The sequence below is a fragment of the Saccopteryx leptura genome, chromosome 3, assembly GCF_036850995.1.
Source record: "Saccopteryx leptura isolate mSacLep1 chromosome 3, mSacLep1_pri_phased_curated, whole genome shotgun sequence".
In the NCBI taxonomy this organism is placed as follows: Eukaryota; Metazoa; Chordata; class Mammalia; order Chiroptera; family Emballonuridae; genus Saccopteryx; species Saccopteryx leptura.
Window position 1 is genome coordinate 148,034,970 of NC_089505.1, and position 72,089 is coordinate 148,107,058.

Genomic DNA, 72,089 nt, shown 5'->3' on the forward strand with positions numbered 1-72,089 from the left:
AACCAAATGTAGATAAAACTTTTGGAGACCTCCAGATATAAAGAAAACCCTAAAATACTATATAATAAAAGTATCAACTAAGAAAGATTTGGCACTGGGAGAATAAGCTCCAATGGACAGAAGAGCAAGATGCAAATGAAAGAAACCAAATACAATAACGGAAATAGCAAATGGAAGGGAAAAGAAAGCGCTGGATTTTGATTGAAAAATAGAAATAGCCCTGGCCGGTTGGTTCAGCGGTAGAGCATCGGCCTGGCGTGCAGGGGACCTGGGTTCGACTCCCGGCCAGGGCACAAAGGAGAAGCGCCCATTTGCTTCTCCACCCCCACCCCCTCCTTCCTCTCTGTCTCTCTCTTCCCCTCCCGCAGCCGAGGCTCCATTGGAGCAAGGATGGCCCGGGCGCTGGGGATGGCTCCTTGGCCTCTGCCCCAGGTGCTAGAGTGGCTCTGGTCGCGGCAGAGCGACGCCCCGGAGGGGCAGAGCATCGCCCCCTGGTGGGAAGAGCTTCACCCCTGGTGGGCGTGCCGGGTGGATCCCGGTCGGGTGCATGCGGGAGTCTGTCTGACTGTCTCTCCCCGTTTCCAGCTTCAGAAAAATACAAAAAAAAAAAAAAAAAGAAAAAAGAAAAAAAAGAAAAATAGAAATAGATGGGACAAAGAGTGAAATGTTTAAGTAATAAGGTTTTCTTTAACTTCAGCTTAACCAAGGATGTGTTGACATGCTTAGGTCATCATTAACATGGGGATAATACTCCAGCTATTCAGGGTATATTCAATATATAGGCGGTCTTAGGGTTATGACATCGTTCTGTTCCTATGACAGTGATGTTACCAAAATTTTGGTGTAAGTCAAAACACACCCTAGCCTAAGTCACTACTATTTAACACAGTTGTAAAATCATAATCTAGGACATAAAAACACAACTGAGCCACTGAGCCACAGAAGAAGGAAAAGGACATAAATATACTGTACTGTATATACATTGTACTCTGTATTCTTCCGCTTGCCCACATATTCCATAAGTATGACACTAATGGCATAAGCCAAACTCTCATGTCTCATTTTTTTTTTAAGTTTTATATGTGAGTGAGTGTCGTAAACTCAAAATGTCATATGACGAGACTTTCATTACCCAAGGACCCTCTGTACTCAGAATATACAAGACTTCAAAAAATCTTGTATTTGGGAAAGTGTTTGAGTTTAGTTTGGCCTGGAATTTTCCCTAAACTTAGATGAAATAAGACATACCCAGGTAAAACAGGCCAGAACTTCCATTAAACTACTCTCCCAAAGGAAGTTACCAGGTCATTTTTGATCACTGATATATTTTATTAAACACATGTTTGACACATGAAAAGGTATTCAGTTAATTTATAAAAACTATAAAATCCTAGATATATATCTTGCTGGTTCCCAGCTCTCAAATTTAAGGAAAATATCATACATTGATTTATAAAGTCCTTTTATTCTTTTTCCCACCAAAATTTTACTGTCCTCTCCATAAAGACAGATATGTGTTTACTCTTGACATTACTATTGCCCTATTTTATGTAATAATAAGAAATTATCTTTTTATGCTTTTGTAATCATGTATTTTGGTCAGTATATAAGAAATTATTAGGGTGACTATTTTCACATTAATCATATGAGATGATGACTGATAACACTATTCCTGTTGCTCTTTTGCTCCCTGACTAGCAATAACAGGCATGCTGATTCACAGATAACAGAGGCCGCTTTTATTTTTACAGATATTATGTGAAAGTGGTTTGCTAGATGTGATAAGGCACATACAAACAAAATAATTTTTAATTATATGAACTTTAAAAAAGGCGCTGTAGGACCTGGCCAGTTGGCTCAGTGGTAGAGTGTCGGCCCAGCATATGGACTTCTCACATTGATTCACAGTCAGTGCACACAGAAGAAGTGATGATCTTCTTCTCTCCTCCTCCCTTTTCTCCTTCTCTTCCTCTTCCCCTCCCACAGCCAGTGCCTTGATTAGTTTGAAGGTGGCCCTGGGTGCTGAGGACAGCTTGGTTGGTAGGACCATTTCAGCCTCAGGTGCTAAAAATAGCTTGGTACTGGAGCATTGGCCCCAGATGGAGGTTGTGGGAGGGAGGTTGTTGGTTGGATCCAAGTCAGGGTTCATGTGTGAATTTATCTTACTATCTCTCTTCCTCTCACTTAAAAAGAAAGAAAAAAAGAAAAAAAAGGTGCTATACATTAAAAGTGACAAGCCTGAACAGGGTGTGGCCATATGGAAGGCCTTACAATTCCAGTGACCAAAAGAAGTATACAAGATTGAATGATTGTTAATTTTTTAGTAGGCAGGTCTTGGTGGGTAGTCATGCCCCAGGCTTATAGCTTCTTTAACAAGAATCAATCTTTGCTTTGCATCCTTCCTATTGTTCTAATGCACCTAAGATAACACACATTTGAAATGTCAGAGTAATATTATTTCCTGACCCCTTGGAGATACAGCTGCTAGCATCAAAGCACAAGACCTCCACAGAACTCCTCATTGTTATTCTGTTGCCCACATATCATCTCTATGTGCTATAAATGTTAATTATTAACAATACTGTACTCATTAATGTCAAAGAGGTATATTTCTCCAATATATCTAATTCTAAAGATTTTTCCGCTTTACTTTCTCTGGACTCCTTAATCTTCTACCAGTGGATATCATGTGACCTTCCTTATATTTTCTCCTAAATATATAAATTGAGCTGAAAACTGCCATTGTCTGGAACATTTTTTCAATGGAGATCTTGTTTATCTTCAAAATTTTGGCTCAAATAAACTTTTCTAAAACTTTTCTACTGGTTGCACAGTCTTTATAGTACTCTTATTACTCTTGTGTTATTATAAACAAATAACTCCAAATATAAATAACAAAATAATTACAATTAAAAAGGCAAAACGTAATAGCATAAATTAAATATAGAAGTCTATTGCAAACTCAGAGAGGTTAGTATCTTTCACTGGAACAGCTTTAGTTTTTAACAGCACTCTATTAACATTTGTTCAAAGGAAAAATAAGCCAAAAATCAGGAGGATATATTTGAAACATAGAAAAGTTAATAAAGTATTATCATTTATTACCCATAAAAGACTTGTAAGAAAATAATAAATACAACTAAAGTAGAGACAATACCAAAATAGGTATTTGAAATAAAGGAAAACAACAGGCTTACAAACCTTATAACAGGACTCAGGCTTGGGAGAAACATAAAAATGAAAGTTAAGATTACATTGAGATATTTTGTACACCTATTAGATTAGTAAAGGATTTTTACAAGCATCTAAGACTGGAGGAAGGGGAGCACTGCTGGTAAGAGTATAATTTGTTTAAACAACTCTTGAAAACATTTGGCATAATTTGTGACTATGACATATGCTATACACAATTATTTCTCTTCTATATATATATACTGAAAAGAAATTTTTGAATTAATAGACAATCACTGGAATGTTTTCAACAGTATTTTTCAAGATAGCAAAATTCTGGAATCAATTTAAATACTCATCAAAATAAAATTTGATGAATAAATTGGGATAAGTCTATATAACAAAATCCATGAAGATGAAATATTAATGATCTATGGCTTTATACACACGGATGAATTTGGGAAGGTGATAGTAGCATTCATAAAAAGCAAACCACAAAGGCCATACTTATTGTGATATTATCTTTTTTTTTTTTTTTTTTGAGGCAGAGACAGAGAGAAGGACAGATAGAGACAGACAGACAAGAAGGGAGAGGGATGAGAAGCATCAGTTCTTCGTTGTGGCACCTTAGTTGTTCATATGTGCTTTGACCAGAGGGCTACAGAAGACTGAGTGACCCCTTGCTCAAGCCAGTGACCTTGGACTCAAGCCAGCTACCACAGGGTTATGTCTATGATCCCACAGTCAAGCCAGTAATCCCGCGCTCAGGCCAGATGAGCCTGTGCTCAAGTTGGCGACCTTGGGGTTTTGAACCTGGGTCTTTTGCATCCAAGTTTGACATTCTATCTACTGTGCCACTGCCTGGTCAGGCTCTGATATTATCTTGATGAAGTTATAAACTGCCTGTACTGAAAATATCTTATTTATGGATATTAAACACATAAGATTAAAATATACAAGTAAGCATATGATAAACTAAAAATTTAGAATGAGTTATCTCTGTGAAGAATGAAAATGTATTGAAGGAGAGGTATATATGTGAAAGAGATTCTTATGTATTCTTTCAAAAATAAGTCTTATCTGAACATATGCACATGTGTTTATTTCTTCCTTTGGCAATTGACACACTGTTCTATATAATGCGCTACAATTTTTTTTGCATTTATTTATTAGATTTTTCCACATCAATATTTTCGGTTCGAACTTTTGTTAATACAAACAAGACTGCCATATACATACTACATATATTCCTCTGCTCACTTGTTCAAATACACATTACACATTTCTGTACTCCCCCTGGGGGTGAGTGCAGGAAGGGGCAGAGAAGGAGGATTTTCACTGATCATGAACTGAGTGTCTTATAAAACTGCTTATTAACATTAGTCTAAGGATAAACAGTCCAGAAACACACCCAATCTTACTAGCTCAGAATGATCTCTAAAGGAACCCCAAGGAGTTCATCTACCATGCTTCATTTCTGCTGTTTTCTATTCATATTTTCCTCCAGCCTTCATCCTCACTCTGGTATCACCACCACCTTTGTTCTTTCCTCTTCCCTGCTTTGGTCCCATTAATTTTCTCTGAATAACATGTGTTGAATTATTCATTGGAATCATGAGAAATTGCTGTTTAGCACGTACAAATGATTAATTAATGGCAATCTCATATGGTCGAATTTACATTCCTTACTCCTTTAATGCTGGGAGTAGAAAAACTCTTTAGTGGTCATCACCATACCCCCCATCTCTATATACATTTGTGGTGGCACAATCAACAATAGTATTAATGCAACTTTCTTCCTTCAGCCCCCTGCCCTGACCATAACTGTCACTCATCTTTCTACTAAGTAGCTGAAATTCAGAGTTTTGAACTAATCAGAGTTCTTGCAACACTTTTATTCTATTAGGATTACCTCACTTGAAGCATTAACAAAACTGAAAGAACTGCTCAAACTCAACTGTAAATCCTGAGTGTGAAATTAGAACAGTCCACTTTCACCCCCTCCATTCCATTCTGGTGGGTTCCACGTTCCCTTGCACCTAAAACAGATCTATTTTAATTTCACATTAATAGTAAACATTACTACATGAGTCATGCTTTTGAGTCTTTGCATAATTACTGGAGAAAACATGATCTTTTCCAAGTCTCATCTAATAGGCCCAGGAGAAAAATCTGTTTTAGAGTTTCTACCATAAGAAAATATTTTTACTTCCTAATTAAATGTTTTGAATTATGTAAAAGAAAAAGTATGCTTCTTTCCTTCAAATAAGAATTTTTAGTTTAATGCTTTGGATGGAAAGAAAGTCAGAGCTAAAATCAGAGTATACTAAAACCACAATAACTTATAAATCTCTAACTTAATTCTAACATTAACCTAGCTTCACTTTGTTTCATTCCACAACTACACTTAAAATTGAAACTTCTACATTGACATTTTACTGTAATTTATATTATTTAAGAAATTTCATATTTTTTAAGGAATAACTAAAATAAAAAATAAACATTAAAAAGCTTATTATGGTGTAGAGTAAATCTATACAATGAAATTAAGGCTCCACAAAAATTAATAAAATTGTTACTGAAATAGCATAATAATCATAACCATGTCAGGATTTGTTTTAAAAATAATTCAATATTACAAATTTCACATACATAGAATGGCTGAAATTAGAACAATGTAAAATCTTTAATGAGAAGAGATAATACTTTGTATGATACTATGACAGTAGATATACTTATTCTAACTGCTAGAACATAAAACATAAGCATGAGCCCGATGGTAGATGATGAACTTTGGATAGTAATGCTGCACCAATGTAGGGGCATCGATTATAATGTATGTACTACTCTGGTGAAGGATGTTAACAATGAAGAAGGCTATGCCTGTGAGGGGACCGGTGCATATAGATTACTTCTGTACCTTCTCAATTTTGCTATGAACCTAGAACTGCTTTAGAAAAAGTATTTTAAAATGTAAATTGAAAATAATTAGGTAAGAATTCCACTTTTACTTTTTTTTTTGTATGTGCAGAACTTGAATGTTCCCCATGTAATCACATGGACATTTCTAAAGTTTAAAAATAATGTTATGTTCCATAGCAAGATATCTCTTCTAATACATCTTTTGTTTAACACATTGGTTTTTGCCTTACAAAGGTATGTGTCTGCTACAAATCTGAGTAAATGTGTAGAGTTTCAAAAACAAAAATGTTTACTCAGTACAATTAATGCTTTTGAGAAAAACAAAGCTAATTCCAGTTCTTTCATAAACACTTATGATTGAAATATAAACTGAGGCTTAAATCTAAAATATTATCAAAGGTAACAATTTTAACATCTACAGTTATTAATAATTGAACTTCAAATTGATTACTATTTTGTAAAATGAATCTAAGTTCAGTATTTAATTGTACCTGCATTGTTTGTGTCTCATTTATCAATAAAAATGTATATATTTTTCCTTTCCCTTATGTTTTTATAAAGAAAATAACCACTGACCACTCAATCACATCCTCATCCCCAACTTAGTAGACAGTGTTGTTTACAAAGTGGAAGGTAATAAAACAAGACTACACAGTCTGATCACTAAAATTTTCAGAGTAGAAGAATATGAAATATCATTAGGTATACTGGCAAGTAGCCTTGTATTTATGAATCAAAATTCTCAATTCCCACTAGAAGTAAGTAAAGGCATCTGTTACCACATTCTGTTCAAGTAAAAGCATGCGTTCTGCCCAGAATTCCAAAAATCAAGTGTAGTCTGCAAGCCTGTGTTTTGGGAGCCAATTTTTCTCTAAAATGTAAGTGCTAAAGTGTGTGTGTGTTGCATGTGATATCATTTATTTTTTCAAACATAACTTAATACGATTTATCTAAATTATTTCATATGTTGACCCTCTGCACCTCAGTATTCTGGGACTACTCAATTTCACTGTGCCGTTTATTGGATGGGTAGGTATATTAGGTTTTTCATCAGTTTTGTATTTGTAAACTGAGAAGACCTACTTAATTGTATTTTATTCAGTATATGTGTTAACTTCTCCACATTTAAGGAGACATCAGGGTTGTTGTTTTATTATCTCTGGTAGGTATGTGATATGGAAGATAGGGAAAGGTTACAAAGTATATAGTTTTTTCTTTAGGATTTTGAAGAACTAAGACTTAAAGAACAGAAAGTAGGGAAAATAAGAAACTAAGAAAACTATAAGTAAGAAAAAACTTTCCCCAAACCAACCAAACAAAATAGTGGTTTCCCTTGGCTGCAGGTAGAGAGAGATTTGTGAGTCCTGGGTAAACTCAGGGCTTACAGTATCCTAGGGAACAAAGGCTACATAATATTTCTTAAGGGATAAATCCCTACACATCATGTGTATTCAGCATGACAAAATTTTTCTCTGTCATAATTATTGCAGACAAGTGGTAGAGAGAACTCTGGAACTGAAAGGTCCACATGATCTGAGGTGATGTTAGCCTCAGCAGTAACATGAGAGACAGGTGACTGATGATCAAAGGCTTCCCCCTCCAAAGTCTGACAATCTGTAAGCCCTCAGAACATGGGCATAATTCTAAAAGGAGGAAAAGAAATTATGTAAATTACTGGCTTAAAATTCTTGCTAGTGCTATTGAATGAGACTCAGAAGCAAAAAACAGTTGATTCATAGGAACTGAAGACACACCATACTTCTCAAATACCTGATACTGTGGAGAGAGATTTATGCTTGCTTTAAGTAGGTAATGCAGCGCTTAGCACTTAGTAAGTACACAGTAAATATTAGCCATCATTAGGTTTAGTCATTAACAAAATTAAAGAGACTGTGGCACTTTGACAGAAAAACCCTAAAAATTCTCAAGTTTTACATTCAGGATAACATTAAAAAGTCACAAATAAAATAAATAAATAAAAATGGCTTTCCTATTAGGGTTTAAGTCCTCTATTCTATATGTAAGCTATGTATAGAAACCACAAAGACTAAATATGATACACTGATAACCTAACCTCTCTTCCACATATTCCCCAGTGTTAAAGCCATAATATTCTTGGTAAACTTGCTATGTTGTCTTCAGTTTAAATAAAAATTCAACAGTCAAAATTATCCTCTGTCCAACCCTGGAACACAAAAATACATTGATGAAAGAATTGGTGAAATCCACATAAAGTCTGAAGCTTACTTCCTAGTAATATACTGATGTTGGGTTCATGGTTTTAGTAACCAGAGATTGGATATAAGGTACACAGAAATTCTCTGTTAAATACTTGCAAATTTTCTGTGAACTAAAAATTATTATAAAATGTAAAGTTTATTTTTTTAATGACAAATGATTTGATGTCACACCTCTTTTAATTGAAGTGATTCAGGACAAAGCAGAATGAAGCATAACATAGATTACATAAAACTAATTTTGAAAGCACTCTGGCTGTTTATTTTTAATCCTCTTTTTAACATCAGGCCGACCTATGGAAGTCCTGGGTTTGATTCCTAATGAGGGCATACATCAGAAGAGACCATCTGTTTCTCCCTGACCTCCTCTCTTCCTTCTCTCCCTCTTTCCTGCCCCATAGCCAGTGGCTCAATTCATTTGAGCATAGCTCCAAGAGCTGAAGATAGCTCAGTTGGTCTGAGTAGGACAGTCTCCGACATTAAAAATAGCTCAGTACTTGAGCATCTGCCCAAAATGGGGTTGCCAGGGGGATTCTGCTCAGGGCACATGTGAGAGTCTGCCACACTATCTCTTTTCCTCTTTCCTCTTACCAAAAAATAAAAAAATTCTTTTTTTTAATTCAGTGTGAAAATGAATTGGGAAAATTTATACAGTCAGCAGCTATTTATTGCATACCTACTCCATACAATGAGATGCAGGGTACATTAATAAATTAGGTATAGATTGCTTAATAGCAAGAGGAATAAATATGTGCATAAATATGATTTCAAGTGCACATAGAACATTTTCTAGGATAGACCAAATGTTAGGGCACAAAATAAGTCTGAATAAATTTAAGAAGGTAGAAATCATATCAAACATCTTCTCTGAAAATAAAAGTATAAAACTAGAAATCAGTCACAGAAAAAAACAAAAATCACACAAAGACATGAAGGCTAAATAACATTTTGCTAAAAAAATTAATGCATTAATAATGAGATCAAGGAACAAATCAAAAGATACCTTGAAACAAATAAAAATGAGAAGACGACAAACCAAAATCTATAGTACACAGTGAATGCAGTCCCAAGATGGAAATTTATAGCAGTACAGTTCTATCCAAAGACACACGAAAAATCTAAAATGAACAATCTAACCTTAAACTCGAAAGAACTCAAAAGATAACAACACTCAAAGACCAAAGTCAATAAAAGGAAGGAAATAATATGAATATTACTGGAAGTTTTAGTGACAGGTATCCAAATTGGAAAGGAAGAAGTAAAACTGTCATTATTTGCAGATGATGTGACACTGTGTATAGATAATTTAAAGGTTCTACCAAAAAAACTACTAAAACTGATAAATAAATGCAATAAAGTAGCAGGATACAAAATAAATATACAGAAATCAGTTGCATGTTTATACACCAATAATAATCTATTAGAAAGGAAAACCAAGACACTATTTACATTCACAATTGCTACAAAAAGAATAAAATAACTAGAAATAAATTTAACCAAAATGTAAAAGGCCTGTACTCAGAAAATTATAAGACTCTGAAGAAATAAATTGAGGAATACACAAATAAGTGGAAGCATATCCCATGTACATGGATTGAAAAAATTAATATTTTAAAATGTTTATATTACCCAAAGCAATCTATAGACTAAAAGCAACTCTTATTAAAATACTAATGTCATACTTCACCACAGATCTAGAACAAATATTTCAAAAATTTATATAGAACCACAAAAGATCCTGAATAACCATAGCAAGTTTGAGAAAAAACAAAGTTGAAGAAATTATGCTATGTAATATAAAACAAGACTAGAAGGCCATAATAATCTAAACAGCATGGTACTGGCATAAAAACCTATGTACAGATGAATGAAACAGAACAGAGAACCGAGAAATCAACTCACACCTATACAGTCAATTAATATTTTACAAAGGAGGTGAGAACAGAAAAATGGAGTAAATATAGTCTATTCAATAAATGGTGTTGGGAAAATTGTACAGATACATGCAAATAAATAAATAAATAAATAAAGCCAGATCAATTTTTTTATACTATACACAAAAATAAACTCAAAATGTATGAAAGACTTAATTATTAGACGCAAAACTATAAAAATCCTAGAAGAAAATATAGAGAGTAAAATCTGGGACATATTAAGTAGAAATATTTTTCATGCATGTCTTCTTGGGCATTGGAAACAAGAAAAAGGATTAACAAATTGAACCCCCATCCAACTAAAAAGTTTTTGCACAGCAAAGGAAACCATCAACCAAATGGAAAGACAACCCATTGAATGGGAGAACGTATTAACCAATACATCTGGTAATGGATTAATATCCAAAATTCCTAAAGAATTTGTACCAAAAACACAAACAATCCAATGAAAAAATGAGCAAAGGCCTGAATAGACACTTTATTTTAAAAAGGAGGACATACAGATAGCCAATAAACAATATGAAAAGATGTTCAACATTGCTACTCATCAGAAATGTAAGTTAAAACCACAGTGAGGTGTCACTTCATACCTGCCAGGATGGCTATCATCAGTAAATTAACAAACATCATCTAATCCACTCCATGACTGTGTAAGAAATCTATGGGATTGTAGAGGACACTGAGATTATTGAAAAGAACCATTGGAAAATGAGAAATACTCAACCAAAGGCAGATATCTAATAGACATTATATACAAAGTACCAAAGAGAATAGCCAAAGTCTTGAATTGGGAGATATTGGATGGTATCAAAAATTAAGAATAAGACCCTGGCCTGACCTGTGGTGGCGCAGTGGATAAAGCGACCTGGAAATGCTGAGGTCGCCGGTTCGAAACCCTGGGCTTGCCTGGTCAAGGCACATATGGGAGTTGATGTTTCCTGCTCCTCCCCCCTTCTCTCTCTCTCTCTCTCTCTCTCTCTCTCTCTCTCTCTTCTTTCTAAAATGAATTAAAAAAAAAAAGAATAAGACCCTAAGGAAGGTCAAATGTTGACATGTTAAAGCTATTTAAACTAGACCACACAGGGATTCCTGGGTGCATCAGGAAGTATAATAGAGGGAATAGAATTACATGTTATAGATTTTATTTTTTTCTGCTTCTGTACTGCTCAAATTGGACAAGTAAAATATTCCCCAAATTATGTGCAATCTAGGATAAATACACTTTCTTCCCCTAAAAACTGATGGTTCAAATGAAAAGACCATCAGAAATCCCAAAACTCTAACCAGTCTGGTTCTGAGTCATATTAAATCACAGTTGCAGGAGTGTCCATCTCTGGAAGAGTTAGCAACACAGAGACAAGGGTATTGAGAATATCACAGTTTCCACTTACCAAAACCAAGTTATCAGTTGGACACTGAGCCCTTAGAATGATTCAGAACACAAATTTTTCCAAATCAAAAAGCACGTTTTCATTTTCCAGACATTTCAGCTCTAATAATAGCTGAAGAGTCTAACGTAGAAAATAAAATATGCTATAGTTTATTTAGCATGACTGACCATATCAATGATATTTCTATATCTTATAATCTGAGGCAAAATCATTCATATGTGGAACACTTTATAGGTAAGGCCTGTGCTCATACAATTGTACTTTCTGTGTAAAGTTAATGGAGCTCAGAGTTATTGAACCCAAAAGAAAAGGAAACTAAGAAATGTTAACTGGAAATGATGTACCAAATAATATCCTTGCTGTTTTATATAAATTAATTTATGCTCTAAAAACACTAGCAAAATTACATCATGTATGTAAATGCTAGCATATTTTAATTTACATTACTATTAGAGAGATCAAGATGAGTAAATAAGCTTAGCGGCAAGTTGTATTTATTGATAATGTAGCAAAGTTTTATAGAACTAAAGCTGCATTAATTTTTTAAGAAATAAGGATTAAAGAAACTATATTTTAAATGCATACAAGTTTATAAAATATATATGTTTGCTAAGAAGACTATGATTTAATTGCTTCTTTAAAAATCACCTCTATCTTCCTTTAAGTTGAAGCCTTCTCCTGACATTTTAGTACACTCATATCTCCAGCCTCTTGAAACATTCTGCATCCATTTTTATATTAGGAGCTTCCATCTTCAAAGCAATTATTCTGTCATCATTGAATATGGAATTAAATAGATTGTAGTTACTTGTCATCAATAATGTTCAAACTGATCTTTTACAATGAAATACAACTTAAAACTTATTAACAAGTTAGTAAATTAGAAGAAATGACAAGACAAAGTTCAGATGATTAATTTTTATGCATTTATTTTCTAAAATCAATAAAGTAAATACATTATTTTGACAAAAACATGAGTAACTTAAACCATTTAATTTCAATCTAAAATATAGAAATAATGTAAATATTAGTTTTTAAAAACTTAATTTATATTTTTCTGACTGGGCTTTGATAAGGAAATGATGGTATTTTTAATTTACTAGCAAAGGACACATTACCTGGAGTATACTTTTTTATTTTATTTATTTTTGGGGGGACAGAGACAGAGAGAAAGACAGAGGAAGGGACAGACAGAAAGGGAGAGGGATGAGAAACATCAATTCTTTATTGTGGCTTCCTATTTCTTCATTGATTGCTTTCTCATATGTGCCTTGACCAGGGGGCCACAGCAGAGAAAGTGATCCTTTGCTCAAGCCAGCAACATTGGGTTCAAGTTTGCAACCTTGGGCTTTAAGCCATCAACTTTTGAGCTCAAGCCAGCTACCATGAGGTCATGTCTATGATTCCACACTTAAGCCAGCGACCCCACGCTCAAACTGGATGAACCCACGCTCAAGCCTGTAACCTCGAGGTTTTGAACCTGGGTCCTCTGCATCCCAGTCCAATGCTCTATGCACTGCACCACCACCTGGTCAGGCTGGAGTGTATACTTCTTTCAGCAACCTCTTAAATGGTCAGGATATTTGTGAGCAATTTTAATGTTATCTTGTAAAAAACTTATTTCTCAGAAGTAGCCAGAGAAAAGCTCTTCATTTAGAAAAAATAAATGATTCTGTCATTATAATATTATTCTATATTAACTCAATGGGCAGTTTTAGTATATGTGCTAACAAAAGTGAGCACTTGATGGACAATTTTAAATTCAAATATTTAAAAGGTTAAAAAGTATTTCAGTTGTTTTTTGTTCTACATGCTAAGAGATAAATGCACTTTAATGCTGATTTAAATGAATGTTACAATAGATAAAATGCAATCGCCCCAAAAGCATAATATTTGTGGGACAGAGACTTATTATAAGTACTATTAGCTCGGAGACTCACATACAACTAGGACTAAGCTCTCATAGGTTTAGTTCAGAAAAATATTCATTCTGTTTTCCTATTTCCCCAACATTTTATGTTTCAATTTCTTTTCCCTACCAAAGAGGAATCAATTTTAATATTTTAGAGCAGATTCTCATTGTTATGGAGCTTGACGTCATGATTTCAAATGTGAGGATAAGTTTACCTCTTCCAAAGTGATTTTAGACGAACAAAAAAGTTGAGACTCACAATTTCAAGTCCCTATAATTTACATTAAACCATACACAATTTTTAATAAAAAGTTGTGGCCCCAAAAATGATGTGTATATTCAGTGTAATAAAATTATAACTTGCCTGGCCTGTGGTGGCGCAGTGGATAAAGAGTCAACCTGGAATGCTGAGGTCACCAGTTCAGAACCCTGGGCTTGCCTGGTCAAGGCACATATGGGAGATGATGTTTCCTGCTCCTCCCCTGTTCTTTCTCTCTCTCCTCTCTAAAAAATGAATAAAGACTTAAAAAAAAGATTAAAAAATTATAACAAGCTATGAATGTTAAAATTTTGTTTGGTGAAAAGAAATTTAAATGTTTTAGAAGCTTTTTATATTTTTAGTTTAAAATACAAATATTGAAATTATAGGGCCTACTCACTCATCTGAACACTTTTTCCTCTTAATACCTGTTATGCTTTATTCATTTAAAGATGCCAGCTCAATGTTTCTTAAAGACCATAATAAAGCAGTATCTTTAGAATTTCTAATGATTATTAAATACAAATTTTATAATAATTCTAAAAATATGGATTCTAGCTGATTAAGCAAAAGCCATCATAAAATACACTTTCATCAGTGGAATGAGAAGTAATTAATAATTACTTAATTTTAACTGAGTTATAATGAGTAATATTTATTGAATTATTAATTTTTTGTTAATACTGTAAATATTCTTTTTTGGTGACAGAGATAGAGAGAGATGGAGAGAGGGACAGATAGGGACAGACAGACAGGAACGAAGAGAGATGAGAAGCATCAATCATCAGTTTTTCATTGCGGCTCCTTAGTTGTTCATTGATTGCTTTCTGATATGTGCCTTGACTGGAGTGTTACAGCAGACTGAGTGACCCCCTGCTCAAGCCAGCGACCTTGGGTTCAAGTTGGTGAGCTAGGCTCATAAACGTTCTTTTCTTTATCTGTCAACTCAAAACAATAACTAAAACTAATTATTGAGTCAAAATGTATTTATTAATATCTTAAGTATAGTTTTTCATTTCTACAGTTTTCCTTAGCTAAAAATGGTTCTTATTTTTAAATCTTACAACCAGTAGTTGTAGCCCTCCATATATCAATGCTATATTTCCAATTCTGCCATCAACACTTTTTCCTTAGGTCTCTTCTTTCTTGTGTTATGACTTCAACTATCATTTATACACCTGAATTTATTTATTCTAATGTTTTATCACTGTTTCCACCTTGTATTTTTCAGTCAGTCAGTGGTCTTAATTATTCCCTTGAGTCCTTTGTTCCTCTCTTCATGATACAATGAACCTGTTCAAGCCCTCTGCCTTCATAGGACCCCTTGTCTGAAACTGAATGTAGAGGGAAGAGATACTACTACAACAATCATACTCACTTCTAATTTGTGACCACAAACTACAGTGCTTCCAGAAAACATTTTATTTTCATTAGTCCACTTACTCTCTGATTCTCTTAAATGACTATTTATGACCTTCTTTTTTCTTCACAAATATGTCCACTCCCATTTTCACTCTCAAATAAGAACTTTCCTGCCAATTGCACTAAGAAATTTAACCAATAGGAAAATAAAAGTTTTTCTATGTCAATCCCTCTATTTTTGCACCATATCCCATCATCTGTACTTCTCTCCTACTTGAGTGTGAAAGAAGGTAGATAAGGGGAACTACTTAATATGACAGAAGCAAAGGCTACCAATCTTTAAAAAAGAAAATATTCCTCAAGACTAGAAAGAAAATGTATTTTTTGAAGATTAGAATTCTTTTTTTTTTTTTTTGTATATTTTTCTGAAGCTGGAAACGGGGAGAGACAGTCAGACAGACTCCCGCATGCGCCCGACCGGGATTCACCCAGCACACCCACCAGGGGCAACGCTCTGCCCATAGGGGGCGATGCTCTGCCCATAGGGGGCGATGCTCTGCCCCTCCGGAGCATCGTTCTGCCGTGAACAGAGCCACTCTAGCGCCTGGGGCAGAGGCCAAGGAGCCATCCCCAGCGCCCGGGCCATCTTTGCTCCAATGGAGCCTTGACTGTGGGAGGAGAAGAGAGAGACAGAGAGGAAGGAGGGGGGATGGAGAAGCAAATGGGCGCTTCTCCTATGTGCCCTGGCCAGGAATCAAACCCGGGTCCCCCGCAGGCCAGGCCGACGCTCTACCGCTGAGCCAACCGGCCAGGGCTGAGGATTAGAATTCTTATGTAAAGTTTATCAGCATCATTCCTCAGAAAACTTGGAAGTAATCAGGAAACTTCAGAAAGAAATTTTTACATAGTAGCTGTACCATTTGTCCAAAATTACTCAGGAATGTCCATATACATTGTTGGCATGTATGTCTTGAAGTTTTCTCCTAATGTATTCTGTGGTCTTAAAAAACAAGCAACTCGGAAAAAACTTTGAGAAACTGAAAATTAGTGGATTTTCTCTCTCTCTCTCTCCCTTTTTTTTTTTTTTTTTTTTGGTCAACTTCTAATCCTTTTGGATTCTTATACAACCCTAGGTAGAAGGAAGGAGCATACCCAATCCAGTTTGAAATTCTCACCTTTTTGACAGGTAGAATTTCACAGTCAGATTTAATTTTATCTAAAAATAAATAAAACAGTGTGACATTTCTTATACTCAGAAGTAGTGACTGAAAATTTATACTGGGTATGTATATGGGACAATTTCCAGGATTGTTGAAAATTTTCATATACTACATAATGACATCCCAGACAGAATAAAAACCTTAGCATTAGAGCTAATTGGTTTAAAGCAACCACGAAGTAAAAGAGATCTACTGTGTGAAGATGAATTGAACTCTCAAAAGTCACTGGTGAATTGATGAATATAAGTAGACTGTAATGACTGTTAGTTTGCAAAACTGGGTCAAAATGTTTTAAAATCCTGAGAAGACCAGGATAACAGCAGAAAAGAAAATTACAAAAAGGAAAAGAGTATGGATACTTCCTTGTTAGACGTCTTTGACAATAAATTTCTATGCAATTCCCTATAAAGTAAAGAGCTTAAATGTGATCTTTTGCCCTCCTATTTCAGACTATGGCTCAAACAGTTTGAATCTTCTAGGTGAAATAGAGGACTTATAATACTGAATCTTGATTCATCCCAGTGAAAAGATCACCCTATTTCCCTAATTATGGTCTTAACAGCAAGTTTTGGACAGACGATAGGGAAAGTTGCTTTGCCTATTAAAAAATCATACTACCCCCAAATAAGGATGTATTTTAAGAATGAGACAGCTGCCATCAAAGTAGAATAACTTTAATATTAATGCAATGACATTGCTTCGGCAATAGTAACTCTTTGGGATTAAGAAATGGTGACAATTGATAGAACTTCTAATTTTCCCAGACTTTGTAGCTCATCTTTTCTGGCTGTCCTTAAATTTTCATGTATAATAAGGAAAAGAAACACAATACAATGTCAATCCCTCACCACCACCCCAGATAATTTGAGAACTATGTAGATGTATGTAGACGCTGTTACTATCTTTCATGTACAGAATCTTTTATGTACGAATGAACTATGTGCCACTCTCAGGGTTCTTGGGTGCTATCTCCCCAGACTCTTCTTCCATGGAGAAATACATTTCTGAGCCAGCCCTTTCTATCACAAGGAGACATTGACTGGCCTCACTCTCATCACATTTCCTTAATATTTGCAGCCAGCAGCTCAGCAACAGAAATTATCCAGGAACAAAGAAAATCTAGAAGCTTAAAGTACCTTTGACCTAGAATTTCTACTCTCCTCACCATACATAAGAGAAAACTCAGCTTAAAATGTTTTATTTTTTTTTTCACTAAATCCATTAGGCATAAAACATAAGCAGAGATTAGAACTAAGATAAACTGGCTCCAGCTACCCAGCCACAGGTTCTACAGACTCACATCAGCTTCAGCATCAAGGAAAGGAAAATAAAACAGAGTAGCTGTTGGGCTCACAAAAGCAAAAGGATCTGTAGGTATGATTGAGATATGAGAGGAAGGTACGAGAAGGGTAAAAGGAGGTACTACCACAGAGATAATCTGAGACATGGTTGTCATTTCATCTTTACCTGCACTTCTTTCCTGTCCCCAACCTTAGGTGGAGGGCTTAGATGGGTGAACGTCAGATTCTCCATTACTGCATTGCTTGAAAAAACCCAGTGAGCCTGCAGGAGGGCACATCAGGATACTCAGAAGCTTTGCTCTGACTTGGAGCCTGCATACATAAACAACTCTACTTCTACCCAGACCAAGAGTATCCTAAAGTTTCATTCTTAACCAGAAGAGTAGGACTTTAGCCAGGTATCAAGAAGAATGTAAGAGAAACTTTGGAGTGGCTAATACTCTAAAAATCCAAGAAGATTGGCCAGGCTAACAATTTTTTATAACTATACTCAGCAAATACAATCATGCTTTGCTTCCAAACAAACAGCTTGGCAAGTATACACTGACAATCTCACAATTATTTAAGCCCCAAATAGACCAAACATTCTGGTTAGAATGATGGCCTAGATACTCAGGAGGTTCTAGAACACTGGCCAGCTCAACAAATCTTAATGCATATATATAGGACAGTTCAGAGTCATTAATTATCCAAATTGCCTTGGCCAACTAAGATCAGTGATCCAAGACAGAATGATAAAACTACAATATTCACCATCTTGGACCTGTTCCCTTCCTTAATCCTTCCTCTAGCACCCAGGAAATTATCCACTCATATGTTTTATATGCCTTACTGTATAAGTAGAGCCCAGACAAATGTAGGATTATTCAGAGATACTACTTCAAGGCCAAACTTTCCCTCAGTTTCAGTATTGTGTGGTTTTTCCATAAACGCATATTTTCAAAACAAAAACACATACATCTTGTGAAACCTACTCTAAATCTTGACATGCACAGGTGACAGGAAGTTGTAATGAGTTTTGAGATTTCATATACTATTTAAGTTTGCATATAACTCTGAGCCTGCCACAGGAACAGGTATTAGACCGTATCTTCTTAGTCATTCTCTAATCTATTTGTATCTATATCAAATATATACTGCTCTTTCAAGAATGTCATTATTATATTTATTCAGTGTTATATCTGAAACATTTTTAAAAATATAAAAAATGAATGAAAGGTGCTAATATTTTAGTAATAACTATTAAATATGCTCAATTTGCATATATTATACTATGTAAAGATCATTAAAGCTACAACCTGAAGGATGAGAAAGAGATACTAAGACGTAAATCTGGGAAGTAACTTAAACAAATAAATTGGCTTTTCAAGAAATAAGTGCCTTTGCAAGAAGTAGTAAGACCAACAGGTCAGCATTTAATTCATTAATTTCTATGTACATAATTTTTTTCATTCTATATTAACTACTTATAATTTCCTTTTTTCTCTCCCCATGCTAAGTTAAACTTTAAGATGGTAATGATGAATTTCATAGTCAGGTACCTTATTTTGAGAATATGAGCCCTGGCCAGTTGGCTCAGCAGTAGAGCATCTGCTCCGCATGTGGAAGTCCAGGGTTTAAATATTGATCAGGGCACACAGGAGAAGTGACCATTTGCTTCTCCATCCCTCTCTCTCTCTCTCTTTATTTCTCTCTCTTCCTCTTCTCTAGCCATGGTTTGAGCGGTTGGAGCAAGTAGGCCCCGGGCACTGAGGATTGATCCATGGCCTTACCTCAGGCACTAAAATAGCTCTGTTGCAGAGCAACATAGCAAGGTCACAGATGAAATCCCAGGTTGATCTTGGTTGGGAATCATGTGGGAGTCTGTCTCTCTGTCTCCTCACTTCCCAATAAATAAAAAGAGAGAGAGAGGGAGAATAAGAAATGGGGTGATTCAGGAAAGATATATTTATAGTAGCACTGCAGATCTGGGTGAATGTTAGCTTCATTGAAGGGTTTAACTGTTGTTTTGAGTACTTACTTGGTATTTAATAGATGACTTTCATGCTCTTATCCATCTAGATGACAGGGGAGAGTTATGGGAAAACATTGATAAAGAAAGATATGAGAAAGATAAAATATGTTAAAAAAGCACAATGCAAGTTCATTTTGTTATGTCTAGTGTGTGTCAGTAGAGGACATTACAAAAATGAGAGAATAAAATTCTCAACACGAAAGAATATGATAAACTCTTAATACTAATTTGAGATAAAATTATATTCCTAACATTACATTTTTCTAGAACTGTTACAAACAGGCAACTAAATAAATCATCTCATGTTTAACAAATAAGTAGCTTTCAAAATACAAATTTTATTTTTAACTTGGCAAAGCAGTTTTTCAGCTGTCAATGCATAACTCAGAAAAGTCTCACCAACAAAAGTGGCATTACTTGGAATAGAGAAATTCCAGAGGAATAACTGAAGGCTTATTTAGGAAAAAAATAATAATTTTACTGCATTTAAATATATGTTTATATTTATTAGCTGAACTTTTGTCTGCATAAATAAAAGGACTGTTTTGAAGATTCCCATAGAGATTATATAGAATGTTACTATTAAATAGATCAATAAATAAAATATAAACACCTTTACTGTGTTCTCTATGAGCAAAGTAAGCCCAAAAAGCCAATTAAAAACCTTTTCTAATCAGTTAGAATGTATGGGAATTGACATTTTTCAAGATTGTGTTCACATCTGGTTATTATAATTTGGTAAACTGCAATAACTTTGATAAGAGCAATCATGCTTTTTTCATTTATTTTATGAAAGACTACATTGAACATTTGTTAATATTATAGACTCTGCAGACGAGTTGGCTGGGTTTATATTTTGGTGCTGTCACATAGTAGTTTTGTAATTTAGTTCTCTGTACCTCAGTTTCTCATCTATAAAATGGGAATGCTAATTTTGCACACATGTCTTATGATTATTGGAAAGAGAAAATGTAAATGTACTTAGCACAGTACCTGGCAGCATTAGCATTCAACCTTACTAATACAAATGATCAACTCCTTCATGGTCACATTCTGGAAAGAGTATTGATAATTGCTGAAATAATAATAACCGAAGAAATAGAAATTCAAATGAGAAAGAGAAAAAGAGAAGAGGAGCAGATGGTAGAAAGAGAAAATGCACAAGGGAAAGGGGAAATAAAGAAGGTGGACCCTATGTTTAAGTGGATGGTCTAAGAAAAAGAGACAAAATAGGTAACTTTATTTCCAGCAGAGAAAAAAGTGATGGCAGTGATTTTCATTGGGAATTACTGTATATGGGCAGATCATGACTGTCTAGCATGTTAGATACAAAGCTCTAATTAAGCTAAAATGTAATAATACAGTTATTGAACTCAGTGCATAATACATTTCATTGTCTTGTGTTATTGATCACCAATCTTCAGACTATAGACAGATCATTCCTTCCCCCAGCAGACATTTGAACCAGTGTTTTTCCAAAACAAGGTTGAAAACCACTGATTTGAGCATTAATGATGATTATTAAACAACATTTTCTTAACTATCAATATAAAGGGAAGCTATTGTTTCTGAGCTGTATCACACATTTTTAAGGATTGCTCACTTATTTTCTTCTTTCACTCTACTAAGTAGTGGTTAGAAATCAATTCATGCTATAAAAGTTCACATGGAGAAAAAGCTGGGTCACAGATTCTACTGCCAGAGGTTGTCAGTGACAGTGGAGGCACTAAAGAAATATCATAGAGTAAACATACTACTAGAAGTTGGAAGCAAATTAGGAATGACATGTTAGTTACCCTATAATTTTTTTTTGTATTTTTCTGAAATGAGAAGTGGGGAGGCAGAGAGACATTCTCCTGCATGCATCCGACCAGGATCCACCTGTCATGCCCACCAGGGGGCAATGCTCTGCCCATCCAGAGCATTGCTCTGTTGCAACCAGAGCCATTCTAGTGCCTGAGGCAAAGGTGATGGAGCCATCCTCAGCACCTGGGACAACTTTGCTCCAATAGAGCCTTGGCTGCGGGAGTTGAAGAGAGAGACAGAAAGAAAGGAGATGGGCCATGGCCAGGAATCAAACCCAGGACTTCAACATGCCCGGCCAACTCTCTACCACTGAGCTAGCCATCCAGGGCCCGTAGTTACTTTTTAAGTTCTACAGTGTGATGAGTCTGCTGTAGAAATGTGTACCTTTTCTATCAAGGATGGCAAAGAATGACTAGCAACTCCAGTTCATGATCTGTTAATTCATTTGACTAAATTCTAGCATCAATCAACAATTCAAGGCAATTCCAAATTAAGACCTGAGTGCCTTTGCAATGGTGTTAAGAGGAGTATTGTCTATGTATTACTCAGTCTCTACAGTTTCTAGTTCCTTTGGGAAGGAAAAGCATTCACACATCCATCCTTCATAATATTAGCACAAATCTTGTTCTTCAGAATAACACTATCTCCTGGTTCATTCACTGTAATAAAAGAAAAAAAAAAGCCTAAGTACAAAGAAAATATATGCAAAATTTTGAATATTGCAAAAAAAAGAGAGAATATTTTATGGTAATGATGTAAGTGATAGTAGAATAATGGCTGGAACCACAGGGCAAGTCACTCATGAATGAAGTCCAGGCTGATTTAAATCAGTAAATAACTAAAGACGAGAAAATCAACAAGATGCTTTAAATGATAATGTTTTGAATTCCAAAGCATAATAAATGGCTCTTGGGGAAAAAAATGATGACAATTTAGTATAGTTTTTAAAATTGATTCTTTTTTACTATGTTGCTGCAAAAGCCTAAGTTGAATTTAGTCTGTCATGTTGTGCAAGAATACCACTGTTTTGTCTAAATGTAAGAAAATAATAATAATGAGTAAGCAATTTTTTATTTAAGAACTAATTATTAATTTAATGTGAAGCCTATAATTTGCTAAATGTGGAATAAAATTAATTACATTATTAGTTTTATTTTTCAAGATAAAGCCTCAATCACACCCTCACACACTCCAACATTTACTATTAAATTTTGGCCTTATTTTAGGAGATACACTTCTGTCAATTATTTTATGCCAATTTTCTTATATAACAAGACCTCACATATAGATATGCATTATGATAAGAATTCTGATTACAGCCCTGACTTTACCTCCATGATAATGATAGGGGAGCCCAAAAGTTTGAAATTTAGCTTCAGTAATAGTAGTTTTTCAGTTGTAATGAATAGGAGATATGTAAGAGTTAAGAAATACCTAATATACTTGTTATTCTTTCTCTCTTAATGGTTCCCTGGCCTTTACTTTGAAATGTAGCAAAAAGTTTACCTTTGCAGGAATGTCAGGAAAAGCTTACATTGGGAGGGACCTGACAATTACAGGAGTTTAAATCACAATAGTTGTTTATAAAGCCTAGCCACAGAATTACTGTGAAAAGTTAAAGTCTGTAAATTAATTAGAAACTTAGTTTACCAATCTTAAATCTTTACTTTGTATGCTAAGAAATAGGGAGTATTTTCACAGATGATTCCCAGAGGCAAATAGTCTCAGAGGTGCCAGGTCCTGGCTGTTCCTGGGAGATACCTGACCCCAACTGTTTTGAAGATTAATATAGAACAGTGGTCCCCAAACCCCTGGCCACGGACTGGTACAGTCTGTGGGCCACTTGGTACTGGTCCACAGAGAAAGAATAAATAACTTACATTATTTCCATTTTATTTATATTTAAGTCTGAAGGATGTTTTATTTTTAAAAAATGACCAAATTCCCTCTGTTACATCCGTCTAAGACTCACTCTTGACGCTTGTCTCGGTCACATGATACATTTATCCGTCCCACCCTAAAGGCCAGTCCGTGAAAATATTTTCTGACATTGATCTGGTCTGTGGCTCAAAAAAGGTTGGGGACCACTGATATAGAACACCAGATAGGACCATGCTGATTGGGCCTGTGTTACATTAAAAGAACTTGCAGAAAAGCCGTTTCTGCAACTGAACCCCCACTTTTTCCATATTGTTTCATAACTAACCGAATAGACTTTTTCCTTTTTTCCTTTTACTCCTGAACCCTATATAAACCACCAGCACCAGGAGAGTATTAAGGCAGGTCTTTTGGACAGGAGTCACCTGCCTTTGCAAGTTGCTGCAATTTGCCAACACACTTTATACCTACTCGGTCCTCATCTCTCTTTATTGGCATTAAGGGTGATGAGTAACGTTGAATCTGGTTTTGTTTTCTGGTTAAAATGACTTGTTACATCTAATTCTGGACACAGAGATTTTTTTTTTCCTGAAAGATACTAGAAGGATTCAGAAATTCAGCCAACTATAGATTATCTGGTATTTACCTTTCCAGAGATTATTTAAAATAAGAAAACATAAAGCAAGCCCATACATCTCATATTAGAACAAAAAACTATTCTTCAGTAAAGAAATGTGTTTCTAAAACATGATTTTTGTGCTAAGCCTCCTAATGTGTGAATGCCAAAAACCAATATAAGAAAATAATGTTATTACCTTTACTACCGAATATGCCAATGATAAGGTGAATTTTGGAGTTAGTGGAGAAAATATGGCAACTGCTGTGGTTTACAATATTAATTTCAGACTGTTTAAAGAATGACTATTCAAGCATGGAAATCATTGCATATATATGGGTGCTTAAATCCATGATATTCATGCTTAAGCGTGAGTCCAAGACTACTGAGGCTTTCTGGGTGAGTGACTGTGGCTAAGAGGAAGGCTTTTTTAAAAATAATATTCATTTCTATATCTTTTCTACTTATGTTCTAGCATTCTGTTTGTGACAATAAGCTGTCTCTTTTGATCTCTGATGTAATGATATATTGACTTTATTTTTCAAGTTATTGAAAACTGCTACTCAATGCATCAAATACTTGTTTTTTCTGAGTAGTATTCCCTCATGTTAGTACACCTTGTTTGGACAGTCTATTTTGAGCCCTGCTAAGGTTCCAAGCCCATCTTTTCAGCTAATATTATTGGTCCAATGGCAAGGATAAAATGGCCTTGAGGGGGCAAAACATCTAACAGTTTAAGGTGACACAGTCAACTCTGCCCCTATTTAGAGATCTCCTTCTTGTCTCTAAGCTTGGTTTAAATACCGTATTTTTCATTCCATAAAATGCACTCTTTTTCCCCCAAAAGTGGAGGGGAAAATGTTTGTGCATCTTATGGAATGAATAGTCATTTTTTTTTTTTAGCTGCTGCAGGGCGCTGTGCTGGTAAACATAAGTAGAACGAGCGCCAGTGGGAGCATAATCATACCCTCCACCACTGTGAGTGGAACCCCAGCATCTGCTGAGTGATCTCCTGGTTCCTGTTTCCACAGTTGCTTGCAGCGCAGGAGGGAAGGTGAGCGAGGTGTGTAAGCACATTCATCTGGCTCATCGAGGGCAGACGTGAAAGGTGCACTGCAGTGGTGGAGGGCTGCCCTGCGACTGCTGGAGCTCTGTGCGAAGTGCTGACGTCACTTCCTGCTCTATTAGTGCTTGACCAGTTTAGAGCACATATTAGGCGAAACCACACACACACAAAAAAAAAAACTTTAAAGAAGTGAAGATTCATCTAGTCATAATTTCTGGGGGTCTTACCAGCTAATTGCAACCTCTCAACGTTTCCATCAACAAACCGTTTAAAGTCTTTATGCAAGAAGATTGGAACAAATGATGGCTATTGGTAATCATGATCTGACAAGTTTGTGAATGGGTAAAAACATCATGGCAGTCAGTGAAGAATGAAACCGTGGTACGGTCATTCAAAAAATGTGGCATTTGCAATGCCTTAGATGGCACTGAAAATGGCATCATATATGAAAATACCGAAAAAAGTGATACCAGTGATTGTGAGCAACTGAGCTTCTTAAATTCTGACACTAGCGATGATGAGTTCCTGGGGTTCCTGGACAACTAGAAGAGTATTTGAACATTACTCTCTTCTCATTTGTTAATAACAGTGCTAATGGTTGTTAATACTGCTGTTGAGTTTACATTGTTGAAATGTTATTGTGATATATTTTATTAAATATTTTAACACACCATTTGATTGAGAATATTTTTTTTTCTTACTTTACTCCTTAAAACTGTAGGTACATCTTATGGTCAGATGCATCTTTTGGAGTGAAAAATACGGTACCTTAATAATCTGTCAGAACTCTCAAAGTGATTGAGTATTAATGAACATTTGAGATGATTCGACGATATTCTGCTAAGCACTTAGCAACATACATAGCTATAGGAGAGAAGCAAATAAACAATCAGCCCCGATAAATTGTAAGGCGAGATGACTAATAGAAAATATATTGTATCTCTTTCTTTGTCCAGTTTAGAAATTAATTTTAACATAGACCCAACAACAACTTGATATACTGTTCTTTCCATAAACCTGGTAGTATCAGACACGTTAGAACAAAAACTGCACCCAGAGTCAGGTAAAAAATAGACACAAAAATGGAAATAAAACTCTGTTAGCTACATCTGTGGCCCACACAAATTTGCAGGTAAAATGCAGATGAACAATTAAACTGTATTTATATATTAGAATCTTTGGCAAGCAACTGAAAAGCAACTAAGGCATTTAGAGAAAAAATATGTAGTAGAACATCAAATTAAAATAAATGCTTTTAAAAAAAACAGCTCAAATAGTTCAGGAATTATAGCTACAGGTATCAGGAATTAAGAACTAAGGAGAAATCTCTGTGGGACACCACCTACAGGGTCAAGTAGCTCCAACCATTTTATTACTTTGGTTCTTAGCTTAGGCAGCAAGTTCTAAATGTGGAGAATCTAGCGGTTTGGATCAGGGTGACTTTGTTGGAAGAAGGGCAGGTCGCTTGATTAACAATCACATAGCTTTTTATCCAACTGTTAAGTTCTTCAAGGCAAAATTATTATTCTTTTATCAGTAGAAAGAGAGGTAGAAGTTGAAAATGCAAGCCAACAAATGTTCCCAACCTGCTTCTGCACAAATGGAGATAGGCAGGAAAAACAAACCAACAAAAAAGCAAAATCTGAATAATTTAAGAAATCTGGCTTGAACTGGAGTAAAGTAATGTTTTTGGCTAAAAAAGAGAGATGAGAGGAAATAAGTTCATTAATTCCTTAGAGGGAACAAATTAGGACTTTGTTATCCAATAAGTCTTATTAACTTCATAAAGTCAGATGTTAAAGTTTCTTCTCCAGGCATGTTTGTTTTCTGAACTTGGTTTCAACCACCAATTACTGCCATAGAAATTCTGATGCCCAGAGCTGATAAACCAGATAAACAAGATCACTTGTAGTGTTTTTCTATGTCTCACTTCTTTCTGCCTGGCTGGGCTACTGTGGTTTGTTCACCTGTGATCACAGAAGCAGTATGACTTAGAGATGAAAAAGCTCTCCCATTATTTAACTATATACTATAGGCAAAACTAGGGCATGAACCCTTATGTATTGTTTCTAAGTTCATTGAAAAAGAAGGCCTCCTCTTTTACTCAGGTGGAAGAAAGTTACATGACCATGGAATCAACTCTAATGGAGAAATCCCATTGGCAATTTCCACTGGCAAAAGGAAGAAGCAATTAGAGGATGTGCTTGACAATCAGAATAGGAAATCCAAAGGAGTCCCAATACAGCTGCTCTGTTTTTTGCTATTTGAATCCTAGCAACAACATTCTGCTAACTGTATGCTAATTGTACAGTTTATGAGACATTATGTCATCGAGAATATTGTTGGTGGGTAAGTTGATCATATTAAATTGCTTTTCAAGTATAAAGCTAATTTCAGTTTTCTATAAAACATGTTATTTGCCTCCTGAATTTAAAATTTCAAATATTTTTTAATATACTAAGCAATATAGTTATCCTGGAGACCAAAAATCTACTCCTAGTAGAGAACGCTGAGTGCTGAACCATGTTTTCATCTTCACACTAACAAGAGAGCACTGGTCTGGAGCAAAGGGGGTACAAAGAAATAGCACATTGTTCCTAATTGGACACATAGCTTTAAATGTTAGAACTCAAAAGGATCTTGTATTACAATTAAAAATAATGTCAAGCTTCTTTTCACCAAAGAGTTTAAGATTTTTTTGAACAAGACCATACTTTAAAATTAATATAAGGCATAGATTCACAAAAAGAGTTGGTTTGAATCACAGGTTCCGAGCTCAAGAAACACAATATCCAGGAGACCGTGGTCTCTGGGTTCGGGTGAATTGAGCATGCATTGCAGCCTTGCTATTCATACTTAGTGTGACTCTGGGCATGCTACTTAACTTCCTTAAGCCTCAGTTTTCTCAGCTATCAAATGGAAAACTTGGGGAGGGGTGAAAAAATATTTTATGTTCATAAAATACTTATTACAGTGTCTGAAACATATTAAGGATTCACAAAATATCAGTTATTATTTTGTATGTTGCTGAGACTGTGTCAGAGGTGGTTATTTTACTCGTAAATCACAAATAATAGTCTATAGTTTCATTGCTAGAGTGCCACTGGGGTCAGATGAGATAATATCTGCAAAACTTATATAAAATATAAAATAACATTTAAAAATCAGTTATAATAGTGAAATCTTAAATAAAATAGTGGTCTTAAAAGTAAACAAAGAGACTAACCCTTGATCTTTCCTACATTACCTCCTCTATAATGAAGACAGAAAATGTTACAGTAACAGAAACAACAACAAAAAAGAATACATACCAGAAAGATAGAAAGTGGAATTTCTTATATTTATTGTCTATCAAGTCTGAACTGTCACCAAATCAGTGACCCATAAAATGAATTATACTTCATAAATATGGGAAGTCAAGGACAAATATAGGGGTGCAGGTCTACCTTCAGAGATTGGGAGCTAACACAGATAAAAACTCCCTCCTTGCCACAATTGAAATAATCAAAAATGAAATAAGTTATTTTTGAAAAGCCTAAAGCTATGACTGTATATGTATTAAGTATATTACATTAGAGTGATATGTATTATAATGAAGTAAACAGAGAATCTTCTGAATCAAAGTTAGAATGGGATGTTCCTCAAAACAAAACTAATTTTTACAACATAGTAATTTAACATAGAATGAATATGACATCCTAATAAAAGGGCTCTGGTCTACATGGAGGATAAAAAAGTGGATGAAAAAGATAAGACTCATTTGGTGTCAATCCATGGTGACTATGACTATGTCCATGGCCTATGGGAAGTTGCTGAATCAAGCTTCCTTAGTCTGATGGAAAGACTCCTTCACACAATCTCATTTCTTTTTAATTCTGGCTCTTTTATGTTTACAAACACATTTATTTACCAGAAGTGACCAGTTAAGATTTGATTAGTTATATATTGTGTAAGTGCCAAGTGACTCTACTGGTATTCTACTTACATGTCATATGTATAGGTAAGTCTATTAGAGATAGATCAACTCTGTGAGAATTAAATCACATGGCATTTTATTGTGGCTAATAAAAAATACCCGTGAGATGCTACCAGAAACAGCTGGATTGCCTCTCTTTATACATGTTTGCTGGCACTGGTATCTTAGTTCAACTAACTTCTGCATTTCATAAATGTGAATAAAGCAAATCGGTATAAAGACAGTTATTGTACCATTAGCAACACCAACATTTCTTTTACTTGTCCTAAATATCTTTAAGAATATTCAGATAAAATAGAAATAATAAATTGTCAAGAAGAACTGAAAAAGGAAAAAGGACGATATTCTAACAGCTATGCTTTATTCTGTTTGGTACATGTAGCAGACCAGACAGCCCGGAGGTGACGCCCAGTGTCTCATGAATCCCTTTCCTTTGAGTGTGGATGAGACTGTGACTCACTTCTAACCAATAAAACATGACAAAAGTGATGAGATGGCATTTCCTTCATGACACTATGTGTGTATGCATGTATATACACACACACATATATATAATATATAAATATAATATAAAATATCTAAATTATTATAAATAATATATATTTGTTGTACCACAGCAACTGTAAAATAATAATACTGTCCTGCTTTAAACTACTAATTTTGTGATATAGTGCTACACAGCAACAGAATACTAATACCACTCTGTTCTATTGCAGTTTAGCCTGGTAATTCTAATAAATTTTTTCTTCACTGAGAGGATAGGACCAGATACTCCCCAAAATAAAAGCCTAGGTACGTCAGTATAAACTACTCAATTTGGGCCAAATTAATTAATTATGTAAGCTTCAGTTTTTTCATGTATAAAAATGGCAATGATAATAACTACTTTTCAGGTTTAGTGTAAAGATTAGACATAATAAATATAAAAATCCATGGCACATAACAGGCAATCGAAGAATAGCAGCTCAAGAACTACTAAAAACTTGGCCTATTGGCTGGGTCCCCAAGAGCCAGGACATATCTATGCCATAGACTCCCTCTAGATAAGTCAGTGAGCACTGGGACTTATCACCTGCATTCTCTCACTTGAGCCCGTGATGTGTGCCAGAGGCTGAGTTGAGAAATAAAATTTGGGCCATGAAACAGGGCACATCTTTGTAGGTTGTGAAGATTCAAATATATGTTCTGAGTTTAATCACATCTTCTCCTAACCCACAAAATAATTGATCACATAGTAAAAAAATAAATGTTGTAGCCAATAAATTTCTTTTTCACAAGATTTAAAAAAATTACAATCACTTAAAGACTTAATGTTTTTAGTTTAGTCCAGTAAAATCACTTAGCATATCTCAGCAATAATTATAGTAATTTAGCCTCCCCTATAGGTACGTTTCAGGGGAACATTAATCAAAAGAGAATAAGGCTGCACAAATAATTTGTATTGTTTGTATCCTTTTTCACTTCTTCATACCTGTTTTCATTTCATTTAGTTCAAGAGTAACTGGGATTTTAACCATTAAAGTGGGCACTCATTATTGCTGAAAATCAAAAGAGAATTACTTTACAATAATAAATGTCCTAAAGAACAGGCCATACCCTGGAGAAAATTTCTCCATGTGAGACTAATAAAACCACAATTCTTCAGCAGCTGAAATAGCACATTACCAGGGCAGAATGGTACAAATATCAAAGTTCTGACTCAAGGGAAAAATTATTTTTTAATTGCCACATAAGAGAATGGAAGTAAGACTTTAATATACTCTAATGCCAGCTGATGTCATTATATATATATATATATATATATATATATATATATATATAGTTGACTTGCCTGAATTTATAACATACAATAATACATCATAGGCTATTACTAGAAGATGAAACCTTTCATTTCTATGTCACTAGGTTTCTGCCCTAAATACACACAAACACTTTCACCAAGGGAAACAGTATCCCGGGGCAATAGAAGTTATGAACTCCGTGCACCATTAATCCCTTCCTGCACTCTTAATAATTCTGAAGGCCTCACAGCAGCTAGGATAACCAGAAAGAAATCGATATCCATATCTTTAGTTTTACATCACAAAGTGAAAATATTATTGAACTATGAAAACTATTCATAAACTAATATCAGTGTAAATATTAACATTCCAAATCTTTAAGGCCTCAGTTTCACTTATGAAACAATTAACATATTTTTGGTTGCTCTTCTTATTGAATTTTACTGAGGGTCAAATGTTTTACTTGTTTTCAGTGAAAAATTATTTCACAACTGTTCTGAAAGTTAATGAGATTAATGAGTTGAGGAATTCAGAATATATCTCAATAACATCAATGGTCTATATTATTGAATAAATCTGAAATTTACATTTCTCACTATAGTCTTGTAATTGTAAATGACAGAGCCACATGTTTGATGTATTTCATAATTAAAACTGTAATCATCCATCAAACAGGAAATTATAAAAATAGATTTTATAAACATAATAAATGTCACTGAACCCCTATTTAGAATAAAAACAAATTATTTTTACCTTTTATAGCATAGAAAAATATCAACATGTTAAGATGTTAAGTACTTTGATAAATGCTAAAGATTTCCAAAATTAATATATAGATATATAATTAACTTAACCCATTATTAATGTTTCCAAAAAGAAAAGATTTAAAGCCTCATTTATTTCATTATAGCAAAGTCATCAGGACTTCACAGACTATTGGGGAAAAAATAATAATGCTTTCTTAAAGTTTTGTGTTAGTAAGCATCTTGGATTTCTCTCAAATATGTCTCACAACATTCTCCCAAAGTATCAATCAAGATTAAGAAGTAGTGAGAGGTTTATATGGAAAGAGGACATTTTGCTACTGAGTTTTACATATGTTTATGTCAAAACAAGAATTTTGAATATCAGAATTCAAAATGCCCAGAGTATGCATTCATTAATAAAATAACATTATTTTATTCCTTGAATGGTGCAAATAAGCTTATCTTTTGATACCAAGAGGAGCCATATCGCTCCTCTTCCAGCAACGTCTGTGGTAAGCAATAATCTATGTCTCAGGTGCTGCTTCACAATCTCACTCCTCTTTGTGAAACAGCTATGGTCCAACCACAGTAGAGTGTTCTCAAGTCTCTGAATGTAACCTGTTCTCATCTGCAACTGGCTTTCATCCTTGCCTTTCTTCAGCCTAAAATGTTTTTCAAATATCCTCCTTTCTCATAGCTTTTATAAATGCTGTTCATTCTTCAAAATATAGCAAAAATGTATTTCCCCTCTGAAGTTCTTAGTCACCACAGCAGGAATTAATCACACCTTTCTTGGGGCTCCTGAGCATTGTGTGTATACTTAACTTTTGACACCTGTCACTTTAAGCACTTTGTTATGGTAATTTTGGAACACATTTTCCACCCTTCCCCAATTGTAAGATTATTTAGGTCAGGGATAACACCTTAGTAAACATTGGTTGAATTTAATTTAATCCCTAATGTGCTACATGAGATGCACAGAAAAAAATTAAAATTATTTGTTTGGCTCTTATTATTAAAATGTATTCCCCCCAAATTCACAATTCTCCCTAGCAGTAAATGAATGCTGAGGTACTGCTCATGAATATGGACGCTTAATAAATATTTTCTGATGAGCTTTCCTCTAATTTGAGAGTGCCTACAAGGGACACAAAAGCTCTGAAATATATTTTTCCTGGAGCTGAGATATAAAGTCACAGTAAATTTTTTCCTTTACTACCCTTCCACTAAATTGCTAAGTAAATTAAAAATTTTATAACCCTGTCTAGACCATTGGTTATCAAATTGTTGGTACATGGGGATTTCGTTTTAATACCAAATATGTCCAGACTGTACATCACTGGTTTGTTTGCTGCTGTCTCCCAGCACTTAGAGCAAGGCCCAGTTCACTGGTATGCTTCTAGCTGATTCGCTCTAGTCCTTTATGCCTATATTTCTTAGACCATAGTAAAATCTTCAACCAACTGACACTGCCTCTTGTTCACTGTCCTTCCCATGTACACCCTCCATGTTCTCATTCCTCTCCTCACTGAGCTTAGGTTCTATAATTCATCATTATAGTCCTCCCTCCCTTACATTCTCAACTCATCCATCTTAAAAGCCTAGCTAAATTCCAACCCTGATTAAACCCAACTTTCCTCAGAGTCTACTCCTGCCTCTGTGCAGGTGAAAGAGCTACAGAAAGACACTCTTCTGTGCTGAGCTCCTACCTTGTAATCATCTGTAAGGATGAATGACCAGTAAGCCAGAGAGTCATATTGAGTCATCCTTGCTTTATTCTTCCCAGTGGAGAAGCTGGCCTCATATTTCACTGAGATTTTGTACTTCTTCACCCCTCAAAAAAAAAAAAAAGGTTATTACCAAATAACCTTTATTTTTAACCTTACCTTCCACATGCCCCTATGTTACACTAGATGAAATGTCTGTACACCTAGTCATGACATATAACACAAGAAAAATGTAAACTCATGAAGGCTTAGGAGCGTGTTTGTGTGAAAGTGTTTATCATTTGAACTTGGGCATTCTCGTGCTCATAAATTCCCCAAATAGACTTATTTGCTTGAATGACATGGCATAACAATACATAGCATTAAAAGAAAAATTAGCTAGACAACCTTGGGTTCGAATTATGGCAATACTGTTTACTAGTTCCCTGATGTTTATCATATTACCTAAGTCTTTAAATCTTGTATTTTCTCATATGTAAAATGGGGGTAATAATACTGGTGTTACAAATAAGGGTTAGGACATTATTGAGCATACAGTAAACATTCTATAAATGTTAAGATTTATAAGGAGGCTGAGCCTTAGTCTTATACTGAGTAAAACATATGGCAGCAATGCCATAACTACACAATGTACATCAGAAAATAAAAAATAAACAGAATTATTGACTAAACCATGCATATTTGTGTTCATTTCACTGCATTTTGAAATTTTAAATTTTATTGGCAATTATTATCTTAACCCTGTTTGATATATGAACATAAATGGTACAATAATTGATTTTATAGGACAACTTACATAAACAATAGTGTACAAAGTACTCCATTATGAGAAGCCTGGAATTTCTTCCCCAGTATTGCTTGTCATTGCTCCAAATGTCAACACCAGCTTACAATAAGGTGGGTCTAGTGTTTATTTCACTGTTATTACTTAACGGTCTAGTCATATGGTTTGCAAAGCAGTTTATTCTTACCTTCCCAGTCACTAACTACCTAACATAAATGGCTCCTTCAAATCATGGCAAAGATAAAAGATAAGAACAAAGGCCCCCCACAGTGACACTTGAAAAGTTGGCCACTTAAAAATGTTATCAGTGGGGAGATTTTGAAACCATGTTTTAAATCTTGATGCTTAGTGTTACCATATTATGACAGACAACTTTAGAAGAGAGAATAAATCTTCCAAGTTACTATTTTTTCTGCAAGTCGCAGACTTATTTCCTCCTCAAATTATAGTCTTCACTCCTATTTAATTCTCATTGTCCTAATAATTTATCACAGTAGGCTTCACATCAATGTGACAGTAAAAAGGGAACCTTTGCTAGTACTTAATAAATTCATATTTGAAGAAAGAATTTATTCTGAATAAATAGCAGTAAAATGCAAGGCCAGATTGCCAGATAATGTTAAAATAGAGCGATATATAGATAATCAAAAAAGGCTCCTTCAGATACAATTCTATATTATCTATGATTAACATTTAATTTTTCAATTCCATATAATTTACCATTATTAAAATGGCTATGATTGAAGTTGACCTCAGTGTCCCTCTTACTGCACAAAGAGCACAAATAAAAATATATAATTAAAAGTGGAAAGTTAATGGTTAAATTACAGTGAATGATACTGTCTTTTTATTTTTATTTTTTTATTTAAATCCAGTCTGCATTTTAGTATATAATAAATAAGCAAATAAAGGCTAGAAACAATTAAAAAATTGCAATTTAATTTGAATTCAGCTTTCAATGATATGTCTTCATCCACTACCTTTGTGTACATGAACAAATGAAATAAAACAAAAACAAAGAAGTTGGGGTGGGGGGAAGTACAAAAGTGAGAACCCACCTTTAACTTCCGTTGGCACCTGTCAGGCCTTCTAAGGATATGTCTTTGTATTCAACTGTTAAGTGCAGACATGTCCCCCAAATAATCTTTGCAATATCAAGGTGGCGAGACCATGAAAACTGAGGATTTGTGATTTTGATTGATTACTATAAACATAATGCATAAGCTTTGGTTTCCTTTTGTCTAGTGAAAGAGTAGCAAACAAAAATAACTTCAGGTGCCAGACAGAAAATCTAAACATAGGATTCAGAACAGTGGTCACATTAGAAATAGAAGAGGGTGTGACCTATGAAAAAGTATTAAAATGTAAAATGGTATTAAATACTCCAACAGATAAATCTCCCTTAGTCATAAGTTTTTTATCCCTCATCTACATTATCCTAAATTTTTGCTCTACCATGAAATTACAGACTGAACATCACAATCAGGAGCAATTATAACTGGCAAAGAGCATGAAAGGTCAACCATAACTGATGGGATTTTCTCCTGGTCATTCCTTAAGAATGAGTAAGCCTTAAGATGTATGAGCAAAGGCAGAGTTGCCAAATGTAATGAACACACAGATCTCTAAAGACATAAGGTCCTTCTCAACTGCCATAGAATGATGACATTCTCATCCCAGCTTCTGAATGACAGGGGTGGTAGTCATATTTTTCTGATTATCACTGAGTTCTGACAGATTACTTCTGTGTTCTTAGGAGTTCCTGGAGTTCATAGCTTAATTTAGATGGTGCTCCAGAAATACCTGCAAATCCCCAAGAACTACTGAACACAACCTAACCTAATTTACTTTAGAAAAACACCATACACCACACACAGGGGCATTCAAATATTACAACTTGCTTACACAGGACACAGTACTTCATCATGCTTTAACATTTCTAGCAGCAAATAAAATTCACAGCTTTCAACATTTTAATGTGATCCCTCAGCACAATGTCAACTCATTTACTTCCAAGTTCTTTTCCAGGATGTTGAAATCTGCCTAACTTGTTCATTGATTTGTGTAAATTTCCTTATTGGGCTTGTTCATAAAATACCAAACAGCTGGAAAAAGGTTGTAGACATTGGCACATCAAGTTATGTTCTCATAACTGATTGGATAAGGTTAAAGAACTAGTTTCTCCTTAAGGGTTTCAATAGGATCAATTAAATTTTAAAAGACTAATAATTCTTGTATAGGATTTGATTTCAACTTTCTGTATTTTCTTACCATGTAAATGGTGTCTGCTTCTCAATTATGACACACAGTTTTAACTCATGTAGGATTGTTTTGTCAGTCTGTGGATGGTCAAATCCCACCCAAAACTCTCATTTTTTTAAAACATAACTTTGGAAATAAAAAACAAAAATCAATATCTGTGTTTATTATAATCACAACCAGAAATAAACATTCATGTGTTCACTAGATTGCTTTTTCATTTTTGGCCAGCTCAATTCAATATAAAATAAAGTAAAATAGATTCATTTAAAAAAAAATAAACTATGCTCTAAGAGTTTAGATAAGTAACGATGTAAACTTTTCTCCTTAAAAGGAAAAAAACATCAAGAAAACACAAGATTCTAAATATAAAAACAAGACAGAGAAATAGACTTTTAGTGTTATCTCAAGTGATTCAATTAAAACAGCCAAAAGCTCTCTGCAGCATTACAGGAAGATTTGATTTTTGTCCCTGGTTCCTGTCACAGAGTGCTTAAAAGTCTTGAAATTTTATAAGTGAAAAAGTTGACAAGAGTGTCTTTTGTTCTCTCTTGTTGAACTGAGGTGACTCCTTGGTCACTTGGAAAACCAGGCCTAGATGAACATCTTGGAACTTTCAACCCCACCCCACAACTTCCAGGTTGGTACAGGAGGTTGGTATACCTACCGAGATGCTGAGAGGATGTTTTTCCCAAAGGGGGCATGGAAACTGTGTACCAGCAACCTGTCTCACACCTTGCCTTTGTCTCTCTCTTCTGTTTGGTTTTTCCTGAGTTGCATTCTTCAGGGTAAACCAGAAAATATAAGTATTTTCCTGAGTTTGATGAATCATTCTAGTAAAATATTGACCTAGTAAATTATTGGGGAGTGGTAGGAACCCCCCAATCTATCACCAGTCAGTCAGATACAGGTGGTCCAGAACTTGTAATTGGCATTTGCAGTGCAGACAGTCTTGTAGTTCTTGCTCTCTAAGTTATGGAGTCTCATGCTAACTCCAGGTAGATATCAGAAGTCAATTGAATCGGTTGGCATCTATTTGGTGTCAGAAAGTTGGAGAAATGCTATTGGAAAACACGCATATATTTGGTATCAGGAGGAAAAAGAAAACTCTCCTTTGGTTTCAAATGTAGTATGAGTAAAAACAGATGAGGTCAGTAAAGTGTTCCCATTTCTAGTGCTCCATCTCTTTTCACCAAAGATAATAAAAAAAATGACTACAAGTTCCAGGGTTCTCACTTGCTTCTGAAAAATAATCTTCTTTTATTTATTAAAAGCAAAGTCATCACCATTATCCCATATTATTCTGCTATGTTAGCTCTACCACCAAGATTGTTGGCACAGTTTATTAAATTAATTCTTCAGTAAAAACATATTTACAAAATCATAAATTCTAATGTTTTGCAATATACTTAGGAAAAATAAACCAGTAAACCTCCACCCTTTCCTATTGAATTCAAGCTTTCTGCAATATTTCATTTCTATTTATAACACTTCTCCAAAAAGCTTAGTAATTAATAACTTCACAAATTATTCCTAAATCATTTTTAAAAGGCCACAAGGTTAAAAGCACCTTCCCTAGCTACAGAGTAAGGCACGGACAGAGTAAGGCAGTGTCAGATTTCTATTGAGATTTTTTAACGATTTTGGAAAAGAACATTTACTCTCATAAGCAAGTCATTTTATATGTAAACAAAAGTAAAATATATATATATATTTAAATGCTATCCTGGAGATTATGTCTTAACGGCTACTTGAGTAAGTCAAGTAGAAGTGACTAAAGAAACAATGTGAGAAGGAGCACCACAGAGTGCTTCAACTGCATATAACTTTATCACTTTATCCTAGATTCTGTGCCAGGATATAAAGGGCATCAATATTGAACAAGACATGAAAAAGGTATCGATTAAACCATACATAAGTAAATAAATAAATTAATGGGAGATAAGAGAGCAATCTCCTATGCACAAGAATTCCAAATGATTTCTGCAGGTTCTCCACCCTCAAGGAGTTGGAACATAACACTCCTGATGCAGGAACTACAGACACACAGTGACTTCTCTCCAAAGAGCACCAAGTGGAAATGGGGGCAAAGGATGAATATGCACGCTCAGCCTGGGAGAGATGGGCAACATCACCAGTGAAAAGTCATGTTGATAATAGTGAAAAATGTCACTTTACCTCTGTGGTGTTCTTCCCAAGAACACACACCACCAGTTTAATCAAGAAAAAACTATTAAACAGATCCCAATGAGGAATACCCTACAGTAGCACTACTCAAAGCTATCAGTCATCAAAAATGAGGAAACTGAGAAACAGTCACTCCTGAGACAATTTAAGTTCATAATCATGTATTAATGTTTGTTTAGTTGTTGCATATATATCATATTCATATTAGATAGTAATGATAAGGTAAACTAGTGTGAGGTATACGAGAACTCTGTACTATCATCTCAATTTTTCTGTAAATCTAAAATCATTTTAAAGTAAAATAAAATTTTATTTAAAAATATGTATGATTGGTCTGACTTGTGATGGTTCAGTGGATAGTGTCGACATGGAACCTTGAGGTCGCCACTTCGAAACCCTGGGCTTACCCAGTTGATGCACATACAAGAAGCAACTATGTGTTGATGCTTCTCACTCCTCCCTCTTGTCATTCTCTCTTTCTCTCCTCTCTCTAAAATCAATAAATGAAATCTCATTACACACACATGATCATTGCTTCCAAGTAGCTAATGGTAAGGAATAAAGACATTGGGAAAATGTTTCTGGGTTTCCCAGAAAAAAAAGTGTTTCTACCATTGTTCTGAGTGTGGAGAACAAAATATTATAGTACATCCCATTAGGTATATAAAAACTTGACAAGTCTTTTAACCTTGTAAAGTACTATGTCAGCTCTCTGCGTATTCACAGTAGTCAACATTGATTTGAGTTCTGAAATGCTCCTATGTCATTTACTCAAGAATGGAGGTTTAAAAGATTAATTGTGATTCCTCCTCTTCATAAGCTATGACCTTAGTTAAGAGAACAAAAACTTGATATACCATAATTTATTTTGAGTGGTTACATCATATCTTTAAACTTGCTCAGAATATTCAGGTCATAACACTGAAAAAAGGTGAGCCTTCATCTGTAACCGTTCACTTGAGCTATCATAAATAAACAAAAAAGTCCTCAAGTGCAAAATGAGAAGAGAAAAATAATACACTTAAAAACGTACATTCTGCTCTCCATTCATTTCCCTAAATTGAATTTAGTTATATAATGCTTCTTTTAAAAGGAATAGTAGATTTCTACACTTAAAACAGGTTTTTACTGCAGTTTGGGTAAATTGTAAATGATGCTACAACTTTATTTCTAAATTTAAGTTGCTGCTGCTTTTTTCTCTCTAATAGTTTGCATGTTTCCTATTCCATTTTTAGATCTGAGCCATAATAGAATTTATTGGTAATCTTAATAATGCTGACTTGGATGTTAGCTTTATAGAATGCATTGATTGATTTGACCTATTCTGTTAGCTAAATAACAAATTATCCTAAAAATTAGCATTTTAAATCAAAGGACATTTATGATCATGCAGTTTCTGTGAGTCAGCAATTCAGAAACAGTACAGCTGGATAGTTCAAGTGAGAGTGTCTCATGAGTCAGTCATCAGGTATTAAAACGGGGTTGCATTTTATCTTAAGGCTTGACTGGGGAAGTTACTTCCAAGCTCACTCACATAGGGATTAGTAATATTCAGCACTTGTCTCTAAGCCTATCATCTGGAACTCTGCTCAGCACAACAGAAGGCATCTGGTTTCCCAAAAGTGGGTAATCAAAGAGAGTGAGAGAAAGCTCAAGATAGAGCCATAATATTTTATAACATAATATTAGAAATGGCAACCTATTATTTCTGCAATATTTTCCTTACTAAAACCAAGTCAGTAAGTCTAGCCCACACTCAAGAGGAGGGTATAACACAAGGGCAGAATTTGAGAAGCAGGGGTTATTAGCAACCATCTTAGAAGCTGCCTACCACAATGGACAATATGCATCATTCCCTTTCCTCTGAAAATGTTATAAAAGAAGTAAGGAGTTCACAAATAGAATAGAACCAAGCAAAACATGGCAACTGCCACTTTTCATAAAACTAAGAGACCAATAAGCCATATACAGGGTTAGGCAAAGTCGGTTTGAACTCAACCACCAAAGGCAGTGGAGCGGCTAACTCAAGCAGGCCACTGAAATTCAGGTTCATTTACTGATTTTCAAAGACTACAAGAATGTGTAAATAACAAAGAACAGCAACTTGAGCACTTACAAGATTGTTCCTAAGTGCACTGTGACATTATAACAGTCTTTTGAGTTTTAAAGCTATTGTAAAATCAAAACTTGCATGTCTTTCTCCATATAAACAATTGTAAACCTACTTCTTCTCGCCCCTTTATTACAAAGTAACCATAGGACTACCAGAATTACCAGTGATCATCCAAAAACTACAAGGAAATAGAGAGAAGTTAAGAAGATTGTAAGGAATGTAGAGATTACAGAAATAATTATCATTTAATTTTTTACCCAACACAGAACAAATTAGGTGTATTTTTACTTAATGTAAAAATTTAATTTTTAGAGTATATGAGAGATCATTGTTCATTTTCAGTATTGGCAAAATCATCTATATGTGATAATTAGCATTTTTATATGCCATTGGTAAAGTTCAAATTGACACAACTTCTATGTAGTATTATAAATATATGTACTCTGACTCAGTAATTCCCCTCTGAATATTTACTTCTTGGGTATCTTTTACAAATATTATGTTACTTTTTACAAATATTATGTTACTTATTGCAGCATTATCTGTAAAGCAAACATTTGAAAACCATTATCAATATCTGTCAATAGATAGCTGGTTAAATATAGTAAGGGAGATACCAAAAATCAAATTCTATATATAAAATGGGGATGCATTTATGTACTGATACGAGAAGAACTCCAAAACATAGTTTTAAGTGAAACAGCAAGGTTCAGATAAGTATTTATAGCATATTATGTTTACAAAAAAGAGAGATGCATTAGTTTGTTATTATTGCCGAAACAAATTAACACAAGTATAGCAATTTAACACAACACTAATTTATTACCTTACAGTGTTGTAGGTCAAATCTGACACAGATCTCACTAGGCTAAGATCAACGTGTCAACAGACGGTTCCTCTCTGGAGGTTCCAGAGGGGAGTGTGTTTTCTTGCTCAGTCAGGTTGCTGACAGACTTTAATTTCTTGCAGTTATAAGACTATTTGTTTACTGGCTATCATCTGTGGGCCATTCTCAGATTCTAGAGCCTTCTAGGTCCCTGGGCTCATGGCATACATTTTCCGTAATCAAAGCCAGCAAAGGCAGCGGACTAAATTCCAGTCCCACTTTGAAAGTCTGTTGCCTCCTCTTCCCTAATTGCATTTCTGATAGCTCACCTGATACCCGCTTCTGTTTCTAAGGGTCAATGTCATTATAATGGGCTCACCAGAATCATCCAGGATACTCTCCCTATTTTAAAGTTTGTAGCTTTAATTCTATATTCAAAGTCCCTTTGGGGTGGCTGTGAAAGATAATATACTCATAGAGTTCCAGGATTAGAGTGTGGGGGAGGGGACATGTTCAGGTTTGTTTGTTATATGCACAACAAAACTATTAAAAGGTACTTGAAAAACTACGAAAAATGCTAACATGGGAAGAACAATTGGGGCAGTTGGCATAACATGAGAAATGTGATGGGCAAATTTATACTACATATCTTTTCACATATGCTTAGAACCATGTGACTATATTACTCAATTAAAAATTAAATTTAAAATATTAATGGGCTCTGGCCAGTTGGCTCAGTAGATAGAGAGTTGGCCTGGTGTGCAGACATCCCAGTTTGATCCCAGGTTAAGAAACACAGGAAAAGCGATCATCTGCTTCTCTTCCCCTCCCTCTCCCCCTTTTCTCCCTCTTCCCCTCCCACAACCAGTAACTTGATTGGTTCGAGCGAGGCCCCATGCACTAAGGACAGTTCTGTGCTCAAGCATTAGCTACAGATGGGAATTGCTGGGTGAATCCCAGTAGGGACACAGGTGGGAGTGTTTCTCTCTATCTCTCCTCCTCTCACTTAAAAAATAAATAAAATAAAATGACATTTAATAAAATGGTTGAAAACTATGTAAATATACATTTATTGAAGAGTTTTAACCCTTTCTTCCTAAGTTCGTATAATTAAATTCTCGGTGTAGGCCCATGATGCTGAGTGTTCTGAGTCATGATTTGCTTTAAAGATACTCACAAGTGTCTCAGTGTGATCTGCACTCTTTCTTCCTATGACACCACAGAGGGACAGCCTTATCTTTTCACAAAGTATAACTTATTTTTCTTTTACATTGATATTTTATTTTATTCAATCTGGTTTTCTTTTTAAAAAAAATCCACAGGTCAATTTTCTTTGGATATCCAGAAAACACTGTCACTAAACTTTGTTAGTGAATTTAATTTATCAATCCCTTATATTTAAGTAATACATGAACAGTCTTAGGGATTATTACTTATTTTATAATTTGCCTTTGATCTAAGCCTCTTTAATTGATTTCCTTTTTAATGTTACATAGTGATTTAGATACCTCTTGATTGCTATATCCATAACCACCTGGGTTCAAACATTTTATTTGCTATAAGTTGTTACTGAAACACTCTTTTAAGCCTAATGGACAGGGCAGTGTTTTAGTATGCACTTTCTTCTTAAAAAACCCAAATTTGTCCTAATTTGATTCTTATACTCTTTCTACTGACCAATTCCATCTTCCTTCAGTTTGATCAATTTCAGCTATACTTTATGTAAAAATGTGAAAATACGTAGTGTGTCTGCACTAGGCACTCAATTCATCAAGTGAATTTTCTGGATAGATTGGAGGATGGGATAGTGTTAAGAGTCACAAAACTAAATAATCCACATACCTGAATAATTGCACAATGTTATCATTTAAGACAAATGGATGATATTTACTGTAAATTTGGTAGTTATATTATTACACTATGGAATTGAGTGGGAATGGAACAGTTCTATCTCACTCTTATGCTGCCATCCCAGAACACCCTGACAAATGCTCTGCTCCATCTTAAGTGTCTCAACACCTAGTATAATACACAATAACTAAATAGCAACCAATGGAAACACACACACACAGAGATACATGGACAGCTTCAATTTGAAACTGCCTAATGGGACATTTAACAAAGTTATCAGTTTTGTACTTAAGCCAGTAAAGGCAAAACACAGACAAGATTATGCATAAATTAAGAGGCTGCTAGACAACACACTTGAAAATGTTATATTTACATGGCAACCAGCTTATTATATTTACATGAACATCTGGCGCAGGTTCACTAAAATCTTAAAAACAGATGGACATGAAGAAAAAACTAGTAATTAACAAAGCTCTATGTTGATTAAATCAGCATGTGGTTAATTTTAATGATTGCTGAACTTTGTTAAGGATAGTGAGACTTTTCAAAAATCAAATCTCATTAACTGACACGTCAATTGACCAAGGAGGCAGTGATAACTATTCTGGTCGTTAGCATGCTATTTTAATATTATAACACAAAACCCTGACTGCACGAGACATAATCAGAGAAGTAAAATTCAAAAACTAAGATTCTATTACCTCTACAGCACTCTGGTCTTATATCTACAAGGGACAGCGGAACAGCAACATTTTTATGATTTGGGAATAATCAGGTACAGAGATGTATATGATTTGAACACAGTTTCCATGTTGTGAATCATTTCTGTGGACTCCTGCTGCCCTTCAGCCATCCTTAAGTCACACTGTATACTTCTCTGAGCTCTCCAAATAGGCACCTCTGTTGCTAAGCAACCAGATTTTCTGCAAGTGCCTATGCCATGTGAACTTAAACTGCAGCTGGCCTTTTTTCCTTTAACTTTTCAAAGTTTAGAAAAATAAATATGTGACAGATAGGTAGAGATGTGTATGTTTTAAAAGAGGGTACTGGGAAGTCAGAAACCACAAAAAACAGCAGACCTTCTTTTGAGATATTATGTCCATAATAGATCCCTGTTTCAAAAACCTTTAGAGCTATATTATGTTAACAAATTAACTAATCCATCAAATAAGTGAAAATAAAACTGTTCCTTTTTCTAAGATAGTGGATATTTTATAGCCAACACCAAGTGAGTTGACTGTCCCTGTGGTTTTCTCTCAAGCCTTATACATCTTCAATGTGGATATATAGAATGTCAGTTCTGACAGCCAACTTAAAATCTACAAGTTCTAGCTGTGGTCCTTTTATCTAAAGCAGAATTTTTGGATTGAATGGCTTGATTTCCAAGGATAATTATTAAAAACAGTCTCACTAGTTGCTTTTTACACCAATTTGTGAAGAGAGGATAAACTTAGGGGAACAAATCAGTCATGGCTGTATGAGTTTTATGGAAGGATTTAAAGAAAAGACTGAAGACTGAATCAATATTCAAGAAATAATACATTTCGCTATAATATTCCTTATTTAAAACAAAATGTATATGGCCCTGGCTCGTTGGTTCAGTGGTAGAACATAAGCCCAGTATATGGATGTCCTGGGTTTAATTCCCAGTCAGGGCACACAGGAGAAGAAGCAATCAATTGCTTCTCTATCCCTCCTGCAACCATGGCATAATTGGTTTGAGCACAATGGCCCTGGGCACTGAGGATGGCTAGGTGGAGCCCCTGCCTCAAGCACTAAAAATAGCTCAGTTGTGAGCATGGCCCCAGATGGGCAGAGCATTGGCCTTAGATGGGGTTCTTGGGTAAATCCTGGTCAGGGTGTATGTGGGAGTCTATCTTCCCTTCTCTCAATTGGAAAAGAAGAAAAAAATAAAAAAATAACATAAAATGTATATACATATTTTTCCCTTTATATATAAATTTTTGTACTTCAGGACAAAAATATATGATTTTATTTTTATCTTATTATATACATCCTTGATGGGGATCAGGACAAACTATACCAAAAGATGGCACTTAGTGTATTGACTATTTTAATTTGAAGATGTTGAAGTAAACAGCAGAAAAAGAAAAGTTACTCAGAGCAACTTTCCCCTTGTCCTTCTCTCCTAAAACATGTCATAAACCCTCACTGTAGAGGTGCCCTACTTACACCCTGAAGAAAAAAGGATTCTTATCTCCAAAGACAAACAAACACAAAGAATCCAAACAAATAAGCCTTCCTAAGTTTTCCTGTTTATTGCACTTAACTCACATTCCTTGATCTATCCCATTTCTCCACAATTATCTACTCTTCATCAAAACTAGCAGAGAGACACTCAAGTTTAACCATTTTGGAGGGGGGGGGCTTCATTTCTTTTTGAACTCCCCATGTCATGGAAAACATGTCAAATAAATATGTGTGCTATTCTCCTGCTAATCAGCCTTCATTCATTTAATTTTCAGAACCACCCAGGAACCTTAAAAGAGTCAAGCAAACTTTTGCCTCCCTTACAAGGTGAGTTAACTCTTTTTCCTATGTGTGAGTAAGGACTAGTTTGACAGAGACATCACTGAGAGATTAGGAATCTTAAGTAGAATTGCTATTTTCAGGAAGCTAAACCTAAATAGGTAACCTGTGAATTTCAAAAGAGAAATGTATCTTAATTAGCCATTGTAGAGATTATTCTTACTGTATAAGCCAAGACCAGGAGGCCTCTGGAGCCATACTGCCCAGGTCAGAGTCTTGGCTCCACCACATAACAGCTAAGTGACTTGAGCAAACCCCTCCCTTCACCTTGCCTCAGTGTTCTCATCAGTAAAATGGAGAAGATAATAGAACCTACTTTATGGATGTTGTAAAGCTTAAATGAGACAACAAATGTAAAGTACTTACTTTCTATGTTTTGCAAGTAATATATTTCAACCATAATTATTCAACAAGGCTCATTAAATTCCTTCCCTGAATTCATTTAGCAGGTTCAAATCTCCATTTTTAAAGAATTTATAAGTAAAAGTCTTTTTGTTCTGTCTTCTATTGGCATCCTAATGACACTGCCTATCCCAGAAACCCCAAATAAATATTTATCTAGGAAAACCGAAATATTCTGGTACTGGCACCTAGCTTATAACTCATGTTTTTGTTAAAGTGCAGTAATTTTTATTTTTTGTATTTATTTGAGAGTTGATGTGTTGATTTATATTTCATTTGGCCATTTAAGAATGCTAAAAATGTGAATTAAGAATCAGTCAAGCTACAAGGTAATTGGAAAAAGTTCCAATTATATGTTAACTCACGAGGATGAGAAGCAAGGGAAAAAGAAGGAAGAGATGAAAATCAATGAGTATCTACCTCTCAGTATGCTTTTCACTTTTCTCTACATTTGATTAAAATGCATTAGAGACAAAATGACAAAATGTATAATTAAAATTCAACATTTTTGCTTACTGTACGTGTTTTTTTTGTGTGTGACAGAGACAGAGAGAGACAGTGAGAGGGACAGATAGGGACAGACAGAAAGGGAGAGAGATGAGAAGCATCAATTGTTCATTTTGGCACCTTAGTTGTTCATTGATTGCTTTCTCATATGTGCCTTGACCTGGGGGGGCTACAGCAGACTGAGTGACCCCCTTGCTCAAGTCAGTGACCTTGGGCTCAAGCTGGTGAGCTCGGGGCTTCGAAACTGGGTCCTCCTCATCCCAGTCCAATGCTCTATCCACTGTGCCACTGCCTGGTCAGACCATGTACTTTTTTTAAGTTTGGAATTTTTAACTTATCTTTCAAGTCCTGTTGTTTGCCTTGACAACTAAATCAAAAAACATATTCTTCATGCTTTATAAGCATTTCTTAATATTAGTAAATTTTCTATTCTCTGTCCTTTACCTATATATTTCACCCTTCTTGGAAGTTTTCCTTTCCTTATATTTATTTGAATGTTTAAAAGTAAAGGTTAAGACTGAATTACCAATCTTAATAGTAGCGAATCACTAATTTTCAGTGCAAAATAACCGAGTCAATGTCCAGATTTAATTTTAAATTTTTATTGTATTTGTTTCTATCATGAAAAGAATATGTATCCCTAAATAACTTTAGAAAATAAAAAATGAGTTAATATTGCACTAAGATAATTTTTTTTTAATTTTTCTGAAGTGAGAAGCAGGGAGGCAGAGAGACAGACTTCCACATGTGCCTGACTGAGATCCACCCAGCAAACCCACCATGAGAAATGCTCTGATCTTCTGGGGTGCCTGGGGCATTGCTCCCTTGTAACTGGAGTCATTCTAGTGCCTGAGGCGAGGCCATGGAGCCATCCTCAGTTCTTTGGCCAACTTTTGCTCCAATGGCTGGGGGATGGGAAGAGAGAGACAGAGAGAAAGCATAGGGGGAAGTATGGAGAAGCAGATTGGCAATGCTCCTGTGTGTCCTGGTTGGAAATCAAACCCAGGACTTCCACACGTTGGGTTTATGCTCTACCACTGAGCCAACCAGCCAGGGCCTGCACTAAGAGAATTTTGATGTCCTTGTTAAATTTGGAAAATAGTTCCAGAAATATTATAAACCTAAAGTATAATAAATTCTTCTTGGTACAGAATGCCCAAAATACTGCTATACACACACACACACACACACACACACACACACACACACACACTACATGAAATCTAAAAGAAAATTGAAATAAATTTTTAAAAATTGTTTTATATACAACATTTTCTTTGACCACATTCAGTTACCTTAGAAATTAATAACAAAGTTGAAACTTGGGAAATTTAGGAAATGAATTTTAATGATTAAAGAAATAAAAAAATAATAATAGCTAATAATAATAAAACTTTAAAATTTGGCCACAAAATTAATGTATTCATTAAAAGAAAATTTAAACATTAAAATGTTTTTATTAGAAAGAAGAAAGGCTGCAAATAATGAGCTAAGATTTTAATTTCAAAAGTTAAAACAAAAAGAAGTCTTATTTGCAGTTTTGAATACTGATAAAAACAACAACTCATAGGTATATTAAGTTACCTTTATTTTATTACAAATTAGCAAATACAGAATGTGAAATACAGAAGAGGACACAAGTAGATATAGCTCACTTATATGCTAATTTATCCAGAACATGACCAATACACCTGAATGAGTGAGAAGTTCACCCAGTGTGAGAAGCCCAATTCAGACATCAGATGCCCCTTAGATCATTAGGTTGAAGGGACAGCCAAATCCAGGCTTAAGGATTGGCCTATCACTTTATAAAGAATTGATTGCTGTGCTATGCCATATACACTTATATTATATTTCCACTTTATTTCAAGTTTGCAATAAGTATGGCCATGTCTAATGAAAATATGAACAAATTTATGACAATAATAAAGAAATAGAAATAACCTAGAAGATTATAACTAACTAAAACTAACTAAGAAATTAAAGAACCTATAATAATGAATAAACTTGATCTACTCATTAAAATTTACCTTACCTAAGTAATTTACATGCAATTTTGACCAAATATTCATGGAATCAATAATTCTAATATATGTGTTTGTGTATGTGTGTGTTCATATAAATTATTCTAAAGAATAAGAATAAAAAGAAAAATATCTCCTTTATGTTATAAAGTTAACAATCTTGCTACCATAGTCAGGATAAATATAAAAGGGAAAAGTTACAACCAATTTCATCTATAACTATGAATGTCAACTCCTAAAAAAATATAATAAACAATAAAAGAAATGTAAAATACAACCATATGAAGATGTCATTTACAATAGTTTTAGTCACTGAGATATAAATGTAATATAAAATACAGAAGATCATAAGAGAGAAAAATATTTTATTTAAATGAAAAATTTTAAAAATCTATAGATGTACAAAAACCATAACATATTCATTGATGAAAAGACTCAGTATTATCAAGATCTCAATTATTACAAAAATATAGTGCCAATCAAAATAAACATAGTACCAATCAATATCCTAACAGAAGATCTGGAGAACTTGGTATATTAGTTTTAATGGTTATATTGAAGAGCAAAAAATCAAGAATAGTCAAGGCATTGCTAAATGGCTGTGCGAAAAATCTTTCTGAGCTGTGGCCAGTTGGCTCAGTGGTAGAGTATCAGGCCATTGTGTGGATATCCCCGGTTTGATTCCCGGCCTGGGCACACAGCGAAAGCACCCATCTGCTTCTCCCCTCCCCTCGTTTCTCTCTATCGCCCTCTCCCTCTGCATCTCTCTCTTCTATTCCTCTCCTGCAGCCAAGGCTTGATTGAACGGATCGGCCCAGGGTGCTGAGGATGGCATCATGGTCTCCATAACAGAACAAGGGCCCCAGATGGTCAGGGCATGACCCCCTAGTGGGCTTGCTGGGTGGATCTCAGTAGGGGTGCATGCAGGAGTCTGTTTCTACCTCCCCTTCTCCCCCCTTCTCTCATTAAAAAAATCTTTTTGTATACGATTTGAAATTTATTATAAAGCTATTATAAATTGTGGTGTTATGACATGATAACAAACATCAGAAGAGCTAACTCAGAATCAGACCCATACATGAATGCAAACTTAATACATGCAGTGGGAAAGGACAAGACTGAAAGATAACATGTGACCAGAATCGCCAAAAGTCATGTGAATGGTAAAACAATGAATAAATTAAAACGCAAACAAATATATGATAGTTAACAAGTAAGTGAAGTTAATCAAATTAAACAGCTATATGATTAATTATCTTTTCTGGCCATCTGGGTATCAATTCAATAAACCAGGTAAACTGAATATCCACTTGACTTTTTACAGTATAAGTCTGGTCTGAAGACATTTTATTTATGTTTGTTTGTTTATTTGTTTTAAGTGAGAGGAGGGGAGATAGTGAGGCAGACTTCAGCATGCAACCAGATCAGGATCACCCAGCAATCCAATCTGGGGCCAATCCTCAGGTACCGAGCTATTTTTATTACCTGAGTCTGTTGTGCTCCGATGAAGCTATCTTCAGTGTCTGGGAGCCATGTTTGAATCAATTGAACCACTGGCTGTGGGAGGGTAAAAGGGCTAGAGATAGGGGACAGGAAAGTGAGAGAAGCAGAGGGCTGCTTCTCCTGTGTGCCCTGATTGGAAATCGAACCTGGGACGTCCATATGTCAAGCTGACTCTTTCTCCACTGAACCACTGGTTAGAGCCTGAAGACATTTTAAAGAAAGGAGAATGCTGTGAGTAATTGACCTTTTCTCTGGAAAGAAAATAGTGATATTTTCAAGCGGTACAGTGACTTCAAGCAGGTCACACAAAAGGAAGGTCACTATTTTATTGAAAAGGAGGGGAGCACCATGGAGAAAGTTATTTTCTTGTCTAGATAATTGGAAGTCTTGTATAGAAAACAAAAGGCATGAAGCTTTTAAGGATATCATTATGCTTGTTTCCTGAACTTCCATACTATCTCACATCATATTAGCATAGCAGTATGTGGGAAAAGAAATCTATCATCAGCAAGATTTGGGCTGTGAGGCTCTCCACCTTAACTACAAGGTCACCTGAACTTCCAGGAGTGATTCCCTGTGTTAAAATTCAGCCACAGTCACTGTTTCAAGTATTATGAGCCTCATCATCTGTTTCAAAAGGCAAAGCTGTATCGTGCAGCAATCCGTAATAACAGAGTATGATTTTTCTGAATCTCTGAAACATAGTTTTGTCAAGAAGAGAACAGGCAAAACTGACCTTATCAGAAATGCCAAATCAAACTGCTCCAATTAAAATCGAACTGGGGAGGGGATGGTGCAGGGGTGATCTCCAGCTCCAAATGTAAGCCTCATGGAGAAGGAGTGCTGCCGTTTGGTACAGCACCTCTATTCTCACTCAGTGATTACAGGAGTCAACAAAACATTGTTAGAAAGCATTTCAGGTAGCAGGACTGCTACTGTTGAAATTAGATTAAATTGATAAATCCCAAGCATGAATCAAAAGCATCAAAAACATGAAAGAAACCAAAATATTAGACAGGGAGCTCTGCCAAAAAAAAAAAAAAAAAAAAGGTTTTCAAAGCTGCCACTGGCCTAGTATAATTGGAAACTCTACAATTTTGAGGGAAAAAAGAAAAAGAAGAAGAAGAAATAAATCAAGTGCCAGGTAAGGATAAGCCTGTATAAGTCTAGCATTTGCCAGAAATGAGGCACTGGAACCATGAAGAGCTTATCAGGGCCAGAGAAAGATGCTCAGTGAGTATAACTAGATGAGATAGGCAGTTTTACTTTGATAGTCAACCTAGCCAATAATAATAATAATAACATTGTGTTTTATTGGCAAGTGTTTTGTGTCTTCTTAATTTAATGCTATATAAATGTCAGTAACTGACCATGTATGAAGAACAATGGCCTAAGGATATGGAGATTGAAAGATTTGAATTATATCTGCATCTAAGAAAGTACTTATATGCTTTGGAAGTGAAGAATAAACTTCCAAAATATACTGTGAAATCCCAAGATATGTGCTAATAACATTATAAAAAAAGAAAATAAAAGAATTATCTCTGCTGATTGGAATTTAAAAGAGAGAGAGAGGAAGGATGGTAGGAAGGAGAGAAGAACAACTGAGCAAGGAAGGAAGGAGGGAAAGAGGGAAGGAAGAGAGATAAGAACAGGTAATTATTCTGCAACTATTGTAGCTAGTGGAATTGTTACCAGTGAAGCAACAAGACCTCCATTCTTGTCTTGCTTAAAAGAAAGAATTTAATCAAGAGGCAAAGCATAGAAAGCAAAGCAAGGGCTTATTGGCCATGCAGGAATACACTCAGGAAGGCCTGAGAGGGCAACTCACTTGCAAGAATGAGTGCTCCAATTTGTTCCAGAATTTAGTTATTTATGAGCTTTACTTCCTGGACTTTCCCATTACCATTTTTTTTTCTATTTTCTTCTTCTCATTTATCTGTCTTTATTGTATTGGTATTTGGCTTCTACCATATCAGGGAACTGGAGACCATCAGTCTGGGTGTGGTGAGGTAGACCCTGCATACCTGAACTGCATGGGGGCAATTCATTCTTCCTTTTCCTTTGCCTGTCCCAGCTCATGTCTAACTATCTACCTAACCTAACATTTCCCCCTCAAAAGAGTGGTACCCAAAAGCTTTTGGGAAGTTGGAGGGTGAAGGTCTGTCTGGCTTCTGTAACTTCTTCCTGCTATTAATGGGCATGGTCAGCTTCTTGCTGACTGTCCAGGACAGTATTAGGTGGGTGGAACTGGATTCCCATACAATCTAGGGGACTGTATGAGTCTTCCATTGAGGAAACAGGCTGAAATCCCTTCATGACCATCATCTAAAGCTGGATTGCCAGAATTCTGGAAGAAACAAAGCAAACAAGACAATGCATGAATCAAAAAGTAATAGGAGGAGAATTGATGTTAAGGGGCCTCGTAGTGGAAGAAACCAAGTCATTCTGGGAAGCATATTTTGTGTAGAGTTCCAAATGCTGTTTGCAATGCCCCATTGGCCTTAGGTCTGTAATCAATTAGCATGTTCCATAATTTTCTTGGTGTTCTCTTCAATTTGACCTGTGGTATTTATATAAAAGCTGCAAGACGTGTTTGTGATAGCACAAACCCCACCCTGTGATACCAGTAGGTAGTCTAGCATTATACAATTATCTAACGTCATTTTGGCAAGTGAGTCTAAAGACTTTGAAAGCAGTTAGAAATCTTTTCTTGTTTCATGTGCAATGACATCCGTAGATGCAGTTATATTCTTTGCAGTTATGACATTATAAGATATTACACCTGTGAGTCCTATAAGACTGCTGATTAAGGCTAAAACACCAGCAACTGCAAGGCCACTGCTTATTTTTTTTTACTGTGTATTGAAGAAAAAAAGTGAATACTCTTTGCTGTGGGAATAACATATCATACTGCCCAGGACCCTGAAGTCCTGGCAGGGTGAAGACATTGTAAAACAATACCCCCTTGTAGGGTAATGCCTAGGAACATGACACCCATGGTAGGCATAAATACCCAGTTTGGTTTTAAATTAATGTGGGATTAAGACTAGAGTGATTTAGCCATTTTAATATACTAGGTAGGCCCTGGCCGGTTGGCTCAGTGGTAGAGCATCGGACTGGCGTGCAGGAGTCCCAGGTTCGATTCCCGGCCAGGGCACACAGGAGAAGCGCCTATCTGCTTCTCTACCCCTCCCCCTCTTCTTCTTCTCTGTCTCTCTCTTCCCCTCCTGCAACCAAGGATCCATTGGAGCAAAAGTTGGCCTTGGTGCTGAGGATGGCTCTATGGCCTCTGCCTCATGCGCTAGACTGGCTCTGGTCGCAATAGAGCGACCCCCCAGATGGGCAGAGCATCACCCCCTGGGCATGCAGGGTGGATCCCAATCGGGTGCATGCAGGAGTCTGTCTGACTGCCTCTCCCTTTCCAACTTCAGAAAAATACAAAAAAATAAAAAAAATATATATATATATATACATACACTAGGTAAAACATGGAAGTTACAGTTAGGATAGTTAGTTCTCAGGATGATTTTGTCTTTCAGAGAGTTGATTATCTGTTTTCATTTATTTATTACTAGATTTTGTGCACTGTCATTGCATATATTGATGATATTATTATGCGGTTTTATGGTGCAATTGCTGGCATTTTGCCCAGCATTATTATTTTTTTTCTCATTGCAAGTTCCTTGAAATGATGTTTCAATTTTGAAGTAATAGGTGGCATTTTGTTGTGGGTTACATATATATTTAGTATGTTTTCCACTGAACTGAACTATAATGAGTCTTTCTACATAATTAAAAACTTTATAGGGAGAAAAGTTAGCATATAGATTTAGTGTAAAATAGGGTGGTCATAGTTTCAAGGCACCAATGTTGAATGGTGTTAATTGGGACTGCAGAAACTCAGATTGCTGCATTAGGGGTAGGAAAAGGAGCCCGATAAGGGTGACTTAGAAGTATATAGATATATATGGTAGGGTCAGCAGGTTGGCCTGATTTAGTATCTTGTGTTCCTGGAGTGGGTTGTTAGTGACATATCGAACAATCAGGTTTAGACACCTGTAGTATATTCCTTGGGTTGTTAGGAAGAGAGAGTTTTTCTGCCAGGTTATAGCTAGATATGGATAGTAGTAAATAATAACTAGTAAAAACATATACATGTTGACTCATCCTCTCTTTAAATCCATTGAGGAAAGAAATATTCTTTTCCTGGAATCTTGGAGTATTTGCAAAACAGTATAAAAATTATAAAAATACAAAAAACTATTACGATGAACCCTATATACCTCATTACTTATCTTGTGTTGGTGGTTTGTCTTCCTTTTTCTTAAAAAGAAATTTAAGATTCTCCAAGGGTTCACTGATTCATTTAATTTTTTTTTTTCATTTTCCTTCTCTTCTGGCTTGGTATGATGATAGGGCTTTACTCTGGAATGGTGTATCCAGCTGGTAATTCCAGGTACTTTTGATGGTTGTATGGGTGGAAAACAAGACAGGGTACAGTCCCTTCCATAAGGGTGTGAGCTGAGATCAGGGAGACCCATCTCTCCAGGTTTTAATGAGGACCTGGGACCCTGGCTCCTACAAAGAAGAAGCATTAGCAGTTGTGAGGTTTTTTTGGTGACCATAAATTCATAAGGTTTGTTGAAATTTGGCTAGCAATATTAAATAGCGAGTGGCTCTAGCTATTTCTTCATCAAACAGTAGGTCAGAGTAAAGGATGGACCTTCCATATAGGGCTTCAAAAGGGCTTAATTGGAGTTGATTAGTTGGGTTGGCTTGCATCCTTAAAAGAGCGTCAGGAAAAACTTGCAGCCAATTTTGTTTGGTTTCTTGGCAGAGCTTACTAATGTTTCTCTAAATAGTCTGATTAGCCCTTTCTACTTTTCCTGAGGATTGAGGTCTCCAGGCTAAGTGTCAGTCGACCCCAAGAGCCTTACAGATTCCCTGTGAAATATGAGAGGCAAGGGAAGGCCCCTTGTCACTTTGTAGTAACCTGGGGAGTCCGAATAGAGAAACAATCTCTTTTAGAAGAAGAATGACTATTTCCTGAGCCCTTTTTGTTCTGGTTGGAAAGGCTTCTATCCAGCCAGTAAAAGTATCATAAAGACAATAAATATTTGTGACCTTGACAAGAGGGCATTTGAGTAAGGTCAATTTGCCAGTCTTCCCCTGGGTAGGTTCCTCTTCTCTGAGCTGGTCTGATTAGAGAAGGAGGCCTTGGTCCCTGGGGGTTATTTGTAGCACACAGAGAACAATTTTGACAAACCTGCCAGATGGTTTTTGTTAGACCATTCCCAGTAAAGAGATGTTGGCAGACCTTTTCTGATTTGTCCCTTCCAAAATGGCAAAAGTCATGTAGCCTTTTAATTATCTTCTATTGTAGGGCTTATGGAAGTTGAGTGAGATCTTCCTGCTGGTACCAGCCTTCAGTATTTTTGATATATATATACATGTTGTTTGACCCAACTGATTTCCTCCTGGGTGTACAGAGGAGTTAGTCTCCTCCAAGCCTGTTGGAATTAAAGGCCCTAAAAGGAAGTATTGAGCAGAAGCTGCTTTTTCTGCAGAGATATCAGCAAACTTATTTCCCTGTGTTATTTTATTTGCTCTTTTTTGATGTCTTTTTCAGTGTATAACTGCTATTTCATTTATGTTAATAGCTTGTAGTAATTTAAGGATCTGAGATCCATGCTTGATAGAGGTATTTCTGGCTGTGAGATATCTCCTTTCTTTCCAGATAGTGGCATAAGCATGAAGTACTAGAAATACGTATTTAGAATCAGTGTATATGTTGATTCTTTTTCCTTCCCCTAGTTCAAGGGACCTTATTAAGGCAATTAGTTTAGAGAACTGGGCAGAAGTCCCAGGAAGCAAAGCTCAGGTCGCAATGACCTGTTGAGATGTGACAATTACATACCCAGCATAGTGGACCTCATCCCTGATGAAGCTACTCCCATCTGTGAACCAAACCTCATCCACATTGTCTAGTGGCTGGTCCTTCACATCTCTCCTGCTAGCATAGGTTTGATCAATGGTTTCACTGCAAGAGTGGAGGGGTTCCGTGTCTCCTGGAAGGGGCATGAAGGTGACTGGATTTAGAGTGGATCAGCACTCTATCCTAACCTGGGGGTTTTCTAACATTAACACTTAGTACTTTAGTATTCTGCTGCCAGTGAGCCAGTGGGGAGTATGCTCTAAGAGGGAGTTTATTTGGTGGGAAGTATACAGGATGATTTCTTTCCCAAGCGTGATCTTGGGCACCTCTTCAGCCAGCAGGCAGCTGCTGCCACTACCCTAAGGCAATGGGCCCAGCCCTTGTGCTACTGGGTCCAGGTTTTTAGAGAGGTATCCAATAGGTTGTTAGGAGGGATCTAGAGTTTGAGTTAAAACCCCTAAGCCTACCCCTTGTTGTTCAGTTACATACAGTTGGAAAGATTTCTCTGGGTTTGGCAACCTGAGAATAGGTGTCTCCATTAGAGTTATCCTTAGTCGGGTGAATGCTTGTTCTTGTTCCCTGTGACAAAGCAGAGGGCTTTGTTCAGGCTCAGATCTGAGAGCTTGGTATAAAGGATTTGCTATTTTTCCATATTCTAGGATCTAAAGTCTACAGTATCCCATCAGTCCAAGGAAGTCTCAGGTCTGCTTAAAGGTAGTGGGGACTGGAATCTATGACTTCCACTCTTTCTGGAGATAATTTTCATTCTTTGGGAGGTGCGAATGAGTCCCAAATAATTTACTCATTGAAGTGATATTTTTGCCTTCTCTCTAGTTACCAGGTACCCCATTCAGCAAGAAATATTAGAGTCTTAGTAATATGCTGGAAGCAGATGAGTAAATCACTGACATATTGAATGACCTGGTCACCGCCCCCCCCCCCCCCCCCGCCAAAGAGATAGGTCTTTTAGGTCCCTTGCCAAGGACTGCCCAAAAAGGTGGGGACCGTTCCGAAAGCTTTGAGGCAGTACAGTCCAGGTAAGCTGCTGTTTCATTCTTTGTTTATCTGTCCATTCAAAAGCAAATAAAAATTGGCAAGATAGGTCTAATGTAATGCAAAATAAAGCATCCTTAAGGTTCAGGACCAAAAATCATTATGTGTCTGGAGGAATTTCCCTGAGAACTGCATATGGATAGGTCCCAGAACATGGAGGTGCCTGTTCTAGCTCTGGGAGCTTGGGATACATAGAGCTTCCTTTATTATTCTCTTTTGCCAAAGCCCCTGGCTCCACCGGGGGTTCTATTTTCTTTGGAGTCTGTTGTTTCTGGGATGACCAGCTGATTACAGTTAGAAGAGCCAGATCTAGTCTGCAGGTCTTACAAATGTCTTAGTTGTCTCTTAAAGCAATAAAGGTTTGGACATAGGGGACTTCAGTCCATTTGCCCTTATGTTGACGAAAAAGATCTAATTGGAGAATGGTACTATAATTCAAGCTACCATTTTCTGACCAAATATTGTGGTCATGTGGTGTTGCAAAAGAATATGAGTCTTTTATTCTTTAAGATTTGGTGATCGAATTTTGACCAATCCTTAAGATACAGTCTAGGAGTGAGTTATGAGGAATGGAGGACTGGATTCCCGTCTGGAAGAGAGTAAAGGAGAATATGGGAGAAAGCAGGTGGCCTTATTTTTCCTAGTCTGCAGTGAGCCCAAAGAGAGCATCCTCTGCTCTATTACCAGATTCGAGGACTCAGCCAGCCATACTGTGCAACACTCCCCTGGTCTTGTCCGGCTACAACCCATCTGTTGTCTCTATACTCACCGAGACCCCTTGTCTTGAGGAACTGAGCTCACCAGTACCTGCCTCATCTTTCCCATTCTCATTCTCCGAATCCCCTAGATGCATATAGCAGAGCAGGGAGGAGGAGTTCACTTCTAATTGTTTCATTAATTTCTGGAATTTCCAGACAAAGTAATAAACCCAATATATATGACTACCAGTACACAGAAAGATTGATCACCTTCCCCCCCCCTTCTCCCCTTAACCTCTCTAATGTCACAGTCTCTTGTATCCCTGGGCCTTATTCAGAAAACTAGACAGCCCTTTGTGGTCATCAACCATGATGGCATTGGAGGAGCTGGGTTTTGGTTCCATGGTTTGTGAGCCAATAAAGGCATGATCTCCTGGTGTAGCAGGCCAGAGATGATAATAAGAATACAGGAATAAGTACCTATTAATGGGGTTGAGCCAGTGATCCTTTTTACAGTGGAATAAGGTCAGGCATACTTGAGATGGTGCCAGTTGGTGGAGGAACAAACACAGCAAGACTGATGGGAAGAGAGGAGACAGGGCAGAAGAACATGACAACAAACACTGAAAAAGTATTGTTGCATGCTGAATGCAAACAAGTCTGGAGTTGGCAAGGAGGCTAGGTTATATCTCTGAGAGTTTATTTTCTGTCACTCTATTATTTCCTAGCTTGGGGAATGCCACGGGAGTGGGACTTGATTGGTTACACAGTGTGCCTGGTTGCATAGGCATTTTCTTGCGGCCGGTGGGTCGCCTAGAACAGTGGTCCCCAACCTTTTTTGGGCCACGGACCAGTTTAATGTCAGAAAATATTTTCACGGACCGGCCCTTAAGGTGGGACAGATAAATGTATCACGTGACCGAGACAAGCGTCAAGAGTGAGTCTTAGACGGATGTAACAGAGGGAATCTGGTCATTTTTTAAAAATAAAACATCGTACAGACTTAAATATAAATAAAACGGAAATAATGTAAGTTATTTATTCTTTCTCTGTGGACCGGTACCAAATGGCACACGGACCAGTACCGGTCCACGGCCCCGGGGGTTGGGGACCACTGGCCTAGAGCATCCTTCCCCGGTCCATGACCAGCTTATCCTGTCATGGGGGTCTTCTAGCGGCGAGCACCTCAAGGGCTCTTAAGTGCTCCCCGGGTGCCCGCAGGTGCAAGGAATGGCGAGGGAATTGGAAAAGGACGGAAAAGGACTGTTGCTGGAGGGAAACAGCCTCATCAGTGGGTCAGCCTGAATTCAACTCCAGATGTGAGAAAGGAAGAAAGGGAGGAAAAAAATATCCTTCTGGCCAAGTAGGCAAGGATCTCTGTCGGAACTAGTAGCTTGACAGGGAAAAGCTGCGGGGAAGGGCTGTGTGTGGTTGTACGGTGTTCCTGGTACATGGACGCCGTCTTGCAGCTGGCAGGGCGCCTAGTGCAAACTTCCCCGGGTCCATGACTGACTTATCCTGTCATGGGGCGGGGGGTCCTCTAACGGTGAGCGAGATAATGGCTCTTAAGTGCACACCCATGCCCACAGTGGTGCGGTGATCCGCCGGGAGAAAACCCTGTGGCCGGTGGGAAAAGGTGCAGGAGGGAAAGAAAGTATGACTAGTCAAGTCCTTCAAGCCAAGGCGGCAAGAATCTCACCAATAATGAGGGGATCCGAGTCACCAAAAAGATGTTACCGGTGAAGCAACAAAACTTCAAATCTTGTCTTGCTTGAGAGAAAGAATTCAATCAAAACAAAGTATGGCAAGCAAAGAAAGCAAGCATTTATTGACCATGCAGGAATACACTCAGGAAGATCTGAGTGGGCGACTCAGTCTCGAGAATGAGTGGCGAGAATGAGTAGCCTAATTAGTTACAGAATTTAAGGTCTTGGCAGGTTGGCTCAGTGGTAGAGCATCTGCTCAGCATATGAAAGTCCCAGGTTCAGTTCCAGTCAGGGCACACAGAAGCAACCATTTGCTTCTCCCTACTCCTTCTCTCTCACTCTCTCTCTTCTCCTCCCACAGCCATGGCTCAAATGGTTCAAGCAAGTTAGCCCTGGGTGCTGAGAATGGCTCCATGGCCTCACCTTAGGCACTAAAATAGCTCAGTTGCTGAGCAACAGAGCAGTGGCCCCAGATAGGCAGATCATCACCCATAGGGGCCTTGCTGGGTGGATACTGGTCAGGGCATATGTGGGAGTCCATCGGTCTGTCTCTCTACCTCTCACCTAAAAAAAAAAAAAAAAGAACTTAAGTATTTATGGGCTTTACTTTCTGGACTTTCCCATTACCATTTTTTTTTCTAGCTTCTTCTTCTCATATATCTGTCTTTATTGTATTGCTATGTGGATGCTACCATATCAGGTAATTGGAGACCATCAGTCTGGGTGTGGTGAGGTAGATCCTACATACTGGAATGCAAGGAGGCAATTCATCTTTCCCTTTTCTTTGCCTGTCTCAGCTCATGTCTAACTACCGAACCGAACAGAATATGCTTCATGTCCCATGAATGAAGCTTCAAAGCCAAATGTCTTTTGCCCAGTGTCACAGATCATCAAAGAGTTGTTCATCTCTGGGCCAGTATGTTAAAATATGTATGTGTGTGTGTATACACACACACACACACACACACACACACACACACATCTTTTAAAAGACTAGAGGACTATCACAAAAGTGGCAAAATGATCCTCATATGAGACAGCCAACCTCTAGAAATCAGTTTTATCATTATATCTATTATTGATTCTAACCTTGGGAAAGCCTGCCTATTATCCTTCAAGCCCTGCTAAAAATGAGGTACTTGGGTCAAGGAAAAAAATACTCACTAGTAACGCTCAGATTCTGGGAATAAATGGATGCAATTAGCACAATCCTTCACATGGGAGATGTCAAGAACTAAGAGAAAAGAAAAAAAAAGTATCTAGATTCAAATGATGACTTTTAGAATAATATTCTATTTCGGCCACATTTTCCTTTAATGAGCAAGCTAATAGTCTTGATTAGCATGACCATGAAAATAATTATCATTTATATGCAATTTTAAATCTTAAAAGCCTTTGTTAAAATGTTCTTTCCTGCTCCAGGACATGCAATATTGACTAAAGTAATGAATTCATTATGGTGTTTCTGTCTTCTTTTCTTGAGCTCTATAAATGTATATCTTATATATCCAAGTGCCAATATTAGGATATAGACTGTGTATTTAATCTTTAACATGTCTTTCTGATAATTAATATTTTAAAAAGTTTAATTAGTATGTAATTTTGCTGTTATTTGTGGAGAAATTTTTGCAATGCAAATATATTGTAAACATTTTACAGAAAAAAGTATATTCTTCCTGATCTTCATCATTTCTTCACTTATATCACTCTTGTGTCAAGAAGGCAAAAATTACTTAGATTTACGTACTCATCAGCTATTTTGTCTGGAAGATAGAAAAAATGTGATTGTCCTCACCAAATAGTTACATTGAATAGACTCACTTTTATTTTCTAAGCAAAAGGCTATATTTATGTCTTTTAATGTCTTAGATTTATTTATATTACCAACAGATGCATTTGGAATATTGAAATTATGAGCATATTTTAATTCTATAAAATAGAAATAAAGTGAAAAACTTATTATAACTTTAAATTATGTTCTGAAAGTTCTTTTTTGTGAAAACTTAAAAAAAAACCTACATAGATTCTGGAGGTAGGGATTCAGTCACTGGCAAACCTCTTCCAGTTTTACTGAAGAAGATATAACCCACATCTGCAAAGACAACAATTCTTCTTGTTTATAACTATTAGAAAATTATGAGATAATTTATTACCATGATAAGAATATACCTAAGAAAAAGTAGTTATTTCCTGATAGTGGTGCAGTAGATAGAGCATTGGACAGGAACGTGGAGGACCCAGGTTTGAAAACTCGAGGTTGCTAGCTTGAGCACCAGCTCATCCAGGTTGAGTGCAGGCTCACCAACTTGAGCACAGGGTTACTGGCTTGAGCACAGGATCATAGACATGAGCCCATGGTCACTGGCTTGAGCCCAATGTCGCTGGCTTGAGCAAGGGGTCTTTTGCTCTGCTGTAGCCCTCTCCACCCCCATTAAAGCACATATGAGAACACAATTAATGAACAACTAAGGAGCGGCAATGAAGAATTGATGATTCTCATCTCTCTCCCTTCCTACCTGTCTGTCCCTATCTGTCCCTCTCTCTGACTCTCCCTCTATCTCTGTCAAAAAATAAAAAGTAGCTATGTGTTTTGTCTAAATAATACAGCTTATCAAATTTTATGATAATTGAGGTATAAAATAGGCTCCTAGATATTTTAAGAAAATAGGGTCAGTTTAATTTTTATGTCAATTTATTTTTTACAAGTAGAAACAAAATATTATTCTTTTAATAGAACACTAGTCTAAAGTACAAAATGCTTCAAGATATAAAGAGTACCAGCTGCCTGATCTATGGTGCTTTTATGAATCAGCGCATGTAGTTAATCTTTGATTCTCAAACTGGAGAAGATTCACATAGAAACTGTTAGAATCAATAGATTTTTTAGTACTCCGTGCAGAGGATTCATTTAATAGCTCTGCAAAATTATTTTTATTATGTACTTCAGGTATTTTGGCATAAGAAATCTACTGACCTGTATATAGGGTACATGGAATAGTTGAAAATGATAAAATTTAAAATAAGTTGACATGGAAATAGAAGGCATCCAAACTGAAAAGGAAGAAAAACTGTCATCATATTTTACAGATGGCATGATATTGTATATAAAGGACCCTACATATTCCAACAAAGAACTAGAACTGATAAATAAATTCAGTAAAGTAGCAGGATACAAAATAAATATGTAGAAATCAGTTGCATTTTTATACACCAAAAATGTATTATCAGAAAAAAAACTAAGAAAACATCCCCAATTACAATTGTAACAAAAACATTAAATACCTAGTTATCAATTTACCTGAGGATGTAAAAGACGTGTACTTGAAAAACTGAAACAATAAGAAATGACAGATAATCAGAAAGGCTAATGCAGAGAAAAGAGAAAAAAAACAAGTAAAAAATACTTTTTATAAGTAAAAAGTATTTTACTACAGAATCCTAAAGATATTAAAAATAAGATCTTGTGCACAATTTTATAAACTTGAAAATGTGATCCATTTTAAGATCTATTCCTTAAAAAATGTAACTTACCACAACAAGGAAAAAGAAATAAAAATATATAAATGATTGCATACTGGTTCATTATCTAGCTATCTATCCATCCTGATACTTTTCTGTGTGTAAATTAAAAGAAAGAGAGAGAAATAGAAAGGGATGAAGAAAGGTACTAAAGTACTCTTAACTGAACAAGATATTTACAAATATAGAAAGCTAAAGTTGTCATCTTTTTGTCTTTGAGTATATGTCCAGCAATAATCCAGGCCATCTAGATCTAGTATATAGGAGGATCTGCTATCTTTCAATGAAAAGTGCTTAAGTAAGTGGAAAAAGTTGATAAGTTTGTTCCATTGTTGTAACAGTCAGTCTATCCAGAAAAATAAATAACTAGGTCATCCAAACAGAGACTCTAATATAAGAAATTGGTTACATAAGTGATAGAAAGGGAGAAGCAGAAGCAGATTGAGGACAGCCCAGACACTAGCAATTTCTAGAACTCACTACCAGCCTTACAACCTAGAGGAAAATGGAAGAAGATTGTATTTTCAGAGCCCAGAAGTATCTGTACAGATAAGTTGTCCAGCTACTGTTGGGTCTATGGATGAGACACACCTGCTACCTAACTAAGCAGGGAGAAAAGGGAGTAAATATCTGGTTTCCCCCTTATCACACACACCCTGTCCTCTGCCACAGCTTCCTTGGAAATCAAAGGGAAATACCATATTTCCCCAATATGAGATGCTCCCATGTATAAGACACACCTTAATCTTGGGGCCTGAAATTTGAAAAAAAAATGTATTAGTCGAATTTTATTCAACATAGAATTCATACAACTCTTCATCACTGTCAAAACTCCCATCCATTAGCTTGCCCTCATCTCTGTCTGATGATGAATCACTGTCTTCATATATTACCTCATCCTCGTTCCATCTATGGCATTTGAAATGCCACAACCACTGTATAAGACTCACCCAGATTTTAGACCCTAAATTTTTCAAAAAAAGGTGCATCTTATACATGGGGAAGTACGGTAAGACTGGTAAATATTGGGTCTGGTGATCTAAAGGAAAGCAGTAGGAGGGTAAATTACTGTCTGAGAGGAAACAGGGAGTTGACTAGCATAGAAATCTAATTAGACTTTAATGATTAAAAACTTAAAGTAACAATGCGGGAGTCTGTAGATCTGTACTAGTAGGCTTCCTGGTAGAAGAAAACAAGAAATAGTTCTTTAAAACCATTAATGAATTGATGGAAAGATAATGTAACAATAGCACAGGTTTTATGTTTCCCTTAGGCTGTGCCATTTCCAAGCTATAGGTCTTCAAACCTTAAATTTTAATCTCTAAAGTGTGAATAATAATATTTGCATTACTGCACAAGTAAAAATAATAAAAGAGATAATAAATAAATGAGATTAACACAATGATTCAATTGACAGCACACAACAATAGTGGCTTATAATATTAGAAATTTTAATAAAACAGTAAGAGTGGTAGTATAAAAACAACTTAATAACAATCTTGCGTTATAACCTTTTTTCTATATTTAATTGCACAATTTTATTTCCATAATTTATTAAAACTAGATGATATCTAATGTAAGAGATATTATTTTATGTGGCTTTTATTTTTTTATTTTTTATTTTTCTGAAGTTGGAAACGGGGAAGCAGTCAGACAGACTCCTGCATCCACCCGGCATGCCCACCAGGGGGCGATGCTCTGCCCATCTGGGGCATTGCTCTGTTGCAACCAGAGCCATTCTAGTGCCTGAGGCAGAGGCCATAGAGCAGGGGTCCCCAAACTTTTTACACAGGGGGCCAGTTCACTGTCCCTCAGACTGATGGAGGGCCAAACTATAAAAAAACTATGAACAAATCCCTATGCACACTGCACATATCTTATTTTAAAGTAAAAAAACAAAACGGGAACAAATACAATATTTAAAATAAAGAACAAGTAAATTTAAATCAACAAACTGACCAGTATTTCAATGGGAACTATGCCCCTCTCACTGACCACCAATGAAAAAAGTGCTCCTTCTGGAAGTGTGGTGGGGGCCGGATAAATGGCCTCAGGGGCCGTAGTTTGGGGACCCCTGCCATAGAGCCATCCTCAGTGCCCGGGGCCAACTCTACTCCAATGGAGCCTTGGCTGCAGGAGAGGAAGAGAGAGACAGAGAGGAAGGAAAGGGGGAGGGGTGGAGAAGCAGATGGGCACTTCTCCTGTGTGCCCTGGCTGGGAATCAAACCTGGGACTCCTGCACGCCAGGCTGATGCTCTACCACTGAGCCAACTGGCCAGGGCCTTATGTGGCTTTTAGAAAGAAAAACATTAAACCACAGTACACACTATTTCATCTTTCTCATTGAATCACATGTCATTGGAAAGTAAATAGCCTCTGTTTAAAGTCAGCAGAAAGTTTTGACAAAGTGATAAATGATGTCATAGAACATAATCTTATACAATTCATGAATAGATCATACCAGCCCCTTGTTGCTTTGAAATCTTTCATCTGTTCCATGGAATTATCAGTTTCTCCTCCCTGCAATCGTTTTAAATAATATATGGTAGGCAATTTTTTTTGCACGTATCTCACTAACAAACGGTAGAAGCCTCATCTATTTACTAATCAACTAAAACAAAAAGCTACCTATGATGCTTCTGTACATCAAAGGAAACCATCAACAAAATGAAAGGACAACCTATGAAGTGGGAAAAAATATATGTAAATCATATATTTTGTAGGATATTAATTTCTAAAATACATGAAGAACTCATACAATTTAATGGCAAAAAAAATAAGGCCTTAATAGCAAAAAAAAAAAAAAACACAAAAAAAACAAAAACAAACAAACCCACAAAACATTAAAAAAGTGGCAGAAAATATGATCAGATATTTTCCCAAAGGAAACATGCAAAATAGCGAAAGGTATATAAAATGTACTTAACACTGTTAATTACCAGAGAAATGTAAATCAAAACTGCATATTAAATTACTCTTACTATCATCAAAAGTAAAAGAAATAAGGTGTTGGCAAGTATGTGGAAAGAGATAATCTTATGCCTTGCTGATGGGAATGTAAGTTGGCAAAGCCACAATAAAAAACAGTATAGAGTATTCTTTAAAAATAAAACAAAACAAAACAAACAAAAACTACCATATGATCTAGCAATGCTACTCAGGATTATTTATCTGAAGGAAATAAAATCACTATCTCAAAAAGATATCTGTGGTGCCATGTTTATTGCAGCATCATTTACAATAGCCAAGACATGAAAACAACTTGTGTCCATGAGTGAATAAAAAGGATGTGGATATATATGTACAAGGGCCTATTATTCAGCCACAAAAAAAGGAAATCCTGCTATTTGTGATAACATCAAGGGCATTATGCTTAGTAAAATAAGTCAGAGAAAGACAAATGTTGTATGACCTCACACATGCAATTTTAATTTCCTCATAGATACAGAGAACAGTTTGGTGGTTGTCAAAAATGGGGGTGTGGGTGGGCTTAATGATGAAGGTGCTCAAAAGGTACAAACCTCCAGCTGTACGATAAATAAGTCCTAGAAATGTAATGCTCAACCTGGTGACTATAGTTAGCAAAACATCAAATAATGTTGTTTTACTCACATAATTTGGTTATAATGTTGATTAGATGCTGTAAGAACTTAATTCTTATTTATATCAATTAGCCTTTGGTGAAATTGGTTTAATTATATGTCCTTTCACTTAAAGTCACATTATCTATCAACGATGTTAAGTGAAGACTTATTGTACTATATTGTACATTTGAAAGTTGTTAAGAAAGAAGATTTTAAAAGTTCTCATCACAAGAAAAAAAAGTCTAACTACATGTGATAATGGATGCCAACTAAATTTATGATAATCATATTATAAAACATACATATACTAAATCGTATTGCATACCTAAAACTAATATAATGTTATATGTCAATTATTTCTCAATAAAATGTTTTAAAATAAAAGGAGGTGCCTTGGCACAAAATATAAAAGATTATTATGTTTTTGGTTATTGTAAAGCATTTCTGTGTTGTTTCCCAAGAAAACATAGAATAGTGGTTATTTCTCTAAAGACAAATATCTCTTTCAATCATACTCAATAAATGTCACACTGGCCTGGCCTGTGGTGGCGCAGTGCATAAAGTGTAGATCTGGAGTGCTGAGGTCTCTGGTTCAAAACCCTGGGTTTGCCTGGTCAAGGCACATACAAAAAGCAACCGCTATCGGTTGATGCTTTCACTTCTCCTCCCTCCCTCCCTCTCTCTCTCACCTCTCTCTAAAAATGAATCAATCAATCAATAAAAATAAATTTTAAAGTGTAAGAATCTATTTTTTAAAATGTCACGCTGAATTCTTTCTGGAACTTTCAGTATACAAAATAACTTTTGTTAAAATATTGAGTGATACTAAAAACTACTTAAGTTATTTGAAATGTCAACTAAAGTCCAAATAAGTTATTGTGAAATGCACAAATTTAACTTATATAATGACAATATAAACAAATATGATCAGGTTAACACAACATGTCATGGCTCTCATCTGGTCACCAACAGTTGTAAACAAGGGTTGTAAAATGTATCTCAATATCATATGTAATTCTCAGAATCTATAACACATGATCATATTTACTCAAGTACTAAGTCAAATTATGGGAAGTAAAAAGTGTAGAAATTATAGAAAAGTGGACTCAAGTTCAGAATTTGACATGGGAAAACTCAACTTTTAATACATAGAAAATATTAGTGCCTACTTAAATCTTTATCAAAACTCAGTGTATATTTCAATATTTAACTATTGGATATTTGTAATATATACATTTCCAGAGAAATAGAGGATCTCCTTTTATTTAAAAAATTATAAGCATAAATTTTATAGATTTTTCTAAAATAAGCAATTCATTTCTACAAAATAAAAAAATGGTTAAAATGTTTTATATTAAGGGAATCAGTTACATTACATCATTATAAACTAAAGAAAAGAAAGCACAAGATAATCACTATTTGCTAAAGAGCAATGGACAGGCATGAAGATTCTAATACTAAACTTAAAGAAAAAAATCATTATCAAGTCAAAGAATATCTAAATGTGTGGAGAAATATGATGACTCATGGAATTAATAACATGTTTCTAACAGAATCTAATAGAGCATTGAATTACATTTTGATATACTTAATAGTCCTAGCTAAACCATTCAACACCCCCAATAGATGAATCAATGGATTTATCTCTAGCTTATACAGGAAGAAAAGATTCAATAATTAGCTTTTTTCAGGACCACAACAGAGAGAAGTGGAGATAAAATTAGCCAAGAAGCTTGTGGCTTCTATTTGAATTTGGTTCAGCCTGATTCTAGGGTAACATTAACCAAGAGTTGTTACAGCTCCACTATAGCCAGTTGTAGTCACAATCTGACAATAATGTGGGAAATATATTAAATCAACCTGAAGCAAAGACTGAAAATTTGTGTTATGATTCAGGAAGCAACACAAATCCTCAATGAAGCTTGAGAGGAAAGGAATGTTAGCAGAGGCCCTGGCCTTTTAATGTGCATTCTTGTATATAAAGCCAGAAGCAAAACTATCAAGAAACACCATAGCATCTGGGAGCATAAGAATCTACTGAAGATAAAGATTTAATTCTTTATGAAGTTCCAGATGTAGCTAAGAAGCTATTCGCTTTCTAATCACTAACAAACCAGGATTGAATAGAACTAATAAGAAAGATTTTAGAGAATATTGTTCTCACTCATATAGAAATTATTTGAACCTGGGGGAAAATATACATTTCCCTTCCTTAGAATATGTTAAAACATTTAGACCTTAATCCCCTCCATTTTCCAAAATATCCCTTGCTTCATTCTGTCTGCCTCTAACCTACTTCAACCTACTTCATACAGAAAACCATACATAAATTAAGGCTAGGAAAACTAATGGTTAATGCATAAAATACATATGTTTATTTAAAATATAACCATTTGCATCTCAATTATATAGTGATTAATAAAAGCAGCCTATTGTCAGAACAGCCTTGTGAGGAAACAAAAATGAACACAGATAAGGGATGTATCTCTGGAGGACCATTCAAACTAATAAAAAATACATGTATAAATATCTAATATTAATAAAAATAGTTCAGTGTTAAGCAGAAGTTGAGCTGCTGTAGAGGTGTTGTACAGTAGCAATCAGAAAGGGAGTGATGAATTGCAGTAAGAGATCAGTATTAGTGACAGCTTTCCTAAGGAGATAGTACTCAAGTTCCTTTTGAAAGAGTTCAAGAAATAATGTAGAGAAGATAATTTCAAACTGAGAGACAAAAAACTTGGAAGGAACATATTATTTACAAAAGAAAAAAAATGAGAGGATGAGTTTTCCAAACATTTTGTAGATTACAAGGAAGAATAATGTGCTTTTACTTGTCTAAGCTTCTGATGGGTTGGCTGGTTACTTGTAATTGGCTTTGTACTATATATTCTGCTTGTTCTTATATGTAGATTTGGGTTGAATTTACTTGTCATTGGCCAAAATCTATTCTTTCTTGTGGTAATTTTTTTTACTAACAATGATAACAATACATTCCATTCCACATTGTTTTCTACCTTGTGACATTGTCACAACTCAAAGAAGTAAGTGATGGAGTCTTACTTCTCTCTTGTTTCCTCTGGACTATACTTATGAATTTCTTATAACCAATATAATGTGGTGAAGGTGAAGGCTTCTAACAGTAGGTCAAAAGGTGTCATGCAGTTTCTGCCTGGTTCTCCTACAACAAGCATTCTCAGATTACTCCTTACTGGAATGTAGTTGATATGCTGTGAGCAACCAAGTGATATGAACAGGCCACATGTAGGCACTCAGGTTGACATTATCACATGATCTCAGAATAAGTCCTTGTAGTGTGAATGCAAAACACATGACTGAAAAACCACTTTAGAAATAGAATCCTTTACCTTTAGCTGTTGCAGCCTCCCTGTCAAGTCATCTCCAGATGTTTGAGTCTCCTCTGCTGAAGTTCCAGACATGAAGACTAGAGAATAGCTTTTCCACCTGTATCCATTCTGCTTAAATGACCTACACAACCTGTGAGCATAGTGAAATGATGTTGTATGCCACAAAGTTTAGAGTACTTTATTATAAAACGATAATAACTGAAATATTTTCCTTACTGAGTAAGGAAGTCACAGATAGAACAGGGTTCTATCTAATTAGTTCTATATTTACAACCTCCCTTGCCACTTAATAGGGACAGGTAATTATGTTTTAGACAATGAAATATAAACAGAAATAATGTATACTCCTCTAGGCCTTTCCCATAACATCCTACAGTGAACTACTATGTACCCATGGACAGTACTGTGACACAATTTAACCATTAATTAAGAATGATGCCCTTTGAGACAATAAAGAATTAAGACAGAAAGAGCTCATGACTTTGAATGGTGCTCTACTTAGGCTATTATAACAGTGAAATAAATATGCATTATTTGGGGAGCTCTTTGTTGTAGCAGCTTAATCTTAAACTAACTGTGATATATGCAATAAAGGATTCCTTCATTTTTCTCTTCTAAAATAGAGACTGAAAGGCAATGCAATCTATAACAGAATTGTGAGATAATTGGTTTCAGCCAGCTTTTTTCAGACACTGTTTCTTAGTAATATATGAAACATTGGCAATGGATGCAAAGGGATTCAACAGTTTAAATTTAAATCTCTCTTCTCTCAAGAAAAGTCACCTTATGGTTATACTTCTGGGAATATATCTGAAAAAACCCAGAACACTAATTTGAAAAAATATACGCACTCTTATGCTCATTGCAGCATTATTTACAATAGCCAGGATTTGGAAGTAGCCCAAGTATATAAAAGAAAGAAATCTTACCTTTTGTGATAGCATAATGGGCCTGGAGAGTATGATCTTAAGTGAAATGAGCCAGATAAAAATAAGTACCATATGAGTTCACTTATATGTGGAGATTAATGAATAAAATAAACTAGTGAACAAAATAGAGACAGCCTCTTTGATATGGAGAACAGACTGACAACTTTCAGAGGGCAGGGGGTTTGGAAGGAATGGGTGAAAAATGGAAGTGATTAAGCAAAAAAGAATCTCATAGAGACAACAGTGTGCTGATTACCAGATGAAATGGGTGAGGGCAGGTAGAAGAGAGAAAAAGAGGGGATAAGTGGTGATAGAAAGAGACTGGACTTGTGGTGGTGAACACAATACAATATACAGGTGTTGTAGAATTATATACCTGAAACCTATATAATTTTATTGACCAATATTACCCAAATAAATTTAATAAAAACTGATATTTCAAAAAAGAAAAACAAAAATAAAGGGCTGAAGAAATGTATACCAAGCTAACACTAGTTAAAGAAAGCTGGAGTAGCCTGACCGGACAGTCACGCAGCAGATTGAGAATCGGCCTGGGACGTGGAAGACCCAGGTTTGATACCCTGATGTCACCTCCTTGAACTTGCAACATAAAAACAGTCAAAATATGACAAAAAAAACCCTAAAAAATTCAACAAAATAAAATATTATTAAATTTTCATTTTTTGTAATATAATAAAAATACATATTTATAAAAGGGGGATGCTATAAAGAATGAATAGTAAAAAAAACTTTTGTAAGTTAAAAATGTAATATCTAACTTTTTTATTAAAAAATAATTAGAATATAAAACTAACTAAAACAGGCCCTAGCTGGTTGCCTCAGTGGTAGAGGGTCAGCCAAGTGTGTGGATGTCCTGGGTTCTATTTCTGATCAGGGCACACAGGAGAAGCAACCATCTACTTCTCCACCCTTCCTCCTTCTCTCTTTCTCTTCCACTCCTGCAGCCATGAC